General features: G+C 48.4%; 3 protein-coding genes and 1 pseudogene across 3 annotated transcripts; all 4 read right to left on the bottom strand.

Annotated features, from left to right (window-relative positions):
- Positions 1-1,684: 1,684 nt before the first annotated feature.
- LOC146349222 (olfactory receptor 52K1-like) lies at positions 1,685-2,665 on the bottom strand. Its single transcript, XM_084842133.1, has one exon. It carries the CDS (start codon positions 2,663-2,665, stop codon positions 1,685-1,687), a length of 981 nt encoding a protein of 326 aa, XP_084698259.1.
- A 7,788-nt stretch (positions 2,666-10,453) lies between these two features.
- LOC146349221 (olfactory receptor 52K1-like) lies at positions 10,454-11,450 on the bottom strand (annotated as a pseudogene).
- A 14,590-nt stretch (positions 11,451-26,040) lies between these two features.
- On the bottom strand, positions 26,041-27,060 carry LOC146349220 (olfactory receptor 52K1-like). The gene has a single exon (XM_084842132.1). It carries the CDS (start codon positions 27,058-27,060, stop codon positions 26,041-26,043), a length of 1,020 nt encoding a protein of 339 aa, XP_084698258.1.
- Positions 27,061-33,384: 6,324 nt separating this feature from the next.
- Positions 33,385-34,389, bottom strand: LOC146349219 (olfactory receptor 52K1-like). Its single transcript, XM_084842131.1, has one exon. The coding sequence runs from the start codon at positions 34,387-34,389 to the stop codon at positions 33,385-33,387; it is 1,005 nt and encodes a 334-aa protein (XP_084698257.1).
- Between the last annotated feature and the right edge of the window lie 22,199 nt (positions 34,390-56,588).

Here is a 56,588-nt window from a genome sequence, read left to right as displayed (position 1 = left end):
CCTTTAGTTGTCTTGGCTCCAGTTCTTTTCTCTTTTTTTCACAGGGCCTTTTTTTTTCTCCTGAAGACTTGCATGTGCTGAAACTTATCTCTCTTCTCTTGAACTCATAGAAGGGAACCACTCTTAGATCTAATTATTTTTGCTAACTAATTTGGCAATGGGTTTTAGGTTTTTGCAGTGTTGAGTTTTCCACAGATTGCACAGCTGTGATTAATTTTGATTAGTTATGGGAGATTTTACTCCTCCATTACTAGAACTCTTCCTTGTGATTTTTACATTGAGCTAGCTTTTTCCTGAGCTAGATTTTTAGCTTGTGGACAGCTTTGAATAAATCTATACTTTCTAGGTTTCCCTTTCTCTTTTTATTTCCGTTCCTTTTATTTCCTGGTGTTACTCAGACTTCGCTACTTTATTTTTAAATGCTTTCTTCATTTCTTCTGTGGATTCATTTTCTATCTGGCTTCCACTGGGTCCTATACTTCGGACCCTGGGACCTCCGTCTAAGTCCACATAAGCCTGTTTCTTTTGCTTGGCCTTGGTAACTATAAATCTGACGTCTTCAAGTTTTAGGCCAAACAGCCTTCCCCTGGAGTCAGTCATCTTAGTAAGGCATATCCAGCACTGTTGTTTATTATTTCTGCTGTCAATATTGTTTGTTTACGCAGCCACACATTTGGCCTTGCCACCAGGTGTATGTCTGGTTGGGGCTGTGTTGTTTTCTTAATCTTTGTGTAGCACCTAGAAAACGTCAGATGCTAACTAACACAATCAATGGGGACCTTTGGCTAATCTCAGCTTTCTGAGCAGCACACCTGTAGGATGCAGCCATTATCCAGTGCTTCTTTGTTGCGTTCACATTATACCTGTTGGGGGAGAAATGCTTAAAAGAAGCCTGTCTTCTGAACCAGGTAAATACAAATTCAGAAACTGGAATAAAGTATACAAATTACCCAAAGTAGCCCCTGCTTGTTCTGCTTTACAGAGGACACATGGGTGGAGTGGTGAATAGGGTTGGATCTGTGATCAGGGGTTACAGAATGACCTGGGGAAGATAAGTACCCCTCAAGAGCAGTAAGACTTTTCCACAGTGGGTGACATAGGCCTTCCCAACCTGGTGCCTTCAAGATGTGTTGGACTGCAACTCCCATCATGCCCAGCCAGCAGCAGGTAGGGGGAGGCTGATGTGCACCATCACTCCAGTTTCCTGGTACCAGGTACTCCTGATCTTTTCTAGTTCATCTTTATGAACATTCATTAGCAGTTGTAAAGAGAAATGGTGGCAGGATCGTAGGAATGGCCTGAATGGAAGGAGAAGATCAGTTTATGCAGGCACCAGAGCAGAGCTGTGCTAGGTAATTAGCTCTTGAAAAGCTTACCGTGGAACGCCTTGTAGAATCTCAGATTCTGGGTCAAAGCCGAGCTCTTTACCAATCTTCCCTTTCTTTTGCAAATGAATTAATAAAAGGGATGTTCAATCAATTGTGCCTGCTGTCTCCACCCCAATAATGTTGGCCCAGTTCTTGATATCCACGAGTCCAGTGCAATGTTTGAAAGGGGAGTGTGTGCATACAGGTACGGAGATTGGAAGGTTGGTGTGAGGGGCCAAGATATCATCCTGATTTCCAAATGCAGGCAATTATGCAAAGAGGAGGCTTTCTCCCCCTTCGTGGGATGCAGCTTAGCTCTACTTTGCGACAGAAGACCTCTTGGCATTAGTGACCGACCTCCTCAAGAAGGACCTCAGAACACGGTGTCTGATTTCGTTGGTTCTGGTGCCGTAGATAATGGGGTTGACTGTGGATGGGAGCAGCAAGTAGACAGCACTCAGGAGATTATGGGTATCCTGTGAGATGGATCTGCCCAGTCTGTACACAATGGAGGAGGAGAGGCAGGAAGAGTACATGAAGAGCATCACGGCCAGTTGGGTGCTGCATGTGTGGAAGGCTTTTTGCCGCAGGCTGCCAGGAGTGATCTTCAGGGCAGCACGGATGATACAGGAGTAAGAGGCCAGGATGCAGGCCATGTCAAAGACAATGATGAAAGCCCCCATCACCATCCCCACAAGGCTGCTGCGTATTGTGCTGCCACAGGCTAAGCTAACCAGCGCCATGTGCTCACATGCAAAATGTTGGATGACACTGGAATGGCAGAAGGGCAGCCGGGAGGCCAGAATGACCATGGGGCAGACCACGGACATGGCTCGGATCAAGGCAGCCAGGCCAAGCCCAGCCAGGAGAGAGTTGCACATGATGTCCCTGTATCGCAGGGGTTTGCAGATGGCAATGTACCTATCCAGTGCCATGGTGAGAAGAATGGAGGAGTCTACAATGATCATCACGTAGATGAAAAACATCTGCAGCAGGCAGCCAGACAAGCTGATGTGCTGGGAATGCAGCAAGAGGCCCGCTAGCATTTGTGGGACGATGGTGGTGGTCCCACACAGTCCGACCACAGAGAGGAGCGAGATCAGGAAGTACATGGGTGAGTGCAAGTTCTCTTCCACCTGGATGGTGTAGATCACAGTGCTGTTGGCCACCAAGCTGATCACATAGAGGCAGAAGAATGGGATGAAGAGGAGGAATCGGGATTCTTGCAGGCCAGGGAAGCCGAGCAGAGTAAACTCTGTGTGAGAGAGGTTTCCCACCAGTGCGGAGGGCTTCTTCATTCTAGCAATGCTCGCACCATAAGCTAAGTGCAGCTCGCAAAATGAATGGCAGGGCAGATTTCACCCACGAGTGAGAAACAAAATGAATAGGTTATTTTTAAAAGTATAAGACCACAATATTTTCCTCATAGTTTCACTGATACCTAATATTAGACAAGATTGCCCTGCACAGGCTTCTGAGGATGCAGAGTGCCTTGCACCATCGAGTAGTTACAGCGTCGACTGTCGCCACACCATCCTTTTATCTATTTCTCCCCTGTTGAGAGTGCGATGGAGGCCCCCGTCGCCTCATTCCCCACAGCATACTTTGAAGTGGTTTCAGGAAAGCGTCGGCTGCCAGGAGAACCTTTACAAATCCCTCAAATGGCAAAAGGGAAGCTGGTCAGAGGCGCTTCCGGCAATCAGCCTTTGCAGAATTGCTTGAGGGTTGCAGATGTCGAATGTGTTCCACTGCGGGGTTTGAGAGCAGTCCCTTCATCTCGTCACTGCTGGGAGCATCAGACTTGTCATCGTCCCTTCTGCCTCCCAAGCTTTGTGGCTGACGCACAGGACCTATTCTGCTCCGGCTCTCTGAAGGTCAGGGGTGTGGAGCTCTTCCCAGGGTATTTATTATCTTCCTCTTGGCACCCCTTGGAGAGCTGCAGCCCTTACAGATGAGCTGAGTACAAAGCTTGTATTTGGTATAACATGCTCTGGGTTAGCTGTCCCCAACCCGGTGCCCTCCAGATGTGTTGATTCCAATTCCCATCCTTCCCAGGCAGCATGACTAATGGCTGTGCTGCCTGGGACTGAAGAGAGCTGATGTCCAATACATCCAGAGGGCACCGTGCTGGGGAAGGCTGCTCTGGCCACTCCCTTCCTCGCGTGATGGAATGGCCAGGATCCTCTCAGGGCAACCTCTGGTTCTGGCCACTTTGCAGGGGTGGTGGGAGGAGGAGCAATTAGGCTCCAAGAGCAGGGCACGTTCCACCCAAGAAGCTTTCCACCTGGTTTTTGCTGATTAGAAACTAGGCTTCTATCGCTTGTAGTTACAAAAAACTATGAAAATGAGCACATCGCTTGGTGCTGATTATAACGTGACGTCATTCACCCCCACTGTTTCCCTTCTGGCCAAGGAATGGGGGGCGGGGGGAAGCTTTCGGCCTGATCTACGTGCATGGAGGGCGGCTTTGTGCCTCTCCTGTGAGGAGAGTCTTTTCCACTCTCTTTCACTTGTCAGTTATTGCAATGTTTTTTCTTACTCTTGACCAGCATTACACAAAATATGGAGGAGGGAGAAAGATTGGGGGGGGGGGAGAAGCACAGCAGTACAATTCTTGGAGTCTGAGACAGAAAAAGTATATTGAGAAGTATTACTCTTATTCTTTACATTTCTATAACACCCCATAGCTGAAGCTCTCTGGGCAGTTTAAAAAGGCTAAAAACCATTAAAAATACAATATACAAAGTTTAAGAACCATTTACATAAAAATACGCAAAAGATAGCAGATACATAGACAACATATATCTGAAACAAATTTAAGCAATCAACCTGACCGTAAGACAAATCCAGGACCTGATTAAACTCATCATATCCTGCCAAATGCCTGAGAAAAGAGAAAAGTCTTGACCTGGCACCAAAAAGATAACAATGTTGGCACCAGGTGGGCCTCATCGGGGAGATCATTCCATAATTGGGGGGCTGTCACCGAGAAGGCCCTCTCCTTTGTTGCTGACTTCTGAGCCTCCCTTGGAGGAGGCATCTACATCTTAGATGCAGAGCATAGCGTATGGGTAGGTTCATGTCGGGGGAGGCACTCCCTCAGATATTGCAGTCCCAAGCCATGTAAGGCTTTATGGATCAAAGCCAGCACCCTGGATTGCGGTTGGAAACATACAGGCAGCCAATGCAAGAACACCAGAGCCTGTCTGATGTGTTCGGAACTTCTAGTCCCTGTTATCAATCCATGTAGAGTGCATTGCGGTAATCAAACTTGAAGGTTACCAGAATATATGCAACTGAAGCCAGGTTATCCCTGTCCAGGTAGGAGCATAGCTGGGCCACAGCCGAAGTTGGTAGACGGCACTCGGAGCCACTGAGGCCACCTGAGCCTTAAATGACAAAGATGGCTCTAGGAGAACCCCCAAGCTACGAATCTGCTCCTTCAGGGGGAGTGCAACCCCATCCAGAACAGGTTGAGCACCCTCCATCCGGCCAGAAGAACTATCCATCAACAGCATCTCAGTCTTGTCTGGATTGAGCTTCAATTTATTAGTCCTCATCCAGTCTATTGTCACAGTCAGGAACCAATTTAGCACATCCACAGCCTCACCTGAAGAAGATGAAAAGGAGAAATAGAGCTGTGTGTCATCAGCATACTGATGACAATGCACTCCAAAACTCTGGATGACCACACTCAGCGGTTTCATGTAGATGTTAAATAGCATGGGGGACAGAACTGACCCCGGCAGAACTCCATACTGGAGAATCCACGGGGCCGAGCAATGTTCCCCAAGCACCACCTTCTGAAGCCAGCCCTCCAAGTAGGAGCGAAACCACTGCAATGCAGTGCCTTCCCCTCCCAGCTCAGACCGTCATCCCAGAAGGATACCATGGTTGATGGTATTTATTTATTTATTAAATTTATTAATCACCCATCTGACTGGTCACCCAGCCACTCTGAAATCAAGGTACTGAAAGCCACTGAGAAATCAAGGAGAATCAACAAGCAAGCAAGCTCCCAGAGAGCGAGCGATCAGAGCAAGCAAACAGGGAGAGCAAACAGGAGTTTGGCAGAGGAGTTGCAGTGGAAGAGGAGACAAAGGAAAAGTGCTGAGCAGAGCAGAGGAAGCTGCTCAAGCTGGTCTAGGGGCTATACAAGCAAGCAAGCAACCAGACAGTGAGCAAAAAGGGAGAGCGAACAGGAGTTTGCCAGGGGAGGTCAAGGGGGAGGCCCCTAACATTTTTTTTAAAAAATATTTTTCTTGTAACACACACTTTCATACCAGTGGGACTCTGTTGTTAACCTCCAGTGAATAGAGGACAAAGCACAGGCTATTCCAGTACAATCAGAAAGGAAAAGACTCTCCAGTGGTGGAATGTTTGTTTTCTAGCCTGAGATCAACATGGCCTACATGTGCAACAAGTAGAAGTGATCACGCTGTTGGAAGAAAAAGAAGACTGGTGAGTGTTGACCCTCCAGGGAATAAGAGAAGACTAAGAGTTCTGGGACAGAACGGTGGAACTGCAGCAGCAAAGTGAAGAACAGAAGCTTGAAGAGCAACAGCAAGATGAGGCAGAAGTGGGAAATGCTGAGGTGAAGAAAAATGGAGTAGAGGATTCTCCTTGGAAAAGGGTGACAGTTAGGAGAAGAAGACCTAGAAGCCACCCTGCACCAGTGGAAGCAGTGGAGCTGTGGAACTGATTCCAGGTACTTGCAGATGAGACTGGAGGACAGCCTGCAGAGGAAGAATCACAGGGGAACCTACATGAGAGTGAGCAAGAGGCTGAAGGTCAGTCAAACAGGCGATGAAACCCAGGCCTACAAGAAGAAGAAGAGAAGAGTGGTAGTAGTGGGAGACTCCTTGCTGCGTGGGATCGAGACCCAAGTATGACACGAAGACCCGTGGACTCGCCAGGTATGTTGTCTCCCGGGAGGACGAGTTAGAGGCGTGACTGAAAGGTTGCCTGCACTCATAAAGCCCACTGACAGGTATCCCTTTCTTCTCATCCACGTGGGAACAAATGATACCGCCAAGCGGAGCTACGAAGAGATCACGTCAGACTTTGAAGCTTTGGGAAGGAAACTCAAGAACTTTGGGGCTCAGATAGTTTTCTCATCCATCCTTCCAGTAGTTAGAAGAGGGATAGAAAGGGAACGAAAAATACTCCGGGTGAATGACTGGCTACGAAGGTGGTGCCGACGAAAGAGATTTGGATTCTGGGACCACGGGCTGTACTTCCTGGAAGATGGGCTGTTGGCAAGGGACGTGTTGTACCTCACAAAGGCTGGGAAGAATGTGTTTGGCCACAGCATGAAGAACGTCATCAGGAGGGCTTTAAACTGAATCCTACAGGGAAGGGAGACGTAAAATTGGGGGTAACAATGGACGAAGGCTCATGCACCGCAATGAAGAGAACAGCTCTAATAAAGCCCAATTATAATCTTCACAGACATGTAGGAAGAAAGCCAGACTATGAAGCACATATTCATTATTTTATTTATTTATTTACTTACACCTTGGATCCCCAAGTTCCGAACAACTTTCGCCCAGTCTCGAATCTGCCTTTCTTGGGCAAGGTGATTGAGCGGGTGGTGGCGATGCAGTTGAGGGCACACTTGGAAGAAGCCGATTATCTAGATCCATTTCAGTCGGGCTTCAGGCCTGGGCATGGGACAGAAACGGCCTTGGTCACCTTGGTGGATGATATGAGGAGGGCTCTGGATAGGGGCGAATGCTCCTTCCTTGTTCTCCTCGACCTCTCAGCGGCTTTTGATACCGTTGACCACGGTATCCTCCTGGACCGCCTGGAGGGGTTGGGCATTGGAGACACTGTTTTGCGGTGGTTCTGGTCCTTCCTCTCTGGCAGGTACCACAGGGTAGCTCTGGGAGAGGAGGTTTCGGACCCATGGCCACTCACTTCTGGGGTGCCACAGGGTTCCATCCTCTCCCCGATGCTATTTAACATCTATGTGAAGCCGCTGGGGACTATCATCAGGAGGTTTGGGGTGCAGTGTCATCAATATGCGGATGACACGCAGCTCTACCTCTCGTTCAAATCTTCACCAAGGTTGGCCGTAGAATCCCTGTCCAAATGTCTGGAGACGGTGAATGGCTGGATGAAGAGGAACAAGCTGAAGCTGAACCCTGACAAGACTGAGGTACTTTTGGTGGGAGACAAGAGGTGGTTCCGGGATGCTGACCTGGTGCTGAATGGGGTACAGCTACCCTTGAAAGACCAGGTCTGCAGCTTGGGGGTCAGCTTAGACTCCTAGCTGTCCATGGAGGCTCAGGTGTCAGCTGTGAGCCGGACAGCGCTGTACCAACTCCATCTGATACGGCAGCTGCGCCCCTACCTTCCCGACCATCTGCGCCCATCGGTAGTACATGCCCTGGTCTCCTCTCATTTAGCTCTATGTGGGGTTACCCTTGAAGATAGTTTGGAAGCTGCAGCTGGTACAGAATGCGGCGGCTCACCTGATTAAAGGCAGCCGCTGGCAAGATCACATCACTCCGGTGCTGAAGGAGCTGCACTGGCTACCAGTTGTTTTCTGGGCCAAATTCAAGGTGTTGGTTTTGACCTTTAAAACCCTATATGGCTCCAGCTCAGCCTGTCTCAAAGAGTGCCTCCAGCAACACCAGACAGGCCACTCAACAAGATCAGCCTCGGATGGCCTTCTCTCTGTCCCATCAGCCAGGACAGCTAGGCAGGTGAGGACGAGGGAGAGGGCCTTCTCTGTGGTGGCCCCCACTCTGTGGAACTCCGTCCCTAGGGAACTCTGTCACGCCCCGTCTTTAATGAGCTTCCACCATGCATTAAAAACATGGTTATTCAGGCAGGCATTTGGGGTGGGCTAGGGTAATTTTAGAAATGTGATGTTTTTAATGTTGAATTTTATTGTGTAAACTGTTTTTATTGTTGTACATCGCCCAGAGTGGCTGGGTGACTGGCCAGATGGGCGATTAATAAATTAATAAATAAATTAAATAAATAAATAAAATAAACAACATTTATATACCGCTCCTCCTCAAAGGTTTCGGAGTGGTGAACAACAAGATAAAAGAATAAAAGCCCATAATTAAAACAAAACATTTTAAAAGAACAGATTCTAACCATAATAACCCGTGGCTGGTCACTCAGGGAAAGCCTCTCGAAATAATGTCTTCAGGAGGCACTGAAATCAACACAATGTTGGTGCCTGCCTGACCTCCAAAGGCAGGAAATTCCACAGGAAGGGGGCCACTACACTGAAAGCTCTCTTCCTGGTGGACTCCAACTAGGCCATAGGTCCATGTTGGACCACCAAAGACATGCCCTCCGATGACCTCAGTGACTGGGCAGGTTGGTAAAGAAGAAGGTGCTGTCTCAGGTATACTGGCCCCAAGTTGTTTAGGGATTTGTATGCTAGTACTAATACCTTAAACCTGGCCCGGTGGCAAATAGGCAGCCAGTGCAGTTCCCTCAGCAGAGGAGATACATGCTGAGAAGGGACAGCTCCTGACAACAGCCGAGCTGCTGCATTCTGCACTAGCTCCAGCTTCCGGACCAGCCTCATGGGCAGCCCCACACAGAATGCATTGCAGTAATCCAGTCTTGAGGTTAATATCACCTGTACCACTGTGGCCAGCTATCCCTGTCCAGGAGAGGCTGTAGCTAGTGAACCAGCTGGAGCTGGTAAAAGGCACTTCGAGCCGCCGCGGTAACTTGGGCCTTCAGTGACAATGATGGATCTAGGAGTACCCCCAGACTATGGACCTGATCTTTCAGAGGGAGTGCAACCCCATCCAGGACAGGCAATGAGACCATCTCCTGGACCCAGTAACCACTCACCCACAGGGCTTCTGTCTTGCCAGGATTCAGCCTCAGTTTATTGGCTCTCATCCAGCCCATTACTGAGTTCAGGCACTGGTCCAGGACTTGCACAGCCTCTCCTGATTCAGATGTCACAGGGAGATAGAGCCGTGTGTCATCAGCATACTGATGGCACTTGGCTCCAAATCCCCTAATGGCCGCTCCCAGCGGCTTCATATAGATGTTAAACAACATTGGGGACAAGGTGGTACCCTGCGGAGCCCCATAGTTCAATTGCCAAGGGGCCGAGGAATAGTCACCCAACGTTACTTTCTGAAATCAGACCGGAGCCACTGTAACACACTGCCTCCCATACTCATCCAATGGAGTCGATCCAGGAGGATACCATAGTCAATGGTATCAAAAGCCGATGAGAGATCGAGCAGAATTAACAGGGTTGCACTCCCCCTGTCCGTCTCTCGATAAAGGTCATCCATCACGACGACCAAGGCTGATTCAGTCCCATAACCAGATCGAAGCCCAGACTGGAATGGGTCTAGATAATCAGTATCCTCCAAGAGTGCCTGGAGTTGCTCTGCCACAGCCCTCTCAAGTACCTTCCCTAGGAAAATGAAATTTCGACTGGGTGGTAGTTGTCTAATGCTGTTGGGTCCAGAGTGGGCTTCTTCAGGATTGGCCGCACTACTGCCTCCTTAAGGACAGCAGGGACTACTCCTTCCCACAGGGAAGCACTTATCACTCCCTGAATCCACCCAGTCATACCTCCTCGGGTAGCTTTTATTAGCCAAGAGGGGCAGGGATCGAGAGGGCATGTGGTTGGTCACATTGCTTGCACATTGCAAGCACTTTGTCCACAACATTAGGCCACAGGAACTGGAACTGATTCCACAAAATTGGGCAGATGGTGGCATCAGGGTTAAGGAGTGGATTTTTTTTTGGCACCTTCTAAATAGCACAAAGGCATAGTTGCTTTGCCTCCAACAGTGAACCTCCCCTATCACATCTGGACTGTTATCAAGCTACCAGTGTTAATCTATAAAGCAATATGCACATTGATGGAGTGATGATGATGATAATAATAACAAAAAATAATGGCATATCATGGATCGTACAACAAATAGTAATAAGGGTAAATTAGGTCCCACTAATTTTCATGCATGAGTATTTGCGCATTGTGTGGAAAGCCACCTAGACTACTGTACCAATCTTGAAGGTGTGATCTTGAAATTGTCTTCCTAATCATGGCTTCATTCTCAATCAGGATCCATTTTGTTTCAGTTGCCTGATTTCTGGAGAGCAAAGGCTGCCCATTTCCTCTTGAAGAGTTTCAAGATGTTTTCCCTGATCGCTTTAGTTCTTATGCCGTAGATGACAGGATTGATGTCGCATAGAAACAGCAAGTACATTATGCTCAGCAGGTTGTGTACATCTTGTGTGGCTGATTTGGCCACGCAGAAGACAATGGAGGAGGAGAGGCAGGAGGAGTAGCCGATGAAGAGGACGATGAGGTGGGTGCCACAGGTGTGGAAGGCCTTGTGACGAACGCTACTTGAGGCCATCTTCAAGGCTGTCAGGATGATCTTGCTCTGGAAATGCTGAGGAAGACCAGGTCCAAAGTGATGGTGGAGGATCTGACAGCAATGCCCACGATCCTGTTCCTGGAGGTGTCGCCACAAGACAGCTTCATTAGGGCCATGTGCTCGCAAGCAAAATGCTCAATGACGTTGGAATGGCAGAACCTCACCCGAGAAGCCAGGATCACCACTGGGCTGACAATAGACACGCCCTGAACCACAGCGGCAGTCGTCAGGAGCATCAACCGCTAGTTTGTCAATATATCGGCATAGTGGAGAGGATGGCAAATAGCCATGTACCTGTCCAAAGACATCATGAGGAGGATGCCCATGTCTAATATGATGGCCAGGTAGAGGAAGAACATCTGCACCAGGCAGCTGGTCAGAGAGATGCTGCTGATTCTGAACATGAAACTCAGAAGCATTTGGGGGAGAATAGTTGTGGTCCCAAACATGTTGACTGCTAACAACAATGCAATCGGAAGGTACATGGGAGAATGCAGGCTGCTCTCCACCTTCACAGTGTAGATTAGCACAGCATTTGCAAAGACGATCATCAGGTAGATGCAAAAGAACGGGAGGGCAAGGAGGGACCTGGATGTCTGGAAGCCGGGGAAGCAAGCAGGAGGAATTCTGTGTAAGAGACGTTGGCAGTTTCATCCTGGCCGGCTTGAGTATTGCCTCCAAATTCAGACATCACTTTGGAACTGAAAGGGGACAAGCAGGCATCTTTTTCTGGCTTTGTAAATTAGTATTGATGCCTGTTGCGCATACATGTGTGTGTGCGTGCACGCGCGCCTGCTATGGGACTCTCTCAGCGTACTGTAACTCCAACTACCATCAGTGTGTCATCTGAGTGAGACTTTTGTAAGCTGGATGGGGCACCTGGGTCAAAGCCCCCCTCTGACCTTAGAATCATAGAATAGTAGGGCTGGAAGGGGCCTACAAGGCCATCGAGTCCAACCCCTGCTCAATGCAGGAATCCAGGCCAGAGCATCCCTGACAGATGGCTGTCCAGCCTCGTCTTCAACGCCTCCAGTGTGGGAGAGTCCACCACCTCCCTAGGGAATGGGTTCCATTGTCGTATTGCTCCAACAGTCAGGAAGGTACATTTTGGAAAGACTGGCTAGAAAGCAGATGCCATGTCTCAGATTGCCATGGGACCTTACTGATCATTGTTCTGAGTTTATTAAAATCAGCTTTCCTAAAGTCCAGGGTACGCGTTTGGCTACACTCGGCTTTTGCTTCCCTTAGAACCAAGAACTCAAGTTCAACATGGTCACTTTCCCCCAGAGTTCCTGTTAACTGCTACTTTATCCATTAAGTCATCTCTGTTGGTTAGGATTAAGTCAAGGATAGCCGATGCTCTAGTTCCTTCCTCCATTTTCTGTAGAAGGAAGTTATCAGCAACACAAGTCAGGAATTTCCTGGAGGGGCCATGTTTTGCAGAATTTGTCTCCCTACAGGTATCGGGGAAATTGAAGTCCCCCATGACTACTACATCATGCTTCCTTAAAACATTGGCTATTTGCTTTTCAAAAGTTTCATCCTTGTCTTCTCCTTGGTTGGGTGGCCGGTAGTAGACTCCGACCACCAGGTTCCTTTTATTCTTTGCTCCATTTATTTTGATCCAGATGCTCTCGATGGGTCTACCAAGCTCCTCCTCCTGTATTTCTGTGCAGAGATATGTCTTTTTCACATACAGTGCAACCCCACCTCCCTTTCTGTTCCTCCTGTTCTTTTTGAACAAGTTACATCCTTCAATTGCGGTATTCCAGTCATGCGAGTCATCCCACCAAGTCTCAGTTACACCTATGAAGTCATAATGTCCCTCCTGTATTAAGAATTCAAGTTTGTTCTGTCTGGGCATTACTATATAGACATAGAAGACCACATGCTTCATAGATTAGGCCTCCCATCCCTAGTGGAGGCCCCTGGCTGGAGCCTCTCCTCCCCCTCCCCCCTGAAGCCTTGCCCACTCCGAGAAGGGCACCCTGAGAAAGGGGAGCCATCTGGCCATGGGGGAAGCGACAGTGCCCTCCCCTTCCTCCATGCAAAGAGATGAAGTATCTGTGTAGCCTGTGTATGAATGGTGGGGCGGGGGGAATGGCCCCACCCCCTCTCGTTGGTGATCTCACCCACAGTTGGCATGCAGCTCATAATATAATTGCAACCGTGAGGCAAAAAAGGCTCCTCACCACTGCTCCAAAGCAAGTGTGGGGCCTCACATGCCCCCTGCCCCCCCCCACAAGTCTGCTTTTCATCCAGGTAAAATAGTTGAGCTCACTGGCTGACACTCTGCCCAGGTGCTGCCTCTTGAAGGGAAACCCCAGCATGTCCGTAACCGAGGTTCAGTTGGGCCTGGCATCAGTGCTGCCCCATTGCCTTCTAGGCGCAGAGCAAGGGTGCAGAACCCCCCGGCCTTGGGCTAATGTGGCCTGTGGAACTCCGCAATCTGGCCCATGGAGTCTGCTTGGATTCCACCAGGGGGCAGGGCTTGGCCTCCAAGCCCCGCCCTCCAGAGGAATCCCCGCTGATATCTGGAATCTGGCTTCCTGTAACTTGAGCCCCTTATTCTTGGCTCATTGAAGGGAGCCATCCTTCACCATCAGCTTGAAACAGACCCTGTGGTGCCTCTCCAGCCTGGCACCCTCCAGATATGTTGGAGGGCACCAGGCTGGAGGGCATCACATACATCTGGAGGGCATCAGGTTGGGGAAGGCTGATCTTCCCATGTGGAGACCTGCTCACTCAGCACTGCCAATTCCAGCATCCCTCACACACTTCCCTGGATTTCTGAATGAATGTGGTCAGGTTGGACTCACCAGAGGCAAAAAGCCCCAGGTCCCCCAATGCTAGTAGGCTGCCCCACCCACCAGATCCAAGAAGCAATGTCACTTGAAGCACCAGCTAAAGCATGGCTAAAAAAGGAGCACCACAAGGCACCAGACAGTGAGAACAGTAATTCAGATACTAGCCTTGCACTTCTGCCCTGGAAAAGCACCAGATCATGTCTTATTTACTTATTTATTTATAACGCCTGAAGGCTCCAAGACAGCCTGTATTGATGCGCTGATGTCCAAGACAGTAACAGGCAGGTTGATCCTGACATTCGTCTTGCCGCCTCCTCTCTCCAGTTATTTCTCACTGCCTGGGACAACGGTTGCATTTTACTCACCATCCTTGAAATGTCAAGTTTTGACCAATTTGCTCAGTTAAATATGACCAGAGTGAATCCTCTGTGGAGGTCTGGTATTAGGTCTCCTCTTGGGAGTTGTTCATAGTTGCCGCTCACGGGCTTCCTAAAATGAGCTGTGACAAACCTCCAGGGTGCAGCGTGCACTCCTCAGGTGAGTCTTCCTTCCCCTGCTATGATTTAGTCTTCTTCACTGTAGATTTGGGGCCAGTGATACCCCAGGTGCCACAGGCTTAATGAAAAGCAGTTTAATCCTCCAAGCTGGTGGAGTGCCTGGTGTCTTTAGGGCCCATGTGGTCCTGGATTGGGCAAGGGGACCCTGGGACTGCCCCTGCCCCCCAGTATTGTGGCCTTCCAAACAAATCAGAATGTAACATCAGGGGTGGTCAACTTGTGGCCCTCCAGATGTTTTACAGCTCCCATCAGCCCTAGCCAGCATAGCCAATGGTGAGGGATGATGGGCATTGTAGGCCAAAACATCTGGAGATGCCACACGGTGCCCACCCCTGTTCCAAACCCTGCTGTGAGCAGAAATTTGGGGGCCTATGCCCCAAACTGCAAATGTCATACAAATGTGTGTTGCTTGTTCCTGACAGCTATACACATTTTGGATGAAAATCTATTTCATGGTGGTGGTGGGTTTGGGGCACAAATTCTTAATTCATGGCTAAAAATTCTTAGGGCTTCTCCACATGGGGCTTATATTGTGCAATCAAGATTGGTTACTTACAGAAGTTTGTAGGTCCTTTACAGAATGTTGTCAACCTCCAGGGTCCCTTCTGTGTGTGTGTGTGTGTGTGTGTGTGTGTGTTTTAACCTTTATCCCGCCTTTGTAAAACATGGGGAAAGTCCGATTTTTCTCTAGGAAGTGTGATGAAGCACTTTACTTGCTGTGTACTTCCATAATGGCACTATAACAGCAGTGCCATCTAGTGGCTGTAAAATGAAACATATAGAACTTGCTAAGAAATAAAAACAGCACATGTCAGCCTGTGTAAAGTTGCCGATCTTAATCCCGCAAAGAATCTGGAAGTAGAAGCCCTGGTAAGGATGCAAGATTTTAGCCTCATGTGGTGTAGAACGTATTTTTATTTGGAACAGGTAAGATGCTGTTCCAAAATTTATTTATTTAAGAGATTTATAAGCTGCCTTTCAGAGAACAAATATTTTCTCAAAGCAGCATACAAAACACAACAAAATCAGATTAAAACATATCCCAAACCAATATACCCTCCATAGCTGCAGCCAGCTCAACAAGAGGTGGTGAGCTGCAGGCAGTCCTGGAAGAAATGTTCTTCCTCTGCCCTTTCCCTTCTGTCTCCCAACCTGGGCCAGGGACAGATGGAGGAGGCATGGAGAGCCCTGGTGGGTGACCTCCATCTTGAGATCAGCGGGGAGGAATGCCTCTTGGAGCTGCTGATCCTTCAGAGCCCTCCACTCTCCTCAGCTGAGTGAGAGGCCTGGCGGCCAGGGTGCTGGAGGGGCCTGTCTGCCGGAACACAGGCAAAGCATATTGTCACCTGTGTTACTTAACATCTGTACAAAGCCACTAAGGGCCAAAACAAACACGACTTCAGATCTGTGTCTAGCAGCTAGATTCCCCCCATTTTTACTCTACAGTAGGTGCAGGGCCCCCAATCCAGCCTGGGAACGAAGTGTGGGAGTAGGCAAGCTTTTTAGATCTGGATCCCACCCCACTCCCCACCCACCTACTGCAAAATAACAATTAAAAGACGTGGCTGCTATCACAGGTTTACAGTAATGCCTGTTTTGACCTAAATGAGGCCATCTGTAGCTTCAGGCTGTGTACCATCAGTGCGCTCATGAGACCCGGCTCTGCGCTCCAAGTGAGCAGCACCCCAGAGCTGCAGTCTTTGGCATGAACCAGCGTCTTGAGGCTGTGGTCAAACATGTGCAGGCTCCAGATGAGATGGAAATGACCCTGGTGGAGAATTCTTGGCTGTCAGAGATCGAACCTGGGGCCTTCTGCATGAAAAGCAGGTGCACCGCCATGAAGTCACAGGCCTTTCCCACGGAAGGGGAAGCTTAGCAGTAGCAAGTGCATGATGTGCTACCTTCTTAAGTCAATTTATATCTAGTGGGCCAATAACATTCTAAATCACTCTTTGTCAGTGTACATATAAATTTGACATCCAAAGAGAAAATGTCCTCAATTTCAGCTCCTTTACAAATACAGTCTCTGCACAACAGAACTTCTCTTGTGTCTTCCATGCTCAGATTTATAGTGTGGAAATACTCTAAACTGAGGAGGGGAAATCCTCCTCCTGTTTCCCACTCTAATAGTGCAATCCTGTATATGTCTACTCAGAAGTAAGCCCCATTGAGTTAAATGGGATTTACTCTGAGGTAAGTGTGCATAGGTTTGCAGCTTAAATATATTAAAAGGTGCTTAGTAATATCAGTAATATTGTTGACTGCAAACTTTTTAGGAACAGAGACCTACCTATTTTTGCCTGTGTAACCCATAAGGCATTGAGTAGGTGAAAGGCGTGATAAACAATAACAGCAATGGCATTCTCCATCCTTGGACTAGCTCCCTCTGCTGCTTTGCCCCCCACTCAGGTCACATGGGTGGGCCTTTTCCAAGCTGCCCACTTCCCGAGATGCCCAGACATGGATCCAGGGCTACCTCCAGGGGCGTTGCGAGGTACTTAAAAGATCTGGGACACAGGCCCACAACACAAACTTATATGTGCCTAGATAAGTCTGAGTCAAAGCGGGGTGGTGGTCAGTGTACACCTCTCTCTCTCTCTCTCCCCCCTACACACACACACACACACACACACACACACACGTGTGTTTGTGTGTATAGATAGATAGATACATTCATTCATTCATACATACATACTTTAGACGTGTGCTCCGACACCCCCCCTTCAACTCAGACCCTGATTCAGTGGTTTGGAAAACATCCTGCTTCTGCTCTGGCCGGTTTGGAGTCAGTCCACTTCAGCCCAGTACCAAACCCAAGTCAAGGTTTGGAAAACTGAGTCCTTATGGTCCCTGTTGACTGTCACGGGAAATCAGAACAAATCCACTGTAACTTTTTTCTCTTGGTCAGGCTAGAAGTTGATGATAGTTGCAGTTGGATGATAATTGCAGGCATAGTTGGCCCTTAGGAAGGGATTGCACCTGCCCAGCATCAGAAAAATAGGTGCAGTGTTTTTGTGCATGCTATCTGCCTTTATATTTTGATTTTCTTTTAAAGGGAACTGCCAATAACTTTTTTATTCCTTGGAAGAATGGATGAAAATTTCAGGATTTGTTGCCCCATCAGAGGAGATCATGTCTGCTAAACTGCAGAATGATAGCCACAGGGGGTTTTCTGCAAGGGTAACCTTGGCATTTTGAGGGTATCCAAAAGAGGACATATGTATGTCCCTATGTTCCTTGTAGACCATTGTTCTGAAAATTACAGACAGCCTAGAGCTGTTCCTCAGTAAGAAACTAGCAAAGTTTCGGAAGGATAGGTGCAGCAGTTCATGTGGAAGGGGAGTTTTCCAGTTTAGGGGAGGGAGTCATTTGGTTTCCCTTTCCTTCACCCCCCCCATAGTTTTTGGATAACTTTGTATGAAGATGCACAGGTCATTAGAGTCATCCCTCAGGTAAGAAACCTGCAAAGTTTCAGAAGGATAGGAGCAGTGGCTAGGGAATGATGATGTTTGAAATCCAGTTTAAGTCTGTTTCATAGTTAAGTGTGCTGGCATTGGAAGAATGGCCATCTCACATTCCCATCCTTACCCTCCCCCAAAGCACAGTGATGGGAGACAATGGTAAAAATGCATTTTAGGATTAGAAGGTGGACCTGTGACTCATTGAAACACACTCCCTCCCTCCTCCTGCAGCTCTTAGCAAAACTAGAGCAAAATATATTATTTTGAGACATAAAGACTGCCCAGTTCTGCTTGGGCTTCAGACTTGGTTTGAACTCCATTACCATCACATACTATATATATATATATATATATATATATATATATAGTGTGTGTGTGTGTGTGTGTGTGTGTGTATATATATATATATGCAATATATATATATGCATGCACATTTAGAATTACTAGAATTTATTTACATTTTACCCATGTTAGCAGCAGGGGGACATGGGCAGGAGGGTGCTTTTGCCTTCATGTCCTTCTTGTGGACATGAGGCAGCTGGTTGGCCACTGTGTGAACAGAATGCCAGACTAGATGGACCTTGGTCTGTTGCAGCATGGCTCCTCTTATGTTCTTAAATATAGAGTGCCTCTTGGCATATGCAGAATGCTTTTTTTTCATCACTGAGCACTTAAATTCTCCCCCTACCAATTCTGTTCCCCTCCATACAACAATCCCTCCTCATTCTACCATCCTCCAGCAACTCTTCATAAAAACATGTGTCTTCATAAAAATAGATGTCTCCTCTACCTCCTCCTTGTTATGCACAAGCTCTCAATATATCTTCCTCTCCACAACTTCATTTGTGCCAATACTTCACCAGGATTCAGCTAGGGCTAAGTTATAGAGAAACTCTGAGTATGAGTTTCTCTGTCTGAGTGCCTTTCCCTCACAACTGAAGCCAGAGTTCATGCAAAATAAACACACGCACATGCACACGCACATGACAAAACATGCATAGGACTGGGCTCAAAGGGTAGTCAGTTGGTTAGACTGGAATTGGGTGTGCAGTGTATTAATACTGCAGTACCATGTCACAATTCAGGATTTATTTCTGAGTAAATATGCAGAAGATCAGGCTGCAAACCTCCCTGCAATAGTAACTTTGTGCTGGAATTCTCCACACACTTTCCTGGGGGTAAGCCTCATTAAACATAATGGGGCTTACTTCTAAGTAGGCATACAAAGGATTGCATGAGAGAGCAGTATTTATTTCCCCTCCACTTCCACACCCCCTCCTATATCTATTAAAGCTTTCTGTTCATAGGAACATATACCTTATACTGAGTTAGAACATTGGTCCATCTAGCCTAGTGTTGTTGACACAGACTGGCACCATCTCTCCAGGGTTTCAGGCGGGATTCCTTCCTTGCCCTACCTGGAGATGCTGGGGATTGAACCTGGGCCCTTCTGAATGCCAAGTATGTGCTCTACAACTCAGCTACAGCCTTTCCTATTTCTGGTGAATGACAACTGACAAACAAAAGAACACTAGATTCATTCCTCTGCAACTATGTGAACCCACTTTTCTAGAAGACTTGGATGAGGAGGAGAAGGAGAAAAACCAACCCTGTTGTCTGGTTGTATAAAGTCAAATACAGTTCAGAATTTATCTTGCCTACCAAAGAGAATTCTGTTTGAAAATTATCCAAGTTAAGCTTGTTGTTGTTCAGTCGTTCAGTCATGTCCGACTCTTCGTGACCCCATGGACCATAGCACGCCAGGCCTTCCTGTCCTGCGCTCTCTCCCGGAGCGTGCTCAAGTTCATATTCATTGCATCGGTGATGCTATCTAGCCATCTCATCCTCTGCCGTCCCCTTCTCCTTTTGCCTTCAGTCTTTCCCAGCATCAGGGTCTTTTCCAGAGAGTTTTCTCTTCGCATTAGGTGGCCAAAATATTTGAGCTTCAGCTTCAGTATCTGTCCTTCCAATGAGCACTCAGGGTTGATTTCCTTGAGGATGGACTGATTTGACCTCCTTGCAGTCCAGGGGACTCGTAAGAGTTTTCTCCAGCACCACAGTTCGAAAGCATCGATTCTTCGGCGCTCAGCCTTCCTTATAGTCCAGCTCTCACAGCCATACATTACTACTGGGAAAACCATAGCTTTGATTAGACGGACCTTTGTCGGCAAGGTGATGTCTCTGCTTCTTACTATGCTGTCTAGGTTGGCCATAGCTTTCCTCCCAAGGAGCAAGCGTCTTTTAATTTCATGGCTACAGTCACCATCTGCGGTGATCTTGGAGCCCAAGAAAGTAAAATCTGGCACTGCTTCCATTTCTTCCCCTTCTCAATGCCAGGAAGTGATGGGGCCAGATGCCATGATCTTCGTTTTGTTAATGTTGAGTTTCAAACCAGCTTTTGCACTCTCCTCTTTCACCCTCAACAAGAGGCTCTTTAGATCCTCTTCACTTTCTGCCATTAGGGTGGTATCGTCTGCGTATCTGAGGTTGTTGATAATTCTCCCGGCAATCTTAATTCCGACCTCTGATTCATCCAACCCGGCATTTCTCATGATGTACTCTGCATATAAGTTAAATAAGCAGGGTGACAATATGCAGCCTTGTCGTACTCCTTTCCCAATTTTGAACCAATCGGTTGTTCCATGTCTGGTTCTTACTGTTGCTTCTTGACCCTCGTACAGGTTTCTCAGGAGACAGATAAGGTGGTCTGGTACTCCCATCACTTTAAGAATTTGCCAGAGTTTGTTGTGATCCACACAATCAAAGGCTTTAGCGTAGTCAATGAAGACGTTTTTCTGGAATTCTCTTGCTTTCTCCATGATGCAGCGAATATTGGCGATTTGATCTCTAGTTGCTCTGCCTCTTCGAAACCCAGCTTGTACTTCCGGTAGTTCTCAGTTCACATACTGCTGAAGCCTAGCTTGTAGGATTTTGAGCATCACCTTGCTGGCATGTGAAATGAGCGCAATTGTGCAGTAGTTTGAACACTCTTTGGCGTTGCCCTTCTTTGGAATTGGAATGTAAACTGACCTTTTCCAGTCTTGCGGCCATTGTTGAGTGTTCCAAATTTGTTGGCATATTGAATGCAGCACTTTAACAGCATCATCTTTTAGGATTTTAAATAGCTCAGCTGGAATACTGTCATCTCTGCTAGCTTTGTTGTTAGTGATGCTTCCTAAGGCCCACTTGACTTCACTCTCTAGGATGTCTGGCTCAAGTTCAGTGACCGCAGTATCATGGCTATCAGGGACATTCAGATCTTTCCTGTATAGTTCTTCTGTGTATTCTTTCCACCTCTTCTTAAGCTCATTTGCTTCTGTTAGGTCCCTGCCTTCTTTGTCCTTTATCATGCCCGTCTTTGCACAAAACGTTCCCTTGAGATCTCCAATTTTCTTGAAGAGATCTCTAGTCTTTCCCATTCTGTTGTTTTCCTCGATTTCTTTGCATTGTTCATTTAAGAAGGCCTTCTTGTCTCTCCTTGCTATTCTCTGGAAATCTGCATTCAGTTGGGTATATCTTCCCCTTTCTCCCTTGCTTTTCGCTTCCCTTCTTTCGTGAGCTACTTGTAAAGCCTCATCAGACAGCCACTTGGCTTTCTTGCATTTCTTTTTCTTTGGGATGGATTGAGTTGCTGCCTCCTGAACAATGTTACGGACCTCCGTCCATAGTTCCTCAGGCACTCTGTCTATCAGGTCTAATCCCTTAAATCTATTCCTTACCTCCACTGTGTATTCATAAGGGATATGATTTAGGTCATACCTGAATGGTTTAGTGGTTTTCCCTGCATTCTTCAATTTAAGCCAAAATTTTGCAAACAAATTTTGCAACAAACGAAATGATCTGAGCCACAGTCAGCTCCAGGTCTTGTTTTTACTGACTGTATAGAGCTTCTCCATCTTTTGCTGCAAAGGACATAATCAATCTGATTTCGATATTGACCATCTGGTGATGTCCACGTGTAGAGTCGTCTCTTGTGCTGTTGGAAAAGAGTGTTTGCTATGATCAGCGTGTTCTCCTGGCAAAACTCTATTAGCTTTTGTCCTGCTTCATTTTGTACACCAAGGCCATGCTTGCCTGTTATCCCAGTGATTTCTTGACTTCCTACTTTAGCATTCCAATCCCCTATGATGAAGAGGACATCTTTTTTTGGTGTTAGTTCTAGAAGGTGTTGTAGGTCTTCATAGAACCGATCAACCTCAGCTTCTTCGGCCTCAGTGGTTGGGGCATAGAATTGAATTACTGTGGTGTTGAATGGTTTGCCTTGGATTCATACTGAGATCATTCTATCGTTTTTAAGATTGTACCCCAGTACTGCTTTTCCCACCCTTTTGTTGACTATGAGTGCTACTCCATTTCTTCTAAGGGATTCTTGCCCACAATAGTAGATATGATGGTCACCTGAATTAAATTCGCCCATGCCTGTCCATTTTAGTTCGCTGATTCCCAAGATGTCGATGTTCAATCTTGCCATCTCTTGTTTGACCACCTCCAACTTACCTTGATTCATTGATCTGACATTCCAGGTTCCTAAACAAAATTGTTCTTTACAGCATTGGATTTTCTTTTCACCACCAGACACATCCACAGCTGAGTGTCCTTTCGGCTTTGGCCCAGCCGCTTCACTCTTTCTGGCGCTACTTGGAAATTCCCTCTGCTCTTCCCCAGTAGTATATTGGACACCTTCCGACCTGAGGGGCTCATCTTCCGGTGTCATCTCTTTTAGCCTTGTGTTACGTTCCATGGGGTTTTCTTGGCAAGAATACTGGAGTGGGTTGCCATTTCCTTCTCCAATGGACCACATTTTGTCAGAGCTCTCCGCCATGACCTGTCCGTCTTGGGTGGCCCTGCACGGCATAGCTTATGGCTTCACTGAGTTACGCAAGCCCCTTCACCACATATCTTGAGACCTAAAAGCTGCATGCAAAAAAAAAAGGAAAAGGAAAAGTCCATATCATCAAATCAGAGAAGTACAGACAATTTCCACTGAAACACATCAAGGGGAAAATAGCAATTACCACCTAATTACCACCTAATATCACTAAGGTGGGGACTGCGGTGGCTTAGTGGTTAAGATGCTGAACTGCAGACCAGAAGGTCAGCAGGACAGCAGTTCGAGACCCGAGTGCCGTGTAACGGAGTGAGCTCCCGTCTTCGGTCCCAGCTCCTGCCAACCTAGCAGTTCGAAAGCAAGAAACTGCAAGTAGATAAATAGGTACTGCCTCGGCGGGAAAGGTAACAGCGTTCCGTGCACCTCGGTGTTCAGTCATGCTGGCCACATGACCACGGAAGCGTCTTTGGACAGCGCTGGCTCTTCGGCTTAGAAACGGGGATGAGCACCGCACCCTAGAGTCGGACACGACTGGTTGGGGACACCTTTACCTTTACCTTTTTATCACTAAGGTAAAAATGAAAAAGAAGTGGAGGCAAGAGGCATCCCAGGCCTTTGCCACATTTATTCGGCACAGAAACGGTCAAGTGACCTTTGACATCATTCTGAGTTCTCAGATCAGTGTTGGCCTACAGGATTCCTCCCAAGAAAAGTCTCTGATTAGTCCTGGAGGGCTTCTGCTGATGTCTGTCCCTACCGATGCCTCTGAAGAGCAAAGGCATCTGGAAGGTAAATAAAAGAGCTAAATATAGACTGGATTATCCTGAGTGTTTTGCAGAGGTGAGCCAAAGTAAACATATTATCTATAGCAACAAAGAGTTTTGTGGTACATCTTTATTCTGGCATAAACCTTTGTGGACTATAGTCCACTTCATCAGACGTATGGAGTATTATGGAGAGTTTCAAGTTGATATACAGTTCATAGGGTGGTGGTGGTGGTGGGGAAAAATTGTAAACAGTGAGGTCAGAAGGTAATTAAATGCAGAAGTACTGACAGTGGGAATCACATTATTAACAGTGGTCATTCACAGTGCAGTTGCTGCTGATAACACAAATACCCTGGCACTAGGTAAGCCAATTAATGCAGGTAGTGTGATAAAAATCCTTTATCCCGATTCAGGCCTCTGCAGTAGAACTGAACCTGTTGATGAATCCTAGCTCAGCCGTAATCTCCCTTTGAAATTCCTTTGCTCCACTTACAACGGCCCCTTATAGGTCAGTGACAGAGTGCCCTGAGAGGGTCTCTAGTGGTTTTTCTTGCTCAACACTTTTTGTTCACCAATGTTATTTTAAAAGGCTTAAGGAGAGGCTCTGATCTCTTGAAGAGGATTTTTTTTTTTTTTGGAAAATACTTTTTATTCTATTTATTATCTTTATAAATGAAATAAACAATACCAACAACCTAATCAATAACTACAATTTCCCCACAATACAGTATTCTTAGGAGGACACAGCAATAACGAAGGAGGAAAAGACAAAAAAGAGAAAGAAGAAAAGGATTAAATTTAAACTCCATTACACAGAAACTCCAAATCCCATTCCACTTAAAAATTATACCTATAACATTGGCAATATTACAATTCAATACTGTCTAAATAATCAACCTTACATTTCAATACCATATCATCAGTCTTATAGCAAGGAAGCAGGCCTACAATTTATTTCCAGTAATCGTATATTGCCCTTCAGCTAATATATAATATTAAAGCTTAACAATTTAACCAGCCAAAAATCTTAGTAACTAATAATGATAGTAATAGTAATAGTAATAATAATAATAATAATAAAAAGGAGTTTTAAAAGGATTAATAATAATACTAACAAATCACTAATAAAATTTATAATATTATATGATAATAAATCTTAAAATCAACCTTACAACAATCACTAATATATTTTGTACTAGATATATAAATGAGTGCGCACATTTCTATATGGGAATGATATTAAAGGAAAAACTGAAGTACTTTGGCCACATCATGAGAAGACAGGACACCCTGGAGAAGATGCTGATGCTAGGGAAAGTGGAAGGCAAAAGGAAGAGGCGCCGACCAAGGGCAAGGTGGATGGATGATATTCTGGAGGTGACGGACTCGACCTTGGGGGAGCTGGGGGTGGCGACAGCCGACAGGAAGCTCTGGCGGGGGCTGGTCCATGAGGTCACGAAGAGTCGGAGGCGACTGATTGAATAAACAATAACAACATTTCTATACACCCTCAAACAATAAATTTAAGTACAGTTTATCATATCTATTTTAAAAAGAAAGGATTTAAAGAAAAAAGAGAAAGACAAGGGAAAAAATGAGAGAAGATAAATAAAAAGAATGGAGATATATATATATATATATATATATATATATATATGAGCAATTATCTCTGGCCTAGCCTGAATCTTCCAGACTAAACAAAGCCCGTTAGCAAAACATGTTTGTAGATTCCAGTTCATGGTGGTAGAACAGAACTCTCATGTGCTTTTCCATTTAGCCACCACCATTTCATGATTTAGAAACTACTTCATCTGGCCTTCAGAAAAAATGCAAAATGTAGCAGGATATTTTAAGTGATATTGTAAGTTAATTTGTTTTGCCAGATTTTTCACCTTGGTAAATTGCCTTCTTTTATCAGCAACCTCTTTGTGTAATCTGGAAATAGCATAACTTTATCTTGTTTCCAAAAAATGTTTCCACCCTCTCTTGCCAAATGCAGGACATAATTTTTTGTGGAGATTCTTGCAAATTGAACTATAACCGTATAACCAGTCCCTTTGGCATTTGACACATGGAATGCCTGCTCAATATCAAATGAATAATCAGATGGCACAGGGAGTATCTCATGCAGGAACTTATCTACAAAAGTAGACAAATTTACATCAGTAGATAAATTTTTAATACCAATGATACGTACATTTGCCCTGCATACAGAAGCCTCCAATTGAGAAATTCTGACCAAGAAATTGTTGAAAAAAGCTTGGATGTTGTTTCATTCCCTGCCACCCAATCTTGCAGCTCATTAATCTTCACCTCCATTTTTTGCCAAGAAGTGTTGATTAAATCCACAGCTCCTTGCAGGGCGGTGATGGAATTTTGAATAGTATCCAGTCTCTTAGCCTGTTCTGCAAATTGCAAGGACAATGTTTTTATCAAAGCAAGTAACTCCTCTGTATTTTCGCTTCTCGGAACCTTTGCCAAGGGAGGTGTGTGTGTGTGTGGGGGGGGTGGTGGTGGTGGTAGGCGGAGAACCTTTTTTTCACCTTAAAGTAGTCATCCTTCTCTTCAAACAAATCTTGCAGGTCCTCGAATATTGTTGATATATCTTAATCCATTCCTCAAATGTTGTTGGTGTTTCTTAATCCATAAACTACAATGGAGCACGTCAGCCCTATTTTCTCCTATTTAGATAGGAGGTTCAAAACAGCTTTGAGTGATGATTTAGCTCTGGCAGACTAGCTCCGGAGTCCAGCCCCCCCCTCCGCTAATACACAGAGATAGCTAATCTTCCGAAACTTGATCCAAAGCTGCTCCTGCCCCCCCTTCATTCCAGGGGGGAGATGAAAAGGTTTTTCCACCTTTTAAAAAGCTGTTTGAGATAGCGTCCCACGGCGCGGCATGCTGCAAAGGCGACATTGGCTCTGACTGGAAGTCTCTGATCTCTTGAAGAGTTTCAAGAAGTTTTCCCTGATCTCTTTGGTTCGTATGCCATAGATGAAAGGGTGGGCAGTCCAGGGGAACAGCAGGTAGATGCTGCTAATCAGGTTGTGGACATCTTGCGAGGCAGATTTGGCCAGACGGAAGATGATAGAAGAGGAGAGACGGGAGGAATAGCCAACAAAGATGATCATGAGGTGGGTGCCACAGGTGTGGAAGGCTTTGTGACGGACATTGCCAGAAGCCATCTTCAGAGCAGTGTGGACAATTTTGCTATAGGAAGCTAGGAGGAAGCTAAGGTCAAGGATGATGTCAATGCCTCTCATTGCCATCCCCACCATCTTGTTTACTGAGATGTCTGTACAGGACAACTTCATGAGGGCCATGTGCTCACAGGCAAAATGGCTGATGATGCTGGAATGGCAGAACTGCACCCGGGAAGCCAGGATCACCACTGGGCTGACGACGCAAAGGCTCCGTACCAAGGAGGCGAGAGTCAGCAGCTTCAGGAACTTGCTGGTCATGATGTCCATGTAGCGCAGTGGGTGGCAGATGGCCACGTACCTGTCCAGAGCCATCATCAGAAGAATGTTGCAGTCCAGGACAGTTGTAAAGTAAAGGAAGAACATTTGCACAAGGCACTCAGCCAAGGAGACCCTGCTGATGTGGAACATGAAGCTCAGCAGCATTTTAGGAAGGATGGTTGAGGTCCCACAGATGTTGACTGCTAAGAGCAATGCAATCAGAAGGTACATGGGGGAATGCAGGCTCTCCTCAGCCTTCACTGTGTAGATCAAGATGGAATTTGCCGTGACAATAATCACGTACAGACAGAAGAAAGGGATGGCAAGGAGATGCCTGGATTCCTGGAGCCCCGGGAAGGGCAGAAAGGTGAATTCCGTATAGGAAATGTTGGCCGTCCCGTTCTGGCTCTCCATTCCCATCTCCTGGTGACTGGTTGAAGGTCTTGCCCAGGCCAGCATGGATGTTAAAGGAGAATAAAGGTTAAAGGAGAATAATTTCTGACTTGTCAGCACTGCTGCTTAGCTAAAGATATATGTGAAGCAATGAGTTGTCAAATATAGAGATACACCTAGTAGCTTACTGGCTAGATTGCTGGCTGAGGAAGGAGTAAGAGCGTAAGAACATAAGAAAGTGCTGCTGGATCAGACTTAGGGTCCATCTAGTCCAGCATTCTGTTCACACAGTGGCCAACCAGCTGTCCATGGGAAACCCACAAGCAGGACATGAATGCAACAGCACCCTCCCACCCATGTTCCCCAGCAACTGCTGTACAGAGGCATACTGTCTCTGGTACTGGAGGTAGCACATGGTAGCCAATGATAGCCTTCTCCAGGAATTTGTCCGACCCCCTTTTAAAACCATTCAAGTTGGTGGCCATCACTACACCTTGTGGTAGCAAATTCCATAGTTTGACTCTGCGCTGTGTGAAGGACTTCCTTTTATCTGTCCTGAATCTCCCACTGATCAGCTTCATGGGATGCCCCCACTGGGTTCTAGTATTATGAGAGAGGGAGAAAAATATTTCCCTGTCCACATTCTCCACACCATGCATAATTTTGTATACCTCTATCATGTCTCCCCTTACTCGCCTTTTCTCCAAGCTAAACAGTCTCAGATATTGTAAGTTACAACATCAATAAGTAGTCACAGTATCAGTCAAGAAAGCAGATGATTGTTATGCAACTCAGGAAAGAGAGGAGGTGGTGAATTATTGCAACAATGTAAAACTCATCAGGTCCTAACAGATTTTGTATTAAATAGTTCCTGGATTAGCGATATTACAATATATTTGGTGCAAAATATAAGTGTAGATCACCATTTCTAAAGAAGAGATTTTTAAAACAAGTAATACTTGGCAGTTTAATAAGGGCTCCTGAGGCAGATGGTTTGGGAGCAGAATTTTACGCAGTGTTTAACTATCAGTTGGAGGCTAAGATGGAAGCTTTAGGGCATAGTCCTACCCTGATAGTCGCCAGCCTCCGAAATCAGAGCTGCCAACTATCCTATGCAGGGCAGCTGGCGCACAGACGGGATCCTCTTCTCTATGCATTTCGGCTAGACAGGCACCTGTCTAGCTGCAGCTTTGGGAAGGGGGAGGAAAAGAGCCTGGAGACCCAACAGGAAGCTGCATAAAGCAGCTTCCGCAGTCTCCTCCCCTCTCTGCCCCTGGGCCCACGCTGTCCCCCTGCCCCCCGCCCTGTTTCCGAACACCAAGATGTAGCCAGTGCGGAGAAAACTACACCGGCTACGAGGGGGTAGGGGAGGGGGCAGGGAGCACGGTTTCTGGGCTCGGAGCTTAGAGCCTTGGTTCTGACCTCGGATCCCAGAAACTGAACAATCCTATGTCCCCCCAGAAGCTGTCTAGGGGGCATAGGCTTGCTCTCTCATTTGCTTACTGTCGGAGAAAAGTTCCCAAGTTGGAATATAGGATCAGAAGGAGCTGCCTTAGGCTGAGTCAGACCACTGGGGGATCTAGCTCAGTCTTGCTGGCACTGACTGGGAGTGGCTCTCCAAGGTTTCGGGCAGGATTTTTTCCACCCCTACCTGGGGATGCTAAGGACTGGGCCTGGGACCTTTTGCATGTGAAGCAGGTGTAAAGTTGATTTTACTTCCAAATCCAAATAAACATTTGACCCCCTTGACCCCCTTAATGGTCATATCACTTCAGTTCCTGATGTAAAAGTTCACTTCACTCACCAAGATGCTGAAGGGGGAGCCGGGAGATGCAGGAGAGGCTGAAGCCGCCTTCTGCTGCAATCCAGCTGCTTAAATCATCTCCGAGAGAATCCTCCCTGGAGTTCCACCAGCCAAGACGGCCTGCTCCTGTCCTGAGCATTGCTCGTAATAATTGCCCCAGATGGGCTCCAGCGGCCACCCGAGGCATTTCCCCAGCAAGAGAGGGGACGGCTTGGGAGCCTCTCTGATGCCGTCCTTCCTTGGGCCAAGGGGGCTGCAGAGAAAGAAATGACAAACTGCAGCCGTGATTGGCCAGAGGTGAAGCTCTGTGCCAGGAGCGATGTCCTGTGTCACAGGGGGTACTTTGAGGGGGCTACTCTGAACCAGAGCAGCACCCTGGTCACCTGCAGCCCAGTTGTTTCCTGGCAATGGCAATGCTCCTGCTTTGGTCCAGGGTATCCTGCAACAATGCATTCACAGCATTGCCATTTACGTAGGCTAAAACGGCGAATCAAAAAGGGACGCAAATAGCGCCCGCTACGCTATTTGCATTCCCCTTTATTTTCGCCGTCATAGTCTACGTAAACATTTACGTTGACTAAGACAGCCAAAAATAAGGAACGCAAATGGCGGCGGCTGTAGCCGCCACCATTTGCGTACGTGTTTGTTTGTTTTTTTAAACCCATTTGCCATTTGCATACGCGGCTTTTTTTTCTTTTTAAAACCCAGCCATGATAGGCTACATAAATCTTTATGTAGCCTATCACGTTGGTTTTTTTTTTTTTTACAAGACTGCAAATGGCGGCGGCGGCAGCTGGTCGGAAGACCAGCCGCCGCAGCTGCCGCCACCGGAGCTGCCACCACCCGGAAGATCCGCCCCAGGTAAGTCTCGTCCCGGGGGGGATCCGCGGGGGAGCAGGGGGGTGGCAGGCCTTTCCGCCACGGAGTTCGGAGATCACCGAGATCCGTGGCGGAATTCTCTGACATCCCTAGTGCACACCCACCCACACCCATGCCCCCTTCTCTCTCTCTCTTACACACACTTTCCCCTTGCTCAGAGAGAGGCAGATATAGACAGACAGACAGACCGACACACACACACACACACACACACACACACACACTGTCAAACTGTCATGATCCCCAGCCCTCAGCCCTTCTGGTGTGCACAGAGGATTCTGATGAGGGCAAGGCACAAGCCACTTTCTCAGTGGTTGGACAGTCACTGCATTATTCTGGGCCTTCCCAGCCAGAGGACACAGCCCTGCCATTGTCCTCTGGCTCAGAGGATGAGTGCGCAGCAGAAACTCCATCTCCCCAGCCTCGCAGAACTCTCAGCCTCAAATATTAGGTGGGGGTCCTCCGCCACTCAGGTCCACAAGGGGTGGAGCTGACCAAACTACAGGTCTTGTCAGCCCACATAAGGCTTCAGTTGACTTTAGCTCCCTGCTGAGACAGGATCCTTCCATTGTCCTACGAGGATGAGGTGTAGGCCAGCAGGACCCCGGTGGAGCTGTCCAAGGTCCCATTTCCTTCTTGCCTTGTTCTGACTACCATTGGATGCTCCCAGCTTCCCCTGAGAGCTTCAAAGGGACCATAGAACAGAACACAAACAGACTCTTTGCCTCCCCATCTCACTGTGTGGGGATGGGGACTTCCCCTCCTCATGCACTGCGAACCCTCACACACTCCACCTTCCCGCTGTCTAGCTGATTGGTGCTTTTCCCAGTGCAAGATTTAGATAGGCACATTGACACATGAGAATGACTCTCCTGGACACCTTCCTCCCATTCATCATTCTCTGGCCAAAGAACGCCAGAAGCACCCTAACTCAGGATCAGATCAAAGGCCTCTAGCCCAGCATCCTGCTTCCTAAAGGGGCCACCCAACTGCCCCACTGGGAAGCCCAGAAGCAGGTGGAATAAAGACCATGGCCCTCTCCTGCTGCTAGTCCTCAGTGTTGGGAATTCAAAGGTGCGTTGCCCCTGGACTGGACAGTTCCCTTTAGCTGTCATGTCTGATAGACCCATGGACAGACCTCCCCTCTATGGGTCTGTAATGCCACCACCACAGCTTGTGGCAGTGAGTTCCATAATTTCACAATGCATTCATTCATTCATTTAAAAATGATTTTAATGCTGCCTTGAAAGGTAGAATTCTGAATCCATTATGCAGAGCCATAATTTCCACTCAGTGAGCAACCAATCCAGAAAACCAGTCTCAGATAAAATTTTCAGCCAGGAACACAAGAAAGAACAGAAAAGCAAAAGAGGAATCCATCATGATACATCATACATCATACGGTGGTTAGGTAGATTTGTCAAAGGGCTGGTTTTGAATTCTCTCTCGCCAGATTCCGGGAGAGACACCACGGCTCCAGATGTGTTCAAAGGGGTGCAGATCTGGGCAGAAGCTCCTCCGGGACCGGCGATCTCGCGGCAGGACGCAGCCAATGCGGCAGCAGCATCCTCCCTGTGGCGGCCGACAGCTGCCAGAGAAGCAAGGCACAGCCAAACCTTCCTGGGAAGCCCGCCCTCCTCGAGGCCGAAGGCGACTCTCCAGGAAGGGGCCACAGAGCGAGCACTTGGCCACAGCATGCGACTGAGGGGAGACAGGATAGCACTCTTCAAGGACTTGAAGGGTGGTCACAGAGAGGAAGGCCAGGATCTCTTCTCGATCCTCCCAGAGTGCAGGACACGGAATAACGAGCTCAAGTGACAGGAAGCCAGATTCCGGCTGAACATCAGGAGAAACTTCCTGACTGTTAGAGCAACGCGACAATGGAACCAATTCCCTGGGGAGGCGGTGGGCTCTCCCACACTGGAGGCCTTCAAGATGAGGCTGGACAGCCATCTGTCGGGGATGCTCTGACTTGGATTCCTGCACTGAGCAGGGGGTTGGGCTCGATGGCCTTGTGGGCCCCTTCCAGCCCTACTATTCTAAGATTCTATGATTCTGTGACTGCGGGCCGCTCCGCCCACATGGGGCTCTCCCCGCCCAAGCGCAAACTGCAGGTGCAGCGGGCGGCACATGCACCATCCTGGCGAGAGCTCACATCACGTGGAGCAGGGGACCAGTGTGGACATGCTGGCTGGGAATGATGGGAGCTGTGGTCCACCACATCTGGAGAGCGCCAGGGTGGGGGAGGCTGGTAGAACTGGGGAGAGGCCTTCCACAGCGATGGGTGTGCTCCGGTCAGCTGTGTTTTTGCCCCGAGAGAGGCGCAGCTGCTGAGATGGCCTGGGGCGCTTGACGCCACCCTGAGCAGTGAGAACTCGCAGGGGTGAAGCTCTTATCTGGATTCGGTTCCCTGTGCAGGGGGGTCACAGGAGACAGAAGGTGCTTGGCTCCATTTGAGTTTATTGCCAGCGGACACAGGCGCGTAGGCAGGCAGGGGAGACATCTGAAGTGCTGCCACAGCGACTGCCCCACGTCCAGCCTCTAGAGGGAGGCAGCCCCCCACCCCAGACCACTTTGCAGGCTGGGGCTCTGCTCCAGAAATCTGAAGTCCCCGGAGCTGGTGCGGCATCATGGTGAAGTTGCTGCAATACAAATCAGGAAGCTCCTACTTCAAATCCAGCGGAGGTCGGTGGCTCCGGTTTCGGTGAGGCCATGAATCCATTCTAGGTTTCAGTCAGAGCCAGGCGGAACTCTAAAGGAGCTCTCCAATGTGCTTATCCATAGCCCCCAAATAGGTTCACCACCTTGGAGAGCTCCTTTAGAGTTCTGCCTGGTTCTGACTGAACCCGAGAATGGACTGATAGCCTCATCAAAACCAGAGCCACCAGCCTCCACTGTTTAGTCTAATTTCTGCCTTGGTGGGCTAAGGCAAGCCATTATTCTCTCAGTCCCAGCCCCCTGTCTGAACTTGGGGAGAATAATAATATCAGCCAACCTTACAGGGTTGTTGTAAGGATTACACCAATGATAATGTATGTGAAGCACTTTGTGCATTCCAAAATGCTATATAAATGCTGAGAGCGGAGGACAGGAAGGCTGGGCGTGCTATGGTCCATGGGTTTACGAAGAGTCAGACACGACTTAACGACTGAACAACAACAGTTGTAATGGAGAGTGCACCTCTGAGCATGCCCAAAGTGCCTTTCCTTTGCCACTGATGCGTAACCACAGTTTTTCAGGTAAGACTGAGCCCAAGACATTGTGCACTGTTGGCTGGTTCATCCAGGGGCAGCAGCTGTGTGGGAGATCAAAGTCTGGGCGTGGTGCTCAAGCCAGATAACAAAATATGTTATCAAGGGTCTCATCACCATGCCCCTGCTAAATCAGGTGCAATTACACACCCACAAACCATCCCAGAATATAAACATGAGAATGGTCAGGTTGAGGCGAGAGAAACTGTCTGAGTCTCTGACTCTAACACTGGCTAGGCTCTGGTGGGTCAGGGTCGGGACCTTCAGAGGAAAGGTTGCCAGAAGCACCTGGGCTTTGAAGGAGAGAACCATTTTTTGGGGTTCTTTTGTCATTCATGTCATCTGACTTATGGGCTCCTTTGAAACATTATCCTCTGGCCAAGCTTCAGGGTTGGTCTGGATGGTTATAATTCTGGCCTACATGACCCCACGGTTCCTTGATGCTGCTGTCCCTTTCATCAGTACCACTGGAGAAAATTTTCTCCTGAACAGCTTGAAAAGATTGTCCCTGATCTCTTTAGTTCTCATGCCATAAATTATGGGGTTGACAGTCCAGGGAAGAAACAGATACACTGCACTGATGAGATTGTGGACATCCTGACTGACTGACGTGGCTAAGCGGAACACGATGGAGGAGATGAGGCTGCAAGAGTAGACGATGAGGATGACCATGAGGTGGGTGCCACAAGTATGGAAGGCCTTGTGCCAGATATGACCCGACGTGGTCTGCAGGGCCACATGGATGATGCGGCTGTAGGAGCCCAAGAGAAAGCCAAGGTCAAAGACGGTGGTGATAGTCCTGGCCACCATGCCTATGACCTTGTTCCTGGAGATATCACCACAAGACAGCTTCATCAGTGCCATGTGCTCGCAGACAAAATGCCCAATGATGTTGGACTGGCAGAACTTCACCTGGGAAGCCAGGATCACCACTGGGCTGACAAAAGCCACACTCCGAGCAAGAGCAACAAGAGTTAATATCACCAAGAGTTTCTTAGTCATGATGTCTGCGTATCGCAGTGGGTGACAAATGGCCACATATCTGTCCAAAGCCATCATGAGAAGGATGTTGCAGTCTAGCATGAGCACAAAGTAGAGGAAGAACATCTGGATGAGGCAGACTGTCAGGGAGATGCGGCTGACTCCAAGAAGGAAGCTGAGAAGCATCTGGGGAAGGATCACGGTGGTCCCACAGATGTTGACTGCAAAAAGCAAAGCGATCAGCAGGCACATAGGGGAATGGAGACTCTCCTCTGCCTTCACAGTGTAGATCAGGATAGAGTTTCCAAGGACAATCAGGACATAAAGGCAGAAGAAAGGGATGGCAAGGAGGTGTCTGGATTCTTGGAGACCTGGGAAGGCAAGCAAGAAGAATTCTGTGTAGGAGAAGTTGGCCGTTCCATTCTGGCTCCCTCCAGACATCTTGGTGATGGTTGATGATGAAGCTGCAAACTCCAACACACCATGGACCTGAAAAGGGAGAACACCTCACTCATTCTTTTGTCTGTTGCTGTTACAGACCACTGCGTTATATATAGGTTTTTAAGGAAAAATAAATGTGGATAAAACAAGGCACAATGATGCAGCAGGGAGAGGATGGGGAGAAGTTTCTTGCGGAGGAGAGGGGATTATTCTCAACCATCATTGGTATGGTCCAGGAGAGAACACATACTGAACTCATAATGAGAACCAGGCATGGTCCCAGACTCAGTGCCCCATCCATAAAATGGGAATAGCAGCGTTCTCAGTTACAAGGTCACTGTTAGGATAAATTTACTAAAAGGGTTACAAACATGATAACACTAACATATTTTCTGGGAGAAAGACGCATGATTTGTGGACAAATCAAAGCAAGATGAGGCAGAAACACCACTAGTCTGTTCCAACAGCAGTTCCTACATTTGCCCTTTTGAAATATGGACAAGACGGACTTGCCTGTGTCGGTTTCCAGCTTCAGAATTGATTATCAGCTGGCCTTCAGCAAGGAGCATTTGCCACAAACCAAGGCTTCCTAATGACAACCCCTTAAAGAGCCCATGAGTTCCCATTCTGAAGTTCTGTCGAAATCAAATGGTTTCTGTTCCGAGGTGTGCCTGAATGCATTACTTTGCCTTCTGAAAGATATGCTTTGGTGCAAGACTAATGCTTATAACAGAGGGTTGTGTTGTGGGCTGTGGTAAAGTGTCGCCCACTGGACTTGTGCGCCAATGGCTGTCCCTTCTCGACGCGTCACGGGATGGCACTCAACAGTGGTGGCTTTTCGTTCCTAAAGAGTTAACTTGCATATGGGAGTCAACCTCTGTTTGGCTCCTCTGTTTGCTTCCCCAGGATTTGCCAGTTGTGGCAAGAGGGCAACTGTGGGGCTGAGATGGCCTTTAGTCCAGTCCTCAGCCCCAAAGCAGGGCTCCCATCCAAGGCATCCCTGGAGGTTGCCCGCCCAACTTTCCTGGAAAAACCTCCATGGAAGGAGATGCTGCAGCTGCCTGGACACAAGGAGAGCTGTGCTGGGTCGCCTCTCCAGCCCAGCACTCTGTTTCTTCGGTAGCTGCCAGCGGCCTGTGGGAAACCCCCAAGGGGGACACGAGCACAAGAGCACCTCCCACGCATGTTCTCCAGCAACTGGTGTTCAGAGGCATCTCGCCTCTGATCCTGGAGGAAGCATAGGGCCATCTTGACTAGTAGCCATGGATAGCTGTATCCTCCTCCATGCATTCGTCAAATCACCTTTTACAGCTGTCCACATTGGTGGCCATCCATGCACCTTGCGGTAGTGATTTCCATAGTTCAGTTATGAGCTGTGTGAAGATGTCCTTCCATTTGTCTGCCCTGAATCTCCCGCCATTCAGCTTGTTCCAGGCCTGAACCGTTTTGCGGTTTTGGTTCCTCCCATCTGCACCTGCATGCTAAGCTGAGGGGCAAACCAAATGTTAGATGCAAATGAAGCCCTGAGCAAAGCAGCCTGGGGAGGGAGAAGTGATGCCAGGAGGCAGGGGATGCCTAGCCCTTTCTCAGCCTAACAACCCCCCTCTGCTGTTTCCTCCCCCTCCTATGGGCTTCTAAATGCATGTTGTTTATCCTTGCAAACATCTGGATCTCTACAGAGGGAAAAACAACTTGTGGAGGGGAATTTGCAGTGGAGAAATGGCCCGTGGGTAAGTCTATGCTTGTCCTGCCCCGTCGCTTCTCTGTTCAAAATGGCTCTCCCCCAAAGCCATCAGGACTTTGTCCCCCATGGCAGTGCTTGTCCCTACACCCCCCTCCCGTGGTTAACCCATTACGCCTCTCCTGCTCTCCCTGCAGACAATGGATGATTGCTCCACCTTCTGCCTTCCAACAAGCTTTGAGGGGGTTGAGGAGCACCACTTAGTCCTCTTCTCTCTCATCTGAACAAACCCATCTCCTTTCTTCTTCCTCCCCATAACCTCCCTTCCCATAGTATCCTCTGGACCTCATCAGAGCTCACGTCCTGCTTGTGGGCTTCCCATTGGGGCATGTGGCTGGCCATTGGGAGAAGAGAATGCTGGACAGGAGAAGCAGCCTTGGGTTGGATGCAGCAGGGCAGCTCTAATGCTCTGATGTTCACCTCTTCCAGAATGATGGTGCCCAGAACAGAACATGGCATTCCAACATCAGCCTGACCAGCACGTAGCCTCCTAAGTCTCTCATACAGTACTCTGATGGTTAATATAAAACCTAAAGCAGAGCAGGATCACGTTTTGGCTCGGTCGTGCTCATCACCTCACCCACTTTACCCTCTGTGTTCTTCTTAGTAGTAGCTGTACCTACCTCGATGTACTGAGAAGCTAGATGTCCAGGCTCTGCTAAGGGCAGCTGTACCCTACAAGCATAAGTAAGGCTTAAGATGTACCCTACAGGCTTAAGTAAGCTCAGCTACATTCTCGGTGGAGTCCCAGCCAAGATGCGCCCCTCTTGGGGCTTGCAACTAATGGAGCCTCTTCTTGGCCTCCAGGTGGCAATTACCAAAGTTGCTTCTCTAGCAGAAGATGACTGTAAGTTCACAGAGTTGGCATGGCTGCTCACCATCTGTTTTTCAATTCAAATATGCCCATCAATCGGGCCCTGAGAATGAAAAAGACCCATCAATTGCGTCCTTCTGTCTTATATGCCTCCCCCAACCTGGGACCATCCAGATGTGTTGGACTGAAAGTCCCATCAGCATGGACATTGGGGAAGGCTGCTTTATGCTTATCAGTGGGTTCTTCTCAAACTGGGGAGAGGTAATGAGCAGGGTACTGCAGGGCTCAGTCCTGGGCCCAGTGCTCTTCCACATTTGTATTAATGACTTGGAGGAGGAGATGCAGGGAATGCTGATCACATTTGCAGATCACACAAAATTGAGCAGGACAGCTAATACCCTGGAAGACAGAAACAACATTCAAAGCGATCTTGATAGGCTGGAGTGCTGGGCAGAAAACAAGAGAATGGGGATAAATGCCAAGTTCTGCACCTAGGAAAAAGAAACCAAATGCACAGTTATAACATGGGGGATATGTGGCTCAACAATACTCCAAGCGAGAAGGATCTTGGAATTGTCGTAGATCACAAGCTGAAGATGAGCCAACAATGTGATGTGGCTGCAAAAAAGGCAAATGCTCTTTTGGGCTGCATTAACAGAAGTATAGCTTCCAAATCCTGTGAAGTACTAGTTCCCCTCTACTTAGCCCTGGTTAGGCCTCATCTAGAGTACTGTGTCCAGTTCTGGGCACCACACTTTAAGAAGGATGCAGACAAACTGGAGAGGGTTCAGAGGAGGGCAACAAAGATGATCAGGGGACTGGAAACAAAGCCCTATGAGGAGAGACTGAAAGAACTGGGCATGTTTAGCCTTGAGAAGAGAAGACTGAGGAGAGACAGGATGGCACTCCTCAAAGGTTGTCACAGAGAGGAAGGCCAGGATCTCTTCTCGATCCTCCCAGAGAGCAGGACACGGAATAATGGGCTCAAGTGACAGGAAGCCAGATTCCAGCTGAACATCAGGAAAAACGTCCAGACTGTCAGAGCAATACGACAATGGAACCAATTACCTGGGGAGGTGGTGGGCTCTCCCACACTGGAGGCATTCAAGGTAAAGCTGAACAGTCATTTGTCAGGGATGCTTTGACTTAGATTCCTGCACTGAGCAGAGGGTTGGACTTGATGGTCTTATATGCCCCTTCCAACCTGATGATGCTATGATTCTATGTGAATAATGAACTTATTCTCTGAGTGTGGATCCTTACATAGCCAAAATGCCACCATCCACACACAAGAGGGAGGGGGGAACCAGGTTTGGGGGAACTCCAAGGTTTGCAGAAGTACAAGAAATCTTTAGGGGGGGGGAAACTAAAGAGGGAACATCCCCTCCCTAAAAACAGCCCAATGAGGACTGAGCATGCTCAGTGGGGGTGGAATGCTGATTGTTGGTGGAGGTTGTTGGAAGCACAGGAGGGAAACAGAATGACGTATTCGGGAAAAGGGCATTGCTGGCTAGCTGGAACCCTGAACAGGAGCATTTCACACTGCAACATGTTGTTGCTGATCCCACTTGCAAAAATCTGGCTGAGCACACTAAATCCATGTTACCCCTGCATATCTGTGAAAATCAAGAGTGTGCACCAAACACAATATCCAGTTTGGACCCTCATTCAGCAGTTCAGAAAACAGCTTGATTTGGCTTGGACTGGTTCAGAGGCTGCCCACTTCCACTTGGGTCCAAATCTTGATTTAGAAGTCCAAATCCCTCTTAATGTATTTCTTTGTATCAATCTACTTCCTTTTTCCTTTTTCTTTCCTTTTCTTCTTTTTGTTGGTTTGGTTGATTTTGTTTTGGAAAAGAAAAGAAAAAAGAAATCCAAATCTTCCTTGACTATCATTGGAAATCAACACATTGTTATAACTTTTATTCTGTTTGTCAGAAGTGGATGAATGTTGCAGTTGTAGTAGTCCCTTATGGGTCGATTATGCCAGCCAAATTTCAGACAAATAGGAGTAGGGTTGTTTTTTGTTGCAAACCTTTACATTTTGATGTTTTAAAAAAGGGAGCTGCCAATAACTTTTTTATTTCTTGGCAAAATTGGATGAAATTTGCAGGGATAGTTGCCCCTTCTGAGCAGATCAGGCCTGCCAAGTTTCAGGTGAATCGGTGCAGGGCACTTTGTGCAAGAGCAGCCTTTACAATCTGGGGAAAAAGATGTGCTTATCCCCCTGTGTTTTTTTCGTGGGGGATTTTATGAAAATGGTATATAGCGCAGAGGTGGCTCTAGTGAAAAAGCCTGCAGAATTTCAGATGGATAGATGCAGCAGTTTTGGTGAAAGGGGAATGTTCATTTTTTTTTAATGTTTTGTTTCCCCCTTTTAAATTTTTTCCATGGTTTTTTGGGGGGCAATTTGTATAAAAATGGCCCATGGCATAGATTGTCCCTAGGCAAGAAACCTGCAAAATTTTCAGAAGGATAGGTGCAGGGGCTAGGGGGTCATGATGAATGAGATGCAGCGGAAGGGCCTTTTTTTGTTTTCTGCTCCGTTGACGCCAAAGCCGCCGAAAGTGCCAGAGGACGCGGGGGGACGGTGGATGCGGAGGCGGGGGGGCGTGGACACGCAGAACTTCCCTAGCAAGCACCTCCCGGGTCCCACAGTCTCCACCAAAACTCTTCTACCATCCCTGCTCCGGGGAGAGGGAACTAGCCAAGAGCACTGCATGGCCCTGTGATACATCACTTCAGCATCCTTGCCCCGAGCACCAGGAATAGAGAGCTGTGGCCAAACCGTTTGCTGCGATTAGAGGCGACAGAGGCCAGTCGCAAAACTACGTCCCCTCCGCTTCCTCCCTCCCTCTGGAGTTTCCCTTATAGCTTGGAGAGAAATGTATCAGTTTTTGCAGAATCACTGCCTGTGTCCCTCTGAACCCAGAACCTTCAAGATTGTTGAGGTTCGGTCTGCTTCGGAGGAGGCCTTCTTCAGCTGGGACATCTCCCCATCCTTCTGAATCAGACTGAGTAGCTTCTGGATTCAGTCGCATCCAATGCACGTCCCTAGTCAGTAGTTTTCTGCAGTGTCCAGCTAATTTCTATTCTGAGGGGGTTCTTGCACCATGTGGCTGTGAGAGGCGGCATGTGATCGTGTGGGGAGGGCAGAGGGGCCCCAGTGAAGGCAGTTATGAGTAGGCAGAGGTATGGTGTTTGTTGCTTTACAAGGCAGGCTGGGGGTGGCTCAGGATTCATGGCTGCCATGGCAATCATGGGGCTGCCCCAATGTGTCATCATCCCAAATATGAAGCAGGACGTACCCTAGATTTGGTTTTCTCAACTGGGCAGGAGGATGGCGATCCGGAGATGGGGTTTTCACAATCTTTCACTTATCATGGTCAGATCACTTCCTGCTGAGATTTAGACTCACAGCATCCACCCCCCTCCACAAAGTTTTGGAGCTATTCAGAGGGTCCACACAGGATGCTAATGGATTCTGAGGGAATCCCGGATAGGGGAGGGGTCCATTTGGTATGGCTGGTCCTCCTGTCGAAAACCTGCTTCATCCGTGGGATGCAGAGGTAGGCTGACCATACGTACTGTTTTAAATGGGACAGTACCGTTTTTTTCATATTTCCCGACTGTCCCGACATTTTAATATAAATGTCGATTTTGTCCCGTTTTTAATTTTTTGTAAAAAACCGAACGTGTTTATCATAAGGCTCTATGCTAATCAATGCGTGCAGTAAAACTACTAGTGTGACGAAAGAGGAAGTTCCATTTACTTCGTCCAGTCAGGGCCAGGCTTCTTGAGCTCGCGACGATCAGACGCCACCCCCTTGCTGCATAAGATTACTTCATCGGAGAAATATTCATGGTATGATCATGGTGAAATACAGTCCCCTCTATGTCTACCTAAATTTTTGTATGAGTTCTGTCACTGAAGAATAATTGTTAGCTCAATATATTCATGTAATAAAACTTTTCTTATCGTCTTACTTTTTCATGAATACAGAATATTACATAACCCCGTCCCGTTTTTGTCATCCCAATATCCCGTTTTTGTCTCAAGGAAATATGGCCAGCCTATGCAGAGGTGACTTGGTGGTGTCACGTTCCTTTGTCCTCTCCCTTCGCAATCAACACACTCCAGGAAGCAAAGCTTCAGGCCAACACTACTTTATTAGTAAATGACCAGCTTCTTTACAAATGCAGATTCTAGGAAACTCTCAGACTGCATAGAACCAGCTAATCCACACATCCATGAACATCAATAGAGGAGACGAAGTGGAAGTTAGAGAAGTTGTCAGCAGTCTGGGCATGAACTTCATGGCCAGACGTGCTCGGCAGGGATGCCCTCCCTTAGGGTGGCTCCCTCCTGTGTTGACTTCCACGAGTGGCCAACCTGGGGGAGCGTCTGAGCCTGGCCCCCCACTTTTCCTGCTTTGCTCTGTGGCGGACTGTAGTGTCCCTCAACTCATGCCCCTCGCCCTCCTCCTTCTCACCCTCTGAAACTTGAGTTCTCATGGTGGAGGAATGGGGGAGCCATTCAGGCTGGGCCATCTGTGTGTCAAGGTCTTGGGAAGAAAGTCTCACCGTATCTGGATTCACTAGGGAGGGTGCCTCCCTCTGTTCTTGCTGTTCCCATTCTGAATCTGAGCTGCCAGACATCTCCAAATGCTCAGATTCATTCCTGACAGGCGGGTGACTCCAGATCATTCCTAAGTGTCCACGCCTCCTTGGCAGAGTCTGGTCGGCTTCTTGGTGTACACCTTGGTTGAGGGCACTAAAGCAAGTTGGGAGAATGCAAGTGGAGGAAAGCTCATGATGATGCCAACTGAATCCAAGTAGGAGTTCATGATCAACACTCCTTTGTTGCAGTGGTGATGGAGAAAAAGCTGTTCTTCCACCCATCATTGGATCCTCTCAGTGTCATCCAGCAGAGCTTTTCCAGATTGTTAGGGGGCTTTTATATTCTAGCCTGGTGGTTGATGAAGTAGAATGCCAATGGGAACTTTCCCCCTATCATTTGTAACTGTGCATGTATGTGGTGTGTGTGTGTGTGTGCATGCGCGTTATTTGAGGGTGGTGGTGTCACAGCTGGGCTGGGAAGAGAGAAACTCCATTTATTTATTACATTTCTGTACCGCCTAATAGCCAAAGCTCTCTGGGTGGTTCACAACAATTAAAACCATAAAATACAAGATGATAAAATACAATATAAAAATTTAAAAGTTTAGAACTAGAGTATAAAAATAAATAATAATAACCAAACAGAACCTAGCCACAGTTCAAAGATTTAAAATACTATACCAGATTTAAAACAGAAACTGAAAAACTAAAATGCCTGGGAAAATAAAAAAAAAGGTCTTCACCTGGTGCTAGAAAGAGCACAATGTAGGCACCAGGCAAGGCTCTCAGAGAAGCTCATTCCACAATTGGGGTGCCACAGGAGAAAAGGCCCTCTTCTTGGTAGCCACCCACCTCACTTCCTTTTGTGGGGGCTGCCAGGGAAGGACTGCTGAAGACTATCCAGGCAGCTATATGGAAGGAGACGATCCTTCAGGTAGCCTGGCCCCAATCCATTTAGGACTTTGAATGTTAATACCAGCACTTTGAATTGGGCCAAATGGACTGGCAGCCAGAGCAGATGGAAAAGTACTGGCATAAAATGGTCACATTGGTCAGTCCCACTTAACAATCTCACTGCCCAGTTTTGGACCAGCTGAAGTTTCCGGACCATTTTCAAAGGCAGCCCCACATATAATGCATCGTAGTAATCCAGATGAAAGGTTATCAGAGCACAAATAACTGTAGCTAGACTATCTCTGCCCAGGTAAGGATGTTGTTGTTGGTATATCAGCCTGAGCTGACAAAAAGTGCTCCATGCCATCGAGTCCACCTACGGTTTGGGGTGCAGTGTCATCAATATGCGGATGACACGCAGCTCTACCTCTCATTCAAATCTTCACCAAGGTTGGCCGTAGAATCCCTGTCCAAATGTCTGGAGACGGTGAGTGGCTGGATGGGGAGGAATAAGCTGAAGCTGAACCCTGACAAGACCGAGGTACTTTTGGTGGGAGACAAGAGGAGGCTGGGGGATGTTGACCTGGTGTTGAATGGGGTACGGCTACCCTTGAAAGACCAGGTCCGCAGCCTGGGGGTCATTTTGGACTCCCAGCTGTCCATGGAGGCTCAGGTGTCAGCTGTGAGCCAGACAGCGCTGTATCAACTCCATCTGATAAGGCGGCTGCGCCCCTTCCTTCCCGACCATCTGCTCCCATCGCTAGTACATGCCCTGGTCTCCTCTCGTTTAGACTACGGTAATGCGACAAAGGTCCGTCTAATCAAAGCTATGGTTTTCCCAGTAGTAATGTATGGCTGTGAGAGCTGGACTATAAGGAAGGCTGAGCGCCGAAGAATGGATGCTCTTGAACTGTGGTGCTGGAGAAGACTCTTACGTGTGCCCTGGACTGCAAGGAGGTCAAATCAGTCCATCCTAAAGGAAATCAACCCTGAGTGCTCATTGGAAGGACAGATAATGAAGCTGAAGCTCCAATATTTTGGCCACCTAATGCAAAGAGAAAACTCCCTGGAAAAGACCCTGATGCTGGGAAAGACTGAAGGCAAAAGGAGAAGGGGACGGCAGAGGATGAGATGGCTAGATAGCATCACGGATGCAATGAATATGAACTTGAGCACGCTCCGGGAGAGAGCGCAGGACAGGAAGGCCTGGCGTGCTATGGTCCATGGGGTCACGAAGAGTCGGACACGACTGAACGACTGAACAACAACAACAAATGCGCTCTACGTGGGGTTACCCTTGAAGACGGTTCGGAAACTGCAGCTGGTACAGAACGCGGCGGCTCGCCAGATTAAAGGCAGCTGCCAGCGAGATCACATCACTCCAGTGCTGAAGGAGTTGCACTGGTTACCAGTTGTTTTCCGGGCCAAATTCAAGGTGTTGGTTTTGACCTTTAAAACCCTATATGGTTCCGGCCCAGCCTATCTTAAGGAGCGCCTCCAGCAGCACCAGACAGGCCGCTTAACAAGATCAGCCTCGGATGGCCTTCTCTCTGTCCCATCAGCCAGGACAGCTAGACTGGTGGGGATGAGGGAGAGGGCCTTTTCTGTGGTGGCCCCCACTCTGTGGAACTCCCTCCCTAGGGAACTCCGCCATGCCTCCTCTTTAATGAGCTTCCGTCGTGCATTAAAAACGTGGTTGTTCAGGCAGGCATTTGGGGTGGGTTAGGGTATTTTAGGAAATGTTTTTATTGTAGAATTTTATTGTTTTAAACTGTTTTATTGTACGTTGTACATTGCCCAGAGTGGCTGGGTGACCAGCCAGATGGGTGATTAATAAATTTAATAATAAATAATAAATAAATAAAATGCCTCTGGGACAATGCTGGATTCAAGAGCACCCCCAGACTATGACCCTGACCCTTTAGGGAGCGTACAACTCCCTCCAGAACACGTTGAACATCACTTAGCCAGGCAGACAAACCACCCACTAACAGGACCTCCATCTTGTCTGGATTGAGTCTCAGTTTATTGGCTCCCATCCAGTCCATTACCGCACCCAGGCACTAGTTCAGAACACCCACTGCCTCACCTGGGTTTGATGAAAAGGAGAGACAGAGCTGTGTGTCATCTGCATATCGGTGACACCTCAGTCCATATCTCTGGATAATCTCTGCCGGCGGCTTCACATAGATGCTGAACAGCATGGGGAACAAAATAGAGCCCTTTGGCACGCCATGGCATAACTGCCATGGCACAGAGCAGTAATCCCCCAGCACCACCTTCTGGAGTCAGCCATCCAAGTAGGAGTGGAACCACTGCAGTGCAGTGCCTCCAACTCCCAACCCAGACAACCTATCCAGAAGGATACCATGGTTGGCCCAATCTACATGGAAATGGTGTCAGAAGCGCTTTCTGGTTATATCTGGATTTCCATGAAATTTCTTTGGTCCCTCAGTGACACACGAAGCAAGAAAAGTATACACGACCTAAAAACCCGCTTTCACAGGTCCAACTGCACTTGAAACCGCCTTACTTTGGGGTTCGGTGGGCGGAGTCCCGCCAGTAGAACTGAATGGCATCAACTTTGTAGACACTGGCCAGAGAATGGGAGAGGCTTGTTCCCCACCCCTGTCCATGCTCCCAGGCTCAGAGAAGTTTAATGGAAGAGATGAACTATGTCCTTGAAGTTTACACCTTCACCTCTCCCCTCACAGCCGCCATTTGTCTTCATAAGTGCGCTCTGCTTCTAGAATGGTTACATTGATAGGAAGCTGCATCCTGCATAGTGCAAAGTAAAAATAAACAGTGGAGAAGTGCCCTATATCAAAAGCACACCACTGCGGAGTAGTGAGAGAGTGAAAGAGCACAACTGTGATAATAGAGGAGAAAGAAAGGGAAGTGCCACTGGTGAAAGAGTGAAACTGCACAATTGTGAAATAGCACTACTGTGAATTGGTGCTAACTGGCAGGGAAAGAACCCTACGCCTGTGTCCAAAAAGCACACTACTGCCAATGGCAGAAAAAAAAAGGAATGGGGGAAAAAAGGGGACAGCCCCACCCCTGGACCACCAGGTTACAACCAGGTCACAGACATACTCCTAGGCATGCCCAGCATGCAGGATTTCATTCAGGAGAATGGGGCACCCTGCAGCAGAACCATGTGGGACCCACATTTAAGGAACAAAGACGCAGTAAAACAACTTTCTGAAAATGTGCTGTTTGTGAAAGCTATGGGACTGCTGCGGAGTGGCGACAATGTCATGTGTCATGAATGACCCTGATGTGCTCTCGCTCCACACTAAATCACCCATGAAGATTGGGCCATTGATGGTATGAAAAGCCGCTGAGAGAATCAACAGGGTCACACTCCCCCTTCCCTCTCCCGGCAAAAGTCATCCCACAGGGCGACCAAGGCAGTTCCCGTTCCAAAACTGAAGCCTGATTGAAATGGATCTAGAAAATCCGTTTCCTTCAAGAGTGCCTGGAGTTGGCTGGCAACCGCCCGCTCAAGCACCTTGCCCAGGAAGGGGATGTTGGCTACTGGCCTATAGTTGTTGGCCCTGCATGCTGTGACACCCTCCCCCCCGGCTCCATCGTGCCTACAGAAATTAAAGAAAACAAGAAGGCAAAGCTGCATGCTGTGCCGACTCTAAAGTATCTGGGCTGTGAAAGGCCACTCCTTTGCTTGACACCATGGAGAGCTGGCATCACCAATCACAATAGAGAACACTTCCCTTGATGGACCAATGACCCGTCTCGGTATAGGGCAGCCTCATTTAGATGTTTAGAGTAAAATTCCTTGAGCAAGCAAAAGAAGCACCTACATTTATAGGCAATTTCAGCCTGCATCTAAGCTTTGCGCAGGATTGCCACAGCCTGTACTTTTTGCATCACATGACTGTTCAGCTGCACTGTTTTGCAAGTCCCCCTGGGCCCACTTGGGATAACCCTTTATGGACCTGATGAAGTGGGCCTTGGTCCACAAAAGCTTATGCAGCGACAAATGTGCTCATCTTGGGGGCGCCGCACGACTTCTTTTCTAATGCACGCCTTGTTCGTCTAGCATACAGGGAGCACCACTTCCCCCCTTCAACTGGCAACGCCGTGTATTGCCTCGGAGGCCTCCGCTCCCGTTGCTAGCTCTGGGGCGGGGCTTGCGTGGGCGGGCCCCGCCCTCGGGCTCATGGCCAGAAGGGTGGCAGAACCCCCCTCTCAGAGACGGGCTGGCCCTGGATTTTCCAGCGCTGTGAAAAGCGCAGAGGCTTATTTTTGGCCTACTGGCTTCTTTCACTTGTCTGAACTCTGTACAAAGTTAGAAGTCTTGAAAGTTGCTCCTGTTTTTCTTTCCTGCTCCTCTGCACTTGGGTCCCTCCCGGGGGTGCCGCCCTGACCGCGGAGCGCAATTAGCTCTAATGAGCCAGACAGTGGTGACAGCAGCCCCTGCAGCCCCAGCGGGATGGATGACTGCTGGCCTGGGCAGCTGGCCAATTAGCTGGCTGGCGCAACGCTTGCCAGCCTCCCCCCAAGGGGCTGATTTTCCGCTGAGCAAAGCTGCCCTGACCCGCTTTCCCTTTGGGCCTTAAGTGGCTGCTTGGACTCGGAGACAGAGAACTTTTCTTTATGATCTCAGGAAAGTTTGCACTGTCCCATCCTTTGTTCTCAGGGCCCTTTGCACTGTCCCGTGGCAAACCTTCCAGCAGCACCATTTATGTTGTGACACTTCTGGCTGCACGAGAACCTAGCCTCCTTTCCCTGCCTTTATGTCAGGGTTCATTGCAACACTAGGTTCACTTTTAAATGGTCCTTTGCATGCCGGCATGGACAAATTCCTTTCCAACTAGTAGGCACCTTGTTTTTCTGGGGACAAACTCAAAACCAGATCCTAGGAGTGGAAGCAGCAAGCATGTTTTAAGGCTGCCGTGGAATCCCATACACCTGTAAAAACATCAGAAGAGCCGTGCAGGACTGGACCAAAGGCCTCTCTAGTCCAGCAATCTGTTTGCACAGTGGCCAGCCAGATGCCCCCATGGGAAGCCCACAAGCAGGACAAGAACACCACAGCACTGTCCTGATGTGCTCCCCAGCGACTGGTATACAGAAGCTTACCTGGAACTGGACGTCAGTGCTACTGAACTCTGTTGGGCTTAGGAACGCAGGACACAGGAACATAGGAAGCTGCCGTGGGCTGAGTCAGACCACAGAGGGATCCCTCGGAACCCAGCGGCTCCAGTCTCCACACGGACTGGCAGCAGTGGCTCTCCAGAGTTTCAGGCAGGGTTTTTTCCCAGCTCTACTTGGAGAAGCCGGGGATTGGACTGGGGACCTTCCGCATGCAAAGCGGGGGCTCCATCACTGAGCTGTGGCCCCTGCCCAGACTTACCTCTGAGGGTAGGACTGTGCTGGCAATGGTCTGAACACCCATTTCCTGCCCTGAAGACAAATGCCTTGGAATACGGTCCAAACCACGTCCACCCAACGTCACCTCCCACGATTTGGCCGTGGCCCTCTTCAGGGAGAGTTGCCATACCTGGCTGAATAGCTTGCATTGGCAACCAGTCTTTATTTTTATTTTATTATTAAATTTATTAATCGCCCATCTGGCTGGTCACCCAGCCACTCTGGGCAATGTACAACGTACAATAAAACAGTTTAAAACAATAAAATTCTACAATAAAAACATTTCCTAAAATACCCTAGCCCACCCCAAATGCCTGCCTGAACAACCACGTTTTTAATGCACGGCGGAAGCTCATTAAAGAGGGGGCATGACGGAGTTCCCTAGGGAGGGAGTTCCACAGAGTGGGGGCCACCACAGAAAAGGCCCTCTCCCTCATCCCCACCAGTCTAGCTGTCCTGGCTGATGGGACAGAGAGAAGGCCATCCGAGGCTGATCTTGTTAAGCGGCCTGTCTGGTGCTGCTGGAGGCGCTCCTTAAGATAGGCTGGGCCGGAACCATATAGGGTTTTAAAGGTCAAAACCAACACCTTGAATTTGGCCCGGAAAACAACTGCTAACCAGTGCAACTCCTTCAGCACTGGAGTGATGTGATCTCGCCGGCAGCTGCCTTTAATCTGGCGAGCCGCCGCGCTCTGTACCAGCTGCAGTTTCCGAACCATCTTCAAGGGTAACCCCACGTAGAGCGCATTACCGTAGTCTAAACGAGAGGAGACCAGGGCATGTACTAGCGATGGGAGCAGATGGTCGGGAAGGAAGGGGCGCAGCCGCCGTATCAGATGGAGTTGATACAGCGCTGTCTGGCTCACAGCTGACACCTGAGCCTCCATGGACAGCTGGGAGTCCAAAATGACCCCCAGGCTGCGGACCTGGTCTTTCAAGGGTAGCCGTACCACATTCAACACCAGGTTGACATCCCCCAGCCCCCTCTTGTCTCCCACCAAAAGTACCTCGGTCTTGTCAGTTCTAAGCTATTCTTTGTGCTCGGATGCCAGGCAGCCAGGCCCTGAGCTACCGCATCCCACTCCCTTCCAATTCTCTATTTTTTCCCCTTCCAATCATCTGCAGGCTACCGGGCATGCTCAGTCCTCATTTGCCAGTTATTTTTTTGAGCCTCTCCAAATTGTAGGGTCCTGCAACCCTGCTGATGCCCTCCCTCTTGTGCATGCGTGGTGCCGTTTTGGCTGCATAAGATCCACACTTGGAGAAGGAGTTTGCGGCTAGTATATAGGCCTAATTGCTGCTGCTGACTGGAATTTTAGCTGTCTTTATCTATTAATGTGGGGTTTTTGAATATTTTATTTATTCATTCATTCATTCATTCATTCATTCATTCATTCATTCCATTTATACCATTTATATCACTGACTTTTTGCCAGGAGAGCCTCAAGATGTCTTTAAAATACAATAAAAATGACATAAATGTTCCACACTGTAAGCCGCCCAGAGAACATTGTTACTGGGCAGCTTATAAACAGTAGGCATGCACGCATGTACAAATGAATTAATCTGGGCCGGAAATATAAAATAAATAAAATACACCGTCTACCTCCTGATGTTTTTCTTGTCACGTGACGTACAGTTAAAAAACACAGATCTGGTCTCATAATTTGGACAAGTATATTCATTTTGTGTGTAATCTATCTAGCTATCTATCATCTCTTAGGTTTTTAAAATATATAAATTTTAGGATGCATTTCATTTATTATCAAGATTCCGCACGCTGTAAGAATTATTGGTCCCCTGCCACTATCCACCAGGTGGCACTGTGGTTTAATTTTTCACCTTCTTCTGGTTTCAAGGCAAATATATTTGTATAGCTAAAATAAATTAAAGGGCTGCTCACATTTAAAATAAACCTGTGCTATAATAACTGTGTCTGGAGGCCACATTTTAACTACATACCTAGTGCTGTATCCCTCCATTCATCAGCTGATTTGTCACCTGCCTTTCCTGGTTTGGGCACAATTAGGTTTTTGTTTTTTTAAGGAAAGTTTTCTGATTTTTCATCCTTGTGTGATTTGTGGGTTTGTGTTTTAGCACTTTTTGTATTACTGCGTTTGACTTATGTCATGGTTTTAAATAACTTTCTTGGCCACTTTGTGCATCGACAGAGTGAAAGGCAGGATAGAAACATTTTAAGAAATGTATTTATTTATATTTAAAATATGTTTTCACTGCCCTTCTTCAAAGTGGATTCCAACATGGTTTAAAACAAATCCCCACATGCCTGTCCTGCAAGGGTTTGGCTTTGATGGTGTTTGCAGACATCACAACATTTGCTTTCACGCTGATTCTGTGTTTAGGCAACCTCCTTTCCATCTCCTCCCCGCCTCCTCTAAGTTAGCAGGGAGGGGCAACTCGAGGGGTACACAGAATGCAGCACCAGGTTGCCAAACCAAATCACGCCAGACACGGTCCACGAGCTGCCAGCCGGCCCGCCCTGCTGCACGGCTCCAGAGCCAGAGAGAGGGAGTTGCGCCCACTGTGTGATGAATCCGCGTGGTGTGGCATGATCTTCCTGGCTCTGACTGGGGAGACCTGGGTTCAAATTTGCACTCAGCCATGAAGCATACTGGGCAATTCGGGGCTAGTCGAACACTCTCGTAGCCTAAATGCGCTCACAGGGATGTTGTAAGGACTAAATGTACATATGGGGAGGGGGCGAGAGAAAATGTGACAGCCCCTGGGCTCTGTGGAGGAAGGGGTTATCAAGAACATGATAAATATCCAATATGACAACCTTCCCCAACTGGTGCCTTGCAAATGTGTTGAACTACAGATTCCCAAATCCCCAGCCAGCACAGGCATTGGCCATGCTGGATGAGGATGATGGGACTTGTAGTCCAAACCATCAGGAAGGCGCCAGGATGGGGAAGCTGAAATACAGTTTCCTGGGATGAGTTGGTGGATGGATTATGCTTATGCTCCCATTTGCCGTTGGGAAGGAAATCCCCCTCCAGGCCAGACTTCTCAGTGACCTTGTGGGTGTTCCTTTAGCTTTTCCTCCCTCCGTGTCACGTGCATTGCCCATCTGGAGTGATTTGCCCATGGTGGTCTGGATCGTCTGGGCCGGTGTGTGGGCGTGAGAGTGCAGGGTGTCTGGGGCAGGCTGGAGTTGTGTTTCTGCCCTTTCAGCAGGAGAGTGTAACAGACGGTTCTCGGCCTTTTCCAAAATCTCAGGATTCTGTGGTCTCACTTCTGTAGCTGAGGCTGAGCCACGCCTGAGCCTGTGGCAACTGACTGCCCGCTCACGTCCCACAGCGGAGCCCACGTCATGCTTCTTTCCACCAGCGGGGGGTGCCAGAGTGCACAACCAGTACTTGTGACAAGTGGTTCCAAGCAACACCTGTTGCCCCCAGCACAGCCGGCAGCAGCAGAGCCCCCCCCCCCCGAATGGGGGAAAGACGGCACAAAAGCCGGGAGACCCCCACATAGTTTGGTGGATGAGGCAAAGGGGGCGGGGACAGACAAAGGGGGCGTGGCCTTCTGGGGGCGAGATTGGGAGCCCAGGCAGGCCGAATTTGGCCCCTGGCCCTGAGGCTCAGCCCCCGTGCTGCAACCCTTTCCAGGCATTATGTGAATGCATGGAGAGGCGGGGAGGGAGGGAGGCCCCCCCCCGTGCCTGACCTCCATGCACCTGTGATCAAATCCGAAAGCCCCTCCGCCTCCCGCACGTGCAGCTGTGTGGCCATGGAGGGCTCCCTCTCTCCTTGCGACTGGGGCCCATTGGTGGGCAGTTCAGGCCTCGTCCTGGATGCACGGAGGGCGCAGGTCCATGGCTCCAGCCCACGGTTTCATATGATGCCTGACAGGCGCTTGCGTGGTGCAGACTCAGCGCTGACCAGGCAATGCTGCAGGGCCATGTGATGCGCCCCTCAGTGTCATGGCGCAGCGGAAATGGGTGGCTCTCATCGGCCCCAGGGAGTTTTAGGGTGCCCGCATTGACTTGTGGCAGTCCGAACCTTGCCAGAATTAATCCTGGGGCGGGGGGGGGGGAGTTATCATGGAGTAAGTGTGGGTAACCGGTGGGGTAAGTTGATCATCTGCATCTTCCTGGCATGCACGTCCGTCCCATGGGAAATGGAGGACAAGAGGGCTGTCGTCACATCCTCTTCAGCACTTGGTAGAGGATGTTAGAGAGGATCAGCTTGTGAAGCCATCACACACACACACACACACACACACACGTGCCACTGTGCCACTCACAATGCCTGCACTAAGTGACACCTTCCCTCTTTGCTTTGAAGGCAGCAGGGCGGGGCTACGCAAAGCTATCACCCTAGCAAGGCAGTATCAATCACGCCTCCATCCTTTTAGTCTGAACACCCAAGCTGAAGAAGCGTTCTGTGTGACCTGGAAGCTCACTTCTAGCATTTGAAGCGATTGCTGGCCCCAGGACAGGGACGGGGCCCCTCGCTCCACATTTCCAGGAACAGGGCCTTGTGCTGCACCTCTGGCAACGGCTTGGGATACCACCCTGGCCCTGCGGCATTGAGAGCCTCCTCCCAAGCCCTCTCAACACGCCACCCTATGCATGCTGAGACAGAAAAAGGCCTCCCGGTCCGGCATGCCCCAGCCAGCATGTAGCTGCAGGCCTTTTTTCTGTCTAAACATGCACTGGAGGGCACCTTGCCTGGAAGAACACTCTGGTGGAACCAGCGCCCCTCGCTTCCAAGCCAATGCAGACAGGACTGAAGTGGCAGCCTTGTGCTGGGCTTTTGCAAATGTGCTACGAGCAGCATCCATCCAGTAGTGGGCCAGTGGTCGGAGTCACCCTTCCTGCGTACCTACAATGTGCGGAGATTCTTGGAGGCCTCTTTGCTCCTTCCACATCCCTCTGACACCCCATCCCACCTCCCCACTGCCGGGTCTGGGACAGAGTCGCTGAGTTGGAGGACAGGGCGTTCTTGCAGTAGGGTTCTGGCTTCACACTCGGCTGCTGGCAGATGCCGCGGCAGCCTCAGCGTGAAGCGTGAGTTGCCTTTGGACTCCGGGCCCCAAGGTCACATTAAAAGTGGATGAAGTCGGGCAAACTTGCTAATGAGATGAAGTGCTCGGGGCGTAATGACTTGGCTCCAGCTCTTCACTCTCCAGTGGCCGCGGCCGGCAGGCACTGATGAGGCCTGCGCTATTAAGTGCTGCAGGTAAACAGAAGAGGAATCCAGTGTCCTCCGGGTCTCGCATAATGGCGAGTGGACAAACGCGGCAGCCTCTGCGGGTCTATGCCTCCAGCCTCCCCATGGCTAATAAGAAGGTCCCCAAAGTGAGTGATGTGGAAAACAGAGCAGCAAGGTATGAACTATCCTCAGACTTTTCTGTATCCATTAAAAAAATGAGAATAATTACAGAAATAAACAAGATGGGAGCTTTCTCAATGTAAGAAATCACGTGTGCACCTCCTGCCCCGCTCTTCCCGTGCACGACACAGTCACCCCCACAAGTCCCCTGACGTGACGTAAAAAAGAAGTGAGCTCAACTTCCCTAAAATGCCAGTGAGTCCCATGGGCCGTTGTCTATTACAGGCATGATCCTGCAGCCTCTTTTCCACCTGGAATGAATATACACTGACTGCCAAGTCCGGGATGTTTGGGAAGGGATCCGTGCTTCCTCCTCCAGCCTCTCTGTGGTGGTGGGGAACGCATTTGCGGTGTGCGTTTCTCCCACATGATGGAGTCCTTTCCACAACCAAGAGAGACACGCTGGCTTTGCTTGCTAAGTGTCTGAAAAACAAGGACCTTTATTTAGAAGGTGTGTGCTGGGCCAAAAGCATCATCCATGTGTGTCCTCCACTATCTCAAAACCTTTTCAGTCCTTACTGTAGTGCCCTGAACTGGTTATTAATTACTTCCACAATAGCACTGGTGAACATTACCTTCCCCAACCTGGTGCCTTTCAGATGTGTTGGACTACAACTCCCATCACCCCAGCAAGCACAGTGGAGCAGGCTGGGGAATGGTGGGAGTTAAAAACCTAAGAACACTAGAAGAGCCCTGACGCGGGGTCAGACCAAGGGTCCATCTAGTCCAGAATTCTGCTCACACAGTGGCCCACCGGCTGTCAACTGGGAACCCACAAGCAGGGCATGAGCACAACAGCACCCTCCCTCCCATGTTCCCCAGCAACTGGTGTGCATAGGCTCACTGCCTCTGGTACTGGGGGTAGACTTTTGATAGCCTTCTCCTCCAGGAATTTGTCCAACCCCCCTTTGAAGCCATCCAAATGGGTGGCCCTCGCTACGCCTTGTGGTCGCCAGGGCCTTAGCTCAGCCATGTGCCATGTGAAGAAGGACATCCTTTTTTCTGTCCTGCATCTCCCACCAGTCAGCCTGATGGGATGGCCTCACTGGGTTCTAGTATTATGAGAGGGGGAGAAAAACACCTCCCTGTCCACATGCTCCGCACCACGCATAATTTCACGCAGCTCTAACGTGTCTCCCCTTCCGCTCCTTTCTTCCAAGCTAAGCAATCCCAGCTGTTACAACCTTCCCTCGTAGGGGAGATGCTGCAGCCCCTGGATCATTTCAGTTGCCCTTTTCTGCACTTTCCCCAGCTCCACAATATCCTTTTTAGGGGCAGCAACCTGAACTGTACACAGTGTTCCACGTGTGGTTGCACCATAGATTTGCAGAAGGTCAGGATGATCTTGGGGTTCTTGTCCGATGCATCTGGAGGGTGCCAAGGTTGCTTTGGCTGATGTACCTAGCAGGGAGCCTTACAGAATAACCATGAGAACGTAATTGCAACTTGCTCATAAGAAGGAATTCCTATCCATCAAAGTAACTCATCCCTAAAGATGAGAAGGCCGCTGTGCTGATAAGACTGTTGCTGAGTACTAATTGGTTTCTGAGCACGTGTAGTCTGTTTTCTTTGTTTTCCAGCTTTCAGTCTGAATAAATGCATCCTGATTCTTTTATTTGAGGGAGATACAGTTTCGTCTGTCTCCCCACAGCTGTGATGTGCGTTAATAAATTTCTGACTGTTCAGCCTTTATATGTAGCCTAGCAAGCTTAATGATAAATGGTTTGTTTTAATTGTTTAATAAGCAACTGCATATAGAATTTGTGAGAATTCAGGGGAGGAGTGTATTAGATTTAGTTTCAGAAAAATAGCAAGCAGTCAGGTGAGAATTTGCCCAGAATCATATGCAGTAATAATGCAGTAATCAATAGCACAAGTACACTGATCTGCTAAAAAAGTTGGCAATTTTCCTGATTTTATTGTTCTCATAGCTGTATTCACATAGAGTGAAAGCCACACTTTTTGCTACCAACAGAAGCTAAAACAATGTACTGTACTCGCTCTTCAGAGTGTGTACCTTCTAACTGATAAGGGGTGTTTCTTTCTGTACTGTGAGAAAACTTACTTTGCTGCCAAAAGAGAAAGGCCTTGGTAAAGGGGGGGGGGGGAGAGCAGTGTGTGTACTTTCTGACAGCTTTCTAATTTATTGAGACTTGCTCTAGAAAATCCTAAGTGAATTAGCCTGATATCTGTTCTGTCTGGGAGAAAGGAGGTGCCCCATCTGCTCAGATAACCAGCCCCGAAGAAGGTTAAGAGACGTATAAGCTTTCTTTCAACATACAAATAGATTTCATTCAGATGAAGAAATGTTGTTCTTTTAAATATGTATTCGTAGTTGTGCATACAACGCTCTGCAAATTCAACAGCATTTCCAGTGCCCCTACCATCCCCAGCCAGCAGGGCTGGTAGAAAAAAAAGTGTCTTAAAGAACAAAGTAGCCAAAATCTGTGCTGAAACTGGACTTAAATGTCCAGATGCTCATCCTTTGGCGCTGACAAACACACGTGCCACTTCACACCGATAACCTGTGCTCAGTGCCCATGAGAACTTGCCCTTAAGCTATGAGGCTGTGTTGAACTATTGCCAGGCATCAATGAACTGTGTGAAGGCTTTCCATTCACAGGGTAAAACGTGTTTCCAGACGTTCGTACAATGCAGAGCCACAACCTCTAGCCTAGAGAATGAGTCTACAGTAAAGTCCATCAGAGAAAGTCTTCCCTTGAAGAAAAGATCCCATCAGGTGCTGTTGACCACCACACCGCTTGAAGCCACAAAGGCAGCCTGCCTGGATCCCCACATCCCACTGCAAGAAAGTGTTGCTCCCTGGAGACGACGTGCCCCAGAACCGGATAACGTTGCATGTGCCCTAACACAGAGTTCATCAGCCCTTTGAGTCATTTTGGACCCGAAAGAGAAGAACATCTCTGGTTGCCATCGTGGGACTGGCTTGTTGCCCCTTTTCCTGCTATCGTGTGAGATCTTCTTAGACTTCTGGCGCCTTGGCCTCCTCTGGATTACAAAATAGCCACCTCTAAAGGACCAGTGGTGAGCCAAGCCCTTGCTGGCAAGGTGAGCACAAGCCCAGCAGCGAGCCCAGCGCCTGTCAGTGGAGAAAGAGCTGTCTCAGTCTCCACCAGAGGCGCGTTCTCATGATGTGGCCCACCTGCATCCTGCTCCTGCTCGACATCTTCAGTTGCATGAAAGCAAAGAGCACTTTCCTGAAAGTAGAGAACCAGGCTCAAGTGCACTTGAGTGTATCCAGCTGCTAGATCTGCAGCCATGTGCCGGTCCACGCCCATAGAGGCACACCAATGATCCCAACCCCAGTAAATCAGACTAAAATGATCCCCTGCAGGACCCAGCCCCCAGGTACCAA

The sequence above is a fragment of the Heloderma suspectum genome, chromosome 3 (genome assembly GCF_057233095.1).
Source record: "Heloderma suspectum isolate Gila_16-S chromosome 3, 16-S_ref, whole genome shotgun sequence".
Classification (NCBI taxonomy): domain Eukaryota; kingdom Metazoa; phylum Chordata; class Lepidosauria; order Squamata; family Helodermatidae; genus Heloderma; species Heloderma suspectum.
Note: the sequence above shows the minus strand (reverse complement) of the source record. Positions and strands in the feature narration are given on the sequence as shown.

What these genes read in the sequence shown, in the direction of transcription:
- LOC146349222 (XM_084842133.1), bottom strand. Translation starts at nt 2,665, where the DNA reads ATGAAGAAGCCCTCCGCACTGGTGGGAAACCTCTCTCACACAGAGTTT.
- LOC146349220 (XM_084842132.1), bottom strand. Translation starts at nt 27,060, where the DNA reads ATGGGAATGGAGAGCCAGAACGGGACGGCCAACATTTCCTATACGGAA.
- LOC146349219 (XM_084842131.1), bottom strand. Translation starts at nt 34,389, where the DNA reads ATGTCTGGAGGGAGCCAGAATGGAACGGCCAACTTCTCCTACACAGAA.